At 38.7% G+C, this 71,645-nt stretch overlaps 6 protein-coding genes across 7 annotated transcripts; 1 reads left to right on the top strand and 5 right to left on the bottom strand.

The window, feature by feature from the left end:
- Positions 5,224-6,433, top strand: LOC109228036 (protein FAR1-RELATED SEQUENCE 5-like). The gene is made up of 2 exons (XM_019393219.1): positions 5,224-5,658; positions 5,705-6,433. The coding sequence occupies exons 1-2, from the start codon at positions 5,224-5,226 to the stop codon at positions 6,431-6,433; spliced, it is 1,164 nt and encodes a 387-aa protein (XP_019248764.1).
- On the bottom strand, positions 23,359-24,987 carry LOC109228035 (putative late blight resistance protein homolog R1B-12). The gene is made up of 4 exons (XM_019393218.1): positions 24,804-24,987; positions 24,461-24,718; positions 23,516-24,354; positions 23,359-23,397 (listed from the first exon to the last, which is right to left on the bottom strand). Exons 1-4 carry the CDS (start codon positions 24,985-24,987, stop codon positions 23,359-23,361), a joined length of 1,320 nt encoding a protein of 439 aa, XP_019248763.1.
- Positions 32,300-34,210, bottom strand: LOC109228033 (putative late blight resistance protein homolog R1B-23). Its single transcript, XM_019393217.1, has 2 exons — positions 34,024-34,210; positions 32,300-33,927 (listed from the first exon to the last, which is right to left on the bottom strand). Exons 1-2 carry the CDS (start codon positions 34,208-34,210, stop codon positions 32,300-32,302), a joined length of 1,815 nt encoding a protein of 604 aa, XP_019248762.1.
- On the bottom strand, positions 34,211-55,793 carry LOC109227330 (putative late blight resistance protein homolog R1B-23). Its single transcript, XM_019392447.1, has 3 exons — positions 54,200-55,793; positions 50,087-50,138; positions 34,211-34,297 (listed from the first exon to the last, which is right to left on the bottom strand). The coding sequence occupies exons 1-2, from the start codon at positions 55,573-55,575 to the stop codon at positions 50,105-50,107; spliced, it is 1,410 nt and encodes a 469-aa protein (XP_019247992.1). The 5' UTR covers positions 55,576-55,793; the 3' UTR covers positions 34,211-34,297; positions 50,087-50,104.
- LOC109228346 (putative late blight resistance protein homolog R1A-3) lies at positions 56,135-57,665 on the bottom strand. The gene is made up of 2 exons (XM_019393497.1): positions 57,522-57,665; positions 56,135-56,898 (listed from the first exon to the last, which is right to left on the bottom strand). Exon 2 carries the CDS (start codon positions 56,716-56,718, stop codon positions 56,263-56,265), a length of 456 nt encoding a protein of 151 aa, XP_019249042.1. The 5' UTR covers positions 56,719-56,898; positions 57,522-57,665; the 3' UTR covers positions 56,135-56,262.
- LOC109227329 (probable serine/threonine-protein kinase At1g09600) lies at positions 60,503-66,760 on the bottom strand. 2 transcript variants are annotated; one of them, XM_019392445.1, is made up of 8 exons: positions 66,576-66,760; positions 64,394-64,678; positions 63,910-64,227; positions 63,513-63,740; positions 62,472-62,572; positions 61,813-61,915; positions 61,404-61,721; positions 60,503-61,113 (listed from the first exon to the last, which is right to left on the bottom strand). In XM_019392445.1, exons 1-8 carry the CDS (start codon positions 66,690-66,692, stop codon positions 60,961-60,963), a joined length of 1,623 nt encoding a protein of 540 aa, XP_019247990.1. In that variant the 5' UTR covers positions 66,693-66,760; the 3' UTR covers positions 60,503-60,960. The 2 variants fall into 2 exon arrangements, with proteins under 2 accessions (XP_019247990.1, XP_019247989.1); XM_019392444.1 differs by lacking the exon at positions 66,576-66,760 and adding an exon at positions 65,353-66,348.

Genomic DNA, 71,645 nt, shown 5'->3' with positions numbered 1-71,645 from the left:
ACCCGATTCGGAGACTGAACCCAAAACAGTTAACTAAATATGCCTAAAAGAAAAAGCGTAAGGGCCACTGTTGCCAGCACATACAAAAGGGCGTACCGACCCGATGCATAAGAGCCACTGTCGCCAGCACTAAAAACAAAGGGGAGGAGAAGTGATAAAGAACGAAAAGCCTTTTATACATAGAGGCATGCTTACAAGGCCTGTAAAAACCTTTACAAAGAAGGAACAAAACAAAACCCTAATCTATCATCAAGCCTACATCTTCGATGGCTCCGCTGGAGGTTGCGCCCCAAGGGTTCCAGCTCGAACTTCGGGTCCTTCAACGGCCTCTTCCCCTCCCGGGGCTCCGCCTTTGTTCTCATCATTTCCTAAGCCAATACCCGACGCACCTTCAGAAGCAAACAGGGCAGCACCCTCCTTTTCCAGGGTCTTCACCATCTCGAGCTCGGTAGACAAATTGATACCTCCCACTTGTATATCTTTGAGAGCCCGCCTCCGAGATTATAACCAAGCATTCTCCACAGCTCGAGTTAATTTCAACTCGGCCTCCTTAGGCGCTCTCCCGGCTTGAGCATTTATCGCAACGACATCCTCTTTATGCGAAAATATAAGCGCCTACGCTTCAGTTTTGATCTCGGATAGTGCAGCTACTAACTTAGAATGGAGACCTGTATACTTTTCACTGTCCGCCCTCACGTCGTGAAGCTGATGCCCGACTAAGGCTATCTTTTCCTGGAGGGTATCCCTCTCAGAAGATATCTCTCTCATGCGCCATTTGCGTTCGAGAACTTCGGAGTCTTTGGCTCGGAGCTCCTCCCTCAATAGGGTGCTTTCCTCCCCAAACAGCATAAACCAGATTAAAAAATGTCAAAATGCTGGGATCTAGCAAACAGTCGGGCCGTAGCGAACGAAAACTAGGTAACCTGCTCAACAAGGCAAGTCTTCTCATGATCATGACGGGCCGCCTCAGCCTGAAGCCGGGCGAAATTCTGATTATAAAGCGCCCTGGCCTGAAGCATGAAAAACACAAGTTAGAATGATAAAGATCAGGGTGATAGGAAGATTTACGAGAACCACCTGCTCGCAGAGCCTGTTCATCTCACTTAAGACGAGCGAAGCCTCGAACTCGGGAATCCCCCCGAAAGCGGCTAAAGGCCTCTCAAGCGCATCTCCACTTCCGACAGGCACCCCCGCATCGGAAGGTTCTTTATTCCGGACATCTTGTTTTCCCCTAGGAGGTGAGATTTTTCCCTAAGTAGAGTCACTCACCACGATAACACCAACAGGGCCACTCTGAGTCGTCTCTCGTCCCTGCAGAGCTCCAGAACCATTTTCCTCTGAACCGCCTACTGAATACATCTCGGATCGAGGCATATTTTGGCCATCGACCGACTCAAGAGCGTCACTCGACACCCCCTCTATAGCCTCTCCAGCTTGAAGTTGGACCGCGACGACATCAAGATCCGGCTCGGGAGCCACCATCTCTGCAGCATGGGGGTCGATCAGGTTTTCCCCTCTCTCGGACGTCATCGAGAAACCATTTTCCCCTTGCTTTCGACTCGGGGACTTCCTGTTGTCTCTGGAATTAGGGCTCACGGGTCGGCCTTAGTTTCTCCCGCCTTGATTTTCTTGGATACCGAAAGTTCATTCGACGGATCCCTTTGTCTTTTCTTCCCTTTATCGGGTACCGAAGCACCCTCCTCACCATGCAATGCTCCCTTCATCAGGGGGACCTCCCCCAGACCTACACAAATGCAAGAAGTAAGCATAGGGAGTGAGAGCGCTATCGGTAGCGATTTAGATTGAAAGATACGACTGCAACAGGGGTGAAGGTTCACCATGGTCCTTCGCTTCCCATCGATCTTGAGACAGACCACGCCACACTCGCTCAGCGTATGGGCAGATCCGACCCAGCCTGAGAGGTCCGCAACCACGCCAGGGTAAATTGTTGCGGCTGCATTAGCAGGGGAAATTAAGTGCATGGAGGAACGTACTTAAAAGGAAGAAAGGGAACGCTAGATAACATATCTACTTACGTTCCATGTTCCACCTCTCGGGGAACGGCATCCTTTCCACCGGGATCAGGTCCAAAGTCCTTACTCGGACAAAGCAGCTCATCCACCCTCCGTTCCCGACCTTTTCGATGCAGGCAAAAAGGGCCCTCGGAGCTCAGCAGTGAAGCTTAATCAGGCCCCCGCGGAAGAGACGGGGGTTGTACATCCTGATCACGTGATCAAGAGAAAAGGGCATCTCTTCAACCATAATCACATAGTACCGGAACATGTAGACAATGCGCCAGAACGAATGGTGAATTTGGCCAAGGGTCATTTGGTACCGTTGGCAGAAGTCGAGAATCACGGGGTCTATCGGAGGCAAGGACGGCCCCACCGGCCCAAGGGTAAATGGGTAAGTATACACACTGAGAAAATCGGCGTTATATGTCGTTATATCCTCCTCTAGAGAAGGGATCTCCACAAGCACCGCATCCCCCCAGCGGCAGTCAGTCCTCACCCTTTCGACGTCTGTTATTGAGCTGATATACTGAGACACAGGCTCTCGACGTCCCGGCTTCGAAGAAGGCCTCTCGACCTTGAAATCGGAAGCCGTCGAGAAAAATCTCGGAATGCATTCCTCGGCACAAGGAGGCACTGCCGCTTTGCCTTTGGGTAGAAGCGAAGAGGAGGAGGTCACGTTCTCCTGAGAAGCAGAGGCGGAAGATTTCGTCATTCCTGAAGGATTTCAAAAGGGAAAGGGAAGTTGCGAAGGTAAAGGTAGAAGGACCCCTTTTTGGGAGCTTGGTGGTGCAGTGAGTTGTAAAGAACGAAAAGGGAAGTATTTATAGAAGCCCCCCACGTACATTGAAGGGGGGCCAAGGGATAGCCAACTGCTGTGATCAATGCGAAGGCTTTCGGGAGCTGTGTGCGCGCCATCTTTTGGTACCTTGTAACTGACGTCATTACGGAAGTACCAGAGGGGTAGGAATTCAAGGTCGTTTCTTGTCACTTTCACTCTAAGAAACGCGGGGACTATCTGTATACGGTAAAATCGGAGGGTCAAATTTTCCATTGTTGTAATGGCTCGTAAGCATATTTCATAGGTTCGAGGCTATGGTCGAAGTTCACCCTCGAGGCCTACCGACGCTCGACCGCGGGGCGGCGCAGACCAACGGTTATAATGAAAAAGTGGGGAGTTCCCTAGGCGCACATCTAGAGCTGACAAAGTCTAGTGAGCTATGCTCAGATCCGAATCATGACCTCAACTAGCTGTCCCATCTCCATATCTTTTATAATTAATACATTTGTGCTATGTTGGGATTTCTCCTCCTATATAAAGGGGATCTCTGCCATTTTGTAGGCATTTATTGCTCCATACTACAATATACAAGAATATTCTCTCTGCTCTCTAACACATTATTTTGAGTTCATTACTTCATTTATTGCTTGCATTCATTGTGTTCTATTTATTCTTATTTATTAATTGCTTATTATTGGCCATAAAAAGCCATCGTTGATTTTGTTATAACTGTTAGTCGTCCGTCGACTACCCTCGATAGCTCCCAGCCAAGCACTTGACTCGACCCCGAGGCCACCGAATAGGCGAGCTCGAGGCCCCGATTGGCAGTTATTCGGTTTGATCAACATCTCATTTTTTCAGGCTCTTATCTCGCTTCTAAGTCTCTCACATAGCATCAACTGTTTAACAACTAGCATAAAAATAGATCACGTATTTTTAGAACCTTTCAAAATCAAATTTAATTGTTATTACCATTTTCACAGTAAATAAATTTAAATACGTCCTTTGAGTTTGGATCTTAACTAAAATAGCCCCTATTTTAACGAAATGAACAATAATCCCTATAGCTAGTACTCCCTCCGTTTCAATACTTGGCACAAAGTTTAAGAAAGAAAAAAAAGACTTTTGAAACATGTAGTCCTAAAAGCTTAAAGGGCATAAACTTTGCGAGACCATAACATTTTTGTGGTTATAAAAGCTTCTTATTAAAGTAAAGTGGGTAAAATGAAAAGTTTAAAGTTAAATTGTTTTCAAATATAGAAATGTGTCATTCTTTTTTGAACAAACTTATAATAAGAAAAATATGTCATTTAAATTGAAACAGAGGGAATTTAACAGTGGTGCATATTTGGTCCAAGATTTACAAGACCGTGTATTCTTTTCTTTATGATATATTTTTTAAACCGTAATGAAAATTTTACAAGACTACTAGATACATTATATATACATATAGTTGGAGATGAAAATCAGTGGATACGGACATAGCTGTTGCCTGAAAGCTACATCCATTCAGAATGAAATACTCAGGTTACATCCATTTTGGAACCCCATTATATATCAACTCAAGATTGCATTAATGCAACTTAATTACTATTTTAAAGGGGCCGGGTATATAAAGTTTTAACAATCCGAATTAATCATAAACCAAGAATGATTACTCAGCCTGATCAGTGTCTTTAAACTACTCTTTGGTAATAAGATCACTTTTGATAGGTTTATTTCACTGAAGAGCTTTTACACTTAATCCAGATTGCTACAAGCCACAAGACTGTTTCGCCAATATCAACGTTAGGTTTATTCTTTCCTCTTCATCAAATTCCTGGCACAAAAGTTTCCAATGTTAATATTGTAGGATTAATTTCAGTACATATAGTCCAAAGTTCAAGAATTGAGTTGCACATTACTTAAAAGAAACAAAATGAAAAAGAAAGAACAAAAAACCAAAAGACTATGTTTTTGTCAAATTAAAAAACTAAGCTGCTATTAGGCCAAACTCAGCGTGGTCCAACTATGACCACACCCGTGAAATACCAGTAAAGCCCTTATTTAGGAGTTTGGCTTAATGGCCATATTTTCCCTCCAAAATATTTTCCTCCAAAATTAGTTAATAAATTTTGATCTTCCCAAAACATTGATCCCATAAATCATCATTCTCTCACCATGGGAAGATAAAAAGCCTTCGTATATACGGATGGAAGTAATCGTATATATGCTCATTACGTTTTTTTTAAATACAATTACTTTTTTTTTAAATACAATTACGTATTTTTTTAAATGCAATTTATACGGATGGGAAGATCAAAAGTCTATTATGTAAACATAATTATTTTCCATTTATATTGTAACCCGAAAAACTTCCTAGATTCTAGTTTTGATCAAAAGAGATCTTTCACTAAACACATAATTCACCACCCTTCTCTTAGCCTAAACATGAATTCTAACCGAGAAACTAGTTTGGAGCCATTAAACCCGAATAACAGCCTAGAAACTAGGTCGGAGCAACTAAGGAATGCATTACACACATCATTGGGGTTGAATTCAGACGACATTTTGATGAATGAAGATGAGTCGATCGACATTGATTCAGACGGCAACTTCAATGATGGAGAAAATCATGTTGATGATGGTGCTGCTGATGAAGATGATGATGATGATGATGATGATGACGATGACGGCCATTATTTAGAGGAAGAGGAAGAAGTTGGAGAGGACAGGGAAATGCCTAATGATTTCAATGAAGAAGATCTCGTAATTGGTCCAATTACTGGGATGCGGTTCAGTAGTAAGGATGTTATGTTTGATTTTTACAAAGAACATGCAAGATTATCGGGGTTTTGCATTGTCAAAAGAACATCAAACAAAAAGGTGATGATATTGTTAGGTATGTGCAATATGGTTGTGATAGGTCTAGGAAAGGAATAAGCATGTTACCAAGAGGAGGAATTGTCATGCTAGAATAAATGGAATTTTGGAGGAGGATGGTTCATGGCGTGTTTCAAAGGTGGTTAAAAAACATAATCATCAATTGGAACCAGCACTATCGCGAATGATCGCGGGACACAGATCGCTTAGTAAGTCCCTTAAGAGAACTCTTGCAGCCAAAGATATTGCTGGCTTAAGACCCTCAAAAAATATAAGAGTCGCTGAAGTACTTGCTGGTGGCCCCGAAAATATTGGATGTACACCAAAGGACTGTAGAAATTATATTTTGAAGAGTAGAAAGCTTCAGTTGCAAGAAAGGGATGCACAATCATTACTCAAGTTCTTCAATGACATGCAGCAAAAAGATAGGGAATTTTACTACTCCGTAGATGTGGATAGTTTTGGTCGACTTTGTAATGTCGTATGGGTTCATTCACACTCTAAGGTTGCATATGAGGAATTCCATGATGTAATATGCCTTGATACCACGTACCTTGTGAATCGATACAATATGCCATTTGCTTCATTTGTTGGTGTCAATCAGCATAGGCAGTCCATACTTTTGGGATGTGCTCTTATGTCGAGTGAGGATATAACAAGTTACAAAATGGTGCTATCTACATGGCTTGGGGCTCTAAACAATGTTCATCCATTAGCTATCATGACTGACCAATGTGATAGTATTAAGGCTGCCATCAATGCATTGATGCCAAGCTAATTATATCGTTATGATTCGTTGTAAACTCGACCGTTTATATTAAGGTCATACGTATCGGCCGATAGCAACCATATAAGTCCATTCACTAATATGATTACCTAAGCTAATTATATCGTTGTGATTCGTAGTAAACTCGACCGCTTATATAATAGCCGTTTATATTAAGGTCATACGTATCGGCCGATAGCAACCATATAAGTACATTCACTAATATGATTACCTAAGGTAATTATATCATTATGATTCATAGTAAACTCGACCGTTTATATAATAGCCGTTTATATTAAGGTCATACGTATCGGCCGATAGCAACCATATAAGTCCATTCACTAATATGATTACCTAAGCTAATTATATCGTTGTGATTCGTAGTAAACTCAACCGTTTATATAATAGCCGTTTATATTAAGGTCATACGTATCGGCCGATAGCAACCATATAAGTCCATTCACTAATATGATTACCTAAGCTAATTATATCGTTGTGATTCGTAGTAAACTATGATGACCCAAAGGGTCATCACCTGTTTTCTTATTCATTCTGTACTTCCGAGGCCTTGAAAACCTCATTCTGTGTGAAAAATGCTAAATTTTGATATTAATATGAATATATTTTACTTCGGTCAAAATTTTGGGTAAACGGACCCGGACCCGTGATTTGACGATCCCGGAAGGTCCGTAGAAAAATATGGGACTCGGGCGTATGCCTGGAATCGAATTCCGAGGTTCCAAGCCCGAGAAATGAATTTCTGAGTAAAATTATTTTTTGGAATTACTAAGGAAATTGGAAATGAATTTTTGTTTAAAAGACTGTGGTATCGGGCCTGTATTATGGTTTCGGTGCCCCGTACAAGTCTAATATATGGTTTAAGCGCTTTCTGTGAAGTTTGGTTGAAATTGGACGTCGTTTGACGTGTTTTGGACTTAAAATGAAAAATTGATGTTTTATGAAAATTTGGAAGAAATCATGGGTTTTGAGGCTTGATCCGTTGTTTTTGATGTTATTTTGGCAATTTGATCGTACGAGTAAGTCCGTAGGATGTTTTTGAGGTTGTGTATATATTTGGTTTGGAGCCCCGAGGGCTCGGGTGAGTATTGGATAGGCTACGGAGTGCATTTTTGGTCTTGGAAAATTGCTGGTGTGATCTGACCTGCAGGCTTCACAGCCTGGCTCTCAAATGCGAGCTCGCAAATGCGAAAAACCCTTCGCAAATGCGAAGGTGCCCATATTGCACAGGGATCGCAAATGCGATCATAGCATCGCAAATGCGAAAGCTGGGACTTTCGCAAATGCGACACTTTTCTCCGCAAATGCGAAGTCCCCAAATATGCCATGGTTCGCAAATGCGAACTTTTATTCGTATTTCCCACATCTGCAACCTGCATATTTTATACTTAGTCGAATTTTAGACCATTTTTCACCCCACTTTCAAAACACAACTCCTTGGGCGATTTTTCAAGAACAAGCTTCATCCTAAATCATTTGTAAGTTGGTTTTTACTCATTTCTTTCAATCATTAACATCATTTAACATGTTTTCAACTTAAAATCAATGATTTTCATGGGTGAAATTGAGGGTTTTGGGTAGAACCTAGGTTTTCTATAAATTGGGGATTTGGACCTCAATTTGAGGTCCGATCTTGAAACAAATTGAATATTTGACTTCGTGGGGGAATGGGTAACCGGGTTTTGGTTCAAACCTCGGGTTTTGACCAAGTGGGCCCGGGGCAATTTTGGAATTTTTGGGAAAAACTTTGGGAAATTCATTTTTATACATTCAAATTGATTCATTTAGTGTTTATTAATGTAATTAAATAATTTGTGGCTAGATTCGAGCGGGTTGGAGGTGGAATTTCGAGGTAAAGCCATAGTTGAGGCTTGAGTTGAGTTCAAGGCATCGAGGTAAGTGTTTGGTTTAACCCTAGCTTGAGGGAATAGGAGTTGAGTCTTATTTGTAACTTGCTAATTGTCGAGTACGGTGTATAGGCATGGTGACGAGTATCTATACATTGGTGTCTAGCATGACCGTGAGTCCTTATTTGCGAATAGTTTGGTTGTTGTTATGCCTTCCATGCTTAAATGATGACTTGTATATGTTGTAAAGACCTTGTGAAAAGAAATTGTGATCTTGAAACTTCGTGGAGCATTGGCTCGGGTTGAAATACAGATTGTGAAGGTATATGAGATAAGTAATTCTTTGGAGCATTTGCTCAAGTGATAATGTGAACTATGAGATGAAAGTGAAAGAATGAAAAGAGTTAATGATTTATTTCCTTGACGGGACGTTGTTGGTTATTGATATTGTACCCTTGCCGGGTTTTTAATTGTTGTTTGTGTTCCCTTGCTGGGATTTTCGTTATTGTTTATTAATTCCCTTGCCCTTGTTTGTGATTGTTGATTGGGTGAGGAAGAGTGTTAAAGCACGAAGGGTGATGCCATGCACTGTTTATTCATGGTAAGGAAAGAGTGTAAAGCACGAAGGGTGATGCCGTGCATTGTTGCTTATTATGAGAAAGAGTGTTAAAGCACGAAGGGTGATGTCGCGCCGCACGATGTACCATTCCGTGCCGATTCTATTGATATATGTGAGGAATGAGAGTAAAAGCACGAAGGGTGATGCCGTGCACTGGTTGAATTCTATTTCATTACCTATTATTGAGTTGTGATATATTCCTTATTACAGGACGACTCTTATTTGGAAATTGTAATACTCCCCACAGCATGCTTCCCCTCCCATATTGTTTAACTGTTTTGTATTTCGATTTTGCCGTATATATATATATATATATATATATATATATATATATATATATGAAATTGCACAGGTTTATGTGGTAGTCTGGTCTAGCCTCGTCACTACTTCGCCGGGGTTAGGCTAGACACTTACCAGCACATGGGGTCGGTTGTGCTGATGCTACACTCTGTGCATTTTTTTGCACAGGTCCAGGTTTCGAGCAGCAGCAGCAGCATTAGCACGGGAGCAGGCTTTCGGTATCGTGAGACCCGAGGTAGCCTTGCAGGCGTCTGCAGGCCCGACGTCTCTCTCTTATTCTCTCTTTTAAACTGTTGCCTCTTTGTATTCGAGACAAACAGCTTATGTGTTCTTTCAGACCCTTGTATTTAGATATTCTTAGCAGTTCGTGAGTATTGTGACACCAGTCTTGGGTAGAGGCTTACATTGACTACTCCGTGTTTTATTCAGTTTCTATAATTAAGACTTCCGCTATTATTTAATTTCGTTATTTTATATTGTTGCTATAAATTGATAAAAAGGTTTGTTCATTAATGGAAAGGTAATTAAATTGGCTTGCCTAGCTACTACGAGTAGGCGTCATCACGACTACCGAGGGTGGGAAATCCAGGTCGTGACAAGTTGGTATCAGAGCACTAGGTTACATAGGTCTCACAACTCATGGACAAACTTGGTAGAGTCTGAGGGATCGGTACGGAGACGTATGTATTTATCCCCCAGAGGCTACAGAGTTAGGAAAAGTTTCACATTTGTTCTTTCTAGTCGTGCGGTTCTGTTTCTCAATGCTAATAGGATTTCGACTCTATTCTTTCGCAGATGGCGAGAACACGCGCTTCTTCATCTACCGATCAGCAGTCCGAGCCCCAGGCAGCTCCCGCTAGGGGCAGAGGACGAGGCCGTGCTAGAGGCCGAGGTAGGGGCAGAGCTCAGCCCCAAGCAGCAGCACCGGCGGCGGAGCCTCAGGTTGACTTTGAAGAGGAGGTTCCGGCCCCAGCCGCAGCAGTTCTGATGGGCCCAGATCAGGTCCCAGAGGGGTTTATTGCAACCCCAGTTCTTCAGGACGCTTTGGTCCGGTTGGTGGGCCTCATGGAGAGTATCACCCGAGCAGGATTGCTTCCTGTAGCACCAGCCACTTCTCAGGCTGGAGGAGGAGCCCAAACTCCTGCTACACGTACTCCGGAGCAGGTAGCTCCTCAGGGTTAGATTCCAGCTGCTCAGCCAGCTACGGCAGTTCCATCGAGGGTAGTTGCACAGGCAGGCGATGGAGCGGCTATGTCCACAGATGCTTTGTGGAGGCTGGACAGGTTCACCAAGCTCTTCACTGCTACATTCAGCGGCGCTTCTTCTGAGGACCCCCCGGATTTCTTATATAGCTGTCACGAGGTTCCTCGGAACATGGGCATTGTAGAGTCCAATGGAGTTAATTTTGCTGCCTTTCGTCTATCGGGATCCGCCAAGACTTGGTGGAGGGATTTCTGTTTAGCCAGACCAGCAGGGTCGCCGTCTTTGACTTGGGATCAATTTTCAGAGTTATTTCTGGAGAAGTTTCTCCCCGTTACTCAGAGGGATTCTTATCGGAGGTAGTTTGAGTGCCTCCAGCAGGGGTCCAAGATGGTTACTCAGTATGAGACCAGGTTTATCGATCTAGCTCGCCATGCTCTTTTCATACTCCCCACTGAGAGGGAGAGGGTGAGGAGATTTATTGATGGTTTGATCCAGCCTATTCGTCTTCAGATGGCCAGAGAGGCGGGGAGTGATATTACTTTTTAGGAGGCGACCAATGTGGCCCAGAGGATCGATATGGTTTTGCTATAGGGGGTGGTCATAGAGCAGACAAGAGACCCCATCACTCAAGCCGATTCAGTGGTGCCTCATCTGGAGGCAGGGATTCTTATGAGAGGGGTCAGCCTTCCAGGCCTTTCTAGTTAGCCCTCCAGGTTTCTTAGGGTGCCCCAGGTGATCGTGGTTTCTGTGGGCATTATTCGGATCAGCAGTCATTCAGTGCATCGCCAGCTCCAATCAGCGCACCGCCACTTCAGAGTTTCCGTGGAGGCCATTCAGGTCGACAGGAACAGTAGACTCAGCAGCCGACGGCTTCTTACGCTTGTGGTGACACGGGTCATATTGCCAGATTTTGTCCTCGAGCACCGAGCAGTTCTTCGCACCAGGGTTCTCGTGCTATGGTTCAGGCACTAGGTGCTCCACAGCCATCCCAGCCAGCTAGAGGCAAGGGTAGAGGTACTAGAGGTGGAGGTAGAGGTCATAAAAGTAGAGCTCAGACCGCCAGGGGTGGAGGTCAGCTAGCAGCAGATCGACCTAGGGATACGGTTTAGGGTGATGGGTCCTAGCCCCATTGTTATGCTCTTCAGGCCAGGCCCGAGGCTAAGGCTTCAGATGCACTCATCACAGGTACGGTTCTGGTTTGTGATCGAGATGCTTCGGTACTATTTGATCCAGGGTCTACGTATTCTTATGTTCATCTTATTTCGCACCATGCTTGGTCATGCCTAGTGATGCATTGGGTGTTCCTGTATATGTGTCTATGCCAGTGGGGGACTCTATCATAGTCGACCGAGTCCATCGTTCGTGTGTTGTAGTGATTGGGGGTCTTGAGACCCGTGTAGACTTGTTGCTCTTACATATGGTTGACTTTGATATCATTCTAGGTATGGACTGGTTATCACCCAATCACACTATCTTGGACTGCCATGCCAAGACTGTGACCTTAGCCTTGCCGGACATGCCTCGTTTAGAGTAGAGAGGCACTCCAGGTTATTCTACCCGCAGCGTCATTTCGTACGTGAAGGCTCGATGTATGGTCGAGAAGGGGTGTCTAGCCTATTTGTCCTATGTTCGTGATTCCAGTGCTAAGGTTCCTCATATAGATTCTATGCCTATTTTCCAGGAGTTTCCAAATGTTTTCCTTTCAGACCTGCCGGGTATGCCACCTGACAGGGACATTGATTTCTGTATTGATTTGGCTCCGGGCACCCAGCCCATTTCTATCCCGCCATATCGTATGGCCCCGCCGGAGTTGAAAAAGTTAAAGGACCAGTTGCAGGATTTGCTGGAGAAGGGTTTCATTAGACCCAGTGTGTCTCCTTGGGGTGCGCCGGTGTTATTTGTCAAGAAGAAGGATGGGTCAATGAGAATGTGTATTGATTACCGGCAATTGAACAAGGTAACGATTAAGAATAAGTATCCACTGCCGAGGATTGATGATTTGTTTGACCAGCTTCAGGGTGCCAAGGTATTCTCCAAGATCGACTTGCGGTCTGGCTACCATCAGTTGAGGATTAGGGCATCCGATGTCCCTAAGACAGCTTTCCGTACTCGGTATGGGCATTATGAGTTCTTGGTCATGTCATTTGGGTTGACTAATACCCCAGCGGCGTTTATGGAGTTGATGAACCGAGCGTTCAGGCCATATTTGGACATGTTCGTGATAGTCTTTATTGCTAATATTTTGGTGTACTCCCGCAGCCAGGAGGAGCACGAGCAACACCTTAGAGTGGTTCTTCAGACTCTAAGGGATAGTCAGTTATATGCCAAGTTCTCCAAGTGTGAGTTCTGGCTAAGTTCAGTTGCATTTCTGGGTCACGTTGTATCAGCAGAGGGTACTCAGGTGGACCCGAAGAAGATTGAGGCAGTCAAGAACTGGCCTAGACCCACATCAGCTACAGAGATTCGGAGTTTCTTGGGGTTGGCGGGCTACTATCGTCGGTTCGTAGAGGGGTTTTCATCTATTGCAGCCCCGATGACCAGGCTGACCCAGAAGGGTGCCCAGTTCAGATGGTCGGACGAGTGTGAGGCAAGCTTTCAGAAGCTCAAGACAGCTTTGACTACGGCACCGGTGTTGGTTTTGCCCACAGGTTCAGGGCCCTATACCGTTTATTGTGATGCTTCCCGCGTTGGGCTTGGAGCAGTGTTGATGCAGGACGGCAGGTCATTGCCTATGCTTCGAGACATTTGAAGATTCATGAGAAGAACTATCCAGTGCATGATCTAGAGTTGGCAGCCATAGTTCACGCCTTGAAGATTTGGAGGCACTATTTGTATGGCATGGCATGTGAGGTGTTCACTGACCACAATAGTCTTCAGTACTTGTTCAAGCAAAAGGATTTGAATTTGAGGCAGAAGAGGTGGTTGGAGTTGTTGAAAGACTATGATGTCACCATTTTATATCATCCGGGGAAGGCTAATGTGGTGGCCGATGCTTTGAGTAGGAAGTCAGCCAGTATGGGCAGTCTTGCTTATATTCCGGTCAGTCAGAGTTCACTTGCTTTGGATGTTCAGGCTTTGGCCAATCGATTTGTGAGGCTGGATATTTCTGAGCCTAGCCGAGTATTAGCTTGCACGGTCGCTCGCTCTTCATTATTGGAGCGTATCCGTGATCGGCAGTTTGATGACCCCCATTTGTGTGTCCTTAGAGACACGGTGCACCGAGCAGGTGCCAAGCAGGTTACCTTGGATGCGGATGGAGTTTTGAGATTGCAGGGGCGAGTTTGTGTGCCCAATGTGGATGGGCTTCGAGAGTTGATCTTAGAGGAGGCCCATAGTTCCCGGTACTCTATTCATCCGGGCGCCGCGAAGATGTACAAGGATTTGCGGCAGCATTATTGGTGGCGTAGAATGAAGACGGATATTGTTGCATATGTGGCTCAATGTTTGAATTGCCAGCAGGTTAAGTATGAGCATCAGAGGCCTGGTGGTTTATTTCAGAGGATTGAGCTTCCCGAGTGGAAGTGGGAGAGGATCACTATGGACTTTGTTACCGGACTTCCGTTGACTCGGAAGAAGTTCGATGCAGTTTGGGTCATTATGGATAGGCTGACCAAGTCAGCACATTTCATTCCTGTGGTAGTCTCCTATTCATCCGAGAGATTAGCTGAGATTTATATCCAGGAGATTGTTCGCCTTCATGGTGTGCCGGGATCTATCATTTCGGATCGGGGTGCGCAGTTTACCTCGCGCTTCTGGAGAGCAGTTCAGCGAGAGTTGGGTACACGTGTCGAGTTGAGCACAGCATTCCATCCCCAGACGGACGGTCAGTCCGAGCGGACTATTCAGATTTTGGAGGATATGCTCCAGGTTTGTGTTATTGACTTTGGAGGTTCATGGGATCAGTTCTTGCCTTTAGCAGAATTTGCCTACAACAACAGCTACCAGTCGAGTATCCAGACGGCCCCTTATGAAGCCTTGTATGGTAGGCGGTGTCGGTCTCCGATTGGATGGTTTGAGCCGGGAGAGGCTCGGTTGATAGGTACGGATTTGGTTCAGGAGGCCTTGGATAAGGTCAGGATCATTCAGGATAGGCTTCGTTCAGCTCAGTCCAGGCAAAAGAGCTATGCAGATCGTAAGGTTTGAGATGTAACTTTCATGGTTGGTGAGCGGGTATTACTCCGAGTGTCGCCTATGAAGGGCGTGATGAGGTTTGGTAAGAAGGGCAAGCTTAGCCCTAGGTACATTGGTCCGTTTGAGATTCTTGATCGAGTGGGAGAGGTGGCTTATAGACTTGCATTGCCGCCTAGCTTATCAGTCGTGCATCCAGTTTTTTATGTATCCATGCTTCGGAGGTATCACAGCGATCCAGCCCACGTGTTAGACTTCAGCACTGTCTAGTTGGACAAGGATTTGTCCTATGAGGAGGAGCCGGTAGCTATTCTAGACCGGCAGGTTCGTCAGTTGAGATCCAAGAGTTTTCCTTTTGTTCGTGTTCAGTGGAGAGGTCAGCCTCCTGAGGCATCGACCTGGGAGTCCGAGTCTGATATGCAGAGCCATTATCCTCATCTTTTTCCCGACTCAGGTACTTCTTTCTTTTGTCCGTTCGAGGACGAACGGTTGTTTTAGAGGTGGAGAATGTGACGAGCGAAAGGGTCATCACCTGTTTTCTTATTCATTCCGTGCACAGTCCGGGCGCGTAGCCAGAAAGCTTAAATATGAATTTTGGGTGAAAAATGCTAAATTTTGATATTAATATGAATATATTTTACTTCGGTCAACATTTTGGGTAAACGGACCCGGACCCGTGATTTGACGGTCCCGGAAGGTCCGTAGAAAAATATGGGACTCGGGCGTATGCCCGGAATCAAATTCCGAGGTTCCAAGCCCGAGAAATGAATTTCTGAGTAAAAGTGTTTTTCTGAAATTACTAAGGAAATTGGAAATAAATTTTTGATTAAAAGACTGTGGTATCGGGCCCGTATTTTAGTTCTGGCGCCCGATACAAGTCTTATATATGGTTTAAGCGCTTTCTGTGAAGTTTGGTTGAAATTGGACGTTGTTTGACGTGTTTCGGACTTAAAATGGAAAATTGATGTTTTATGAAAATTTGGAAGAAATCATGGGTTTTGAGGCTTGATTCATTGTTTTTGATGTTATTTTGGCGATTGATCGCACGAGTAAGTCCGTAGGATGTTTTTGAGGTTGTGTGTATATTTGGTTTGGAGCCCCGAGGGCTCGGGTGAGTTTTGGATAGGCCACGGAGTGCATTTTTGGTCTTGGAAAATTGTTGGTGTGATATGACCTGCAGGCTTCGCATTTGCGAAGCCTGGCTCGCAAATGCGAGCTCGCAAATGCGAAAAACCCTTCGCAAATGCGAAGGTGCCCACATTGCACAGGGATCGCAAATGCGAAAGCTGGGACTTTCGCAAATGCGACACTTTTGTCCGCAAATGCGAAGTCCCCAAATATGCCATGGTTCGCAAATGCGAACTTTTGTTCGCAATTCCCAAAGTAGCAGGTCGGGGTTCACAATTGCGAACCCCAGTTCGCATTTCCCACATCTGCAACCTGCATATTTTATACTTAGTCGAATTTTAGACCACTTTTCACCCCACTTTCAAAACACAACTCCTTGGGCGATTTTTCAAGAACAAGCTTCATCCTAAATCATTTGTAAGTTGGTTTTTACTCATTTCTTTTAATCATTAACATCATTTAACATGTTTTCAACTTAAAATCAATGATTTTCATGGGTGAAATTGAGGGTTTTGGGTAGAACCTAGGTTTTCTATAAATTGGGGATTTGGACCTCAATTTGAGGTCCGGTCTTGAAACAAATTGCATATTTGACTTCGTGGGGGAATGGGTAGCCGGGTTTTGGTTCAAACCTCGGGTTTTGACCACGTGGGCCCGGGGCGATTTTGGAATTTTTGGGAAAAACATTGGGAAATTCATTGTTATGCATTTAAATTGATTCATTTAGTGTTTATTAATGTAATTAAGTAATTTATGGCTAGATTCGAGCGGGTTGGAGGTGGAATTTCGAGGTAGAGCCATAGTTGAGGCTTGAATTGAATTGAAGGCTTTGAGGTAAGTGTTTGGTTTAACCCTAGCTCGAGGGAATAGGAGTTGAGTCTTATTTGTAACTTGCTAATTGTTGAGTACGATGTATAGGCATGGTGACGAGTATCTATACATTGGTGTCTAGCATGACCGTGAGTCCTTGTTTGCGAATAGTTTGGTTGTTGTTATGCCTTCCATGCTTAAATGATGACTTCTTTATGTTGTAAAGACCTTGTGAAAGAAATTGTGATCTTGAAACTTCGTGGAGCACTGGCTCGGGTTGAAATACAGATTTGTGAAGGTACACGAGATAAGTAATTCTTTGGAGCATTGGCTCAAGTGATAATGTGACGTATGAGATGAAAGTGAAAGAAAGAAAAGAGTTAATGATTTATTCCCTTGGCGGGACGTTGTTGGTTATGATATTGTACCCTTGCCGGGTTTTTAATTGTTGTTTGTATTCCCTTGCCGGGATTTTCGTTATCGTTTACTTATTCCCTTGCCCTTGTTTGTGATTGTTGATTGGGTGAGGAAGAGTGATAAAAGCATGAAGGGTGATGCCGTGCACTGTTGTTTATGGTAAGGAAAGAGTGTAAAGCANAAATAGATACTCTAAACATGAATGCTAACAAATGGATTGAAGAAGAATTCTATCCATGGTTTCGGATGAAGGTGCCCAAATCGTACATTAATCGTGATTTTCTGGTAATTTTATTTTCTTAAATTTTCATGATTTGATAACTGTTGATTATCCCAACTAGCAATGAACCCTGAACCCTATCTTTACATTGTGTTCTTGCAGTTTATTCCAAAGAGTATATGTGGCTATCTTCCTCCTATTTCGGTTAAAACAATGCTTCGATGTAATGGGAAGGAGTGGGCTCTGACTCTCACAAGTGGTGGTCGGAGAAGACTCATCAATGGGTGGAAACAATTTGTTGTCGACAATAATCTGAAGAAAGGGAATGTCCTTCTCTTTGAACTAGTTGAGGCTACTTCAGGGTCTGTGATCTTCTCTGTTGAAGAGCTAGGACTAACTAATGCTTAGCTTGATAATTTCTTCTCTTTAGTTATATGTAATGACTTCAAATAGATCATAGTAATGGATTAATATGATTGTTCTTTATAATATTGCTTATCTTTTTTCCATTTATTATTTTTATATTTATTTATCTTAAGGAGACTACTGGTTTAAAAATAGCCAATTAAAATTGAAAAGTCATTTAACAACATATTTAGTGCAGAAGTCCCCCAATTCTTTTCTACCATTTTACAACCAAGAACAAGACTAGGAAGATTTTTTTTTCTTTTTGCCAAAAAAGTTTAAAACTCGACATTAATTCGCTCATATAGAAGTGGAAAAATCAACACGGAAAATCAAAACCTAAACCTAAACCTAACCCTAAACCAAAAGAGAACCTAAACCTAAACCTAAACCTGTCCAAGGATCAAATAATCGTTACATGGATTACTCAAGTCTTCTAAGATAAGACTATGACATAAAACTAGGGGTGTTCATGGTTCGGTTTGGATCGGTTTTTCCCTAAAGAGAAACCAAACCAAGTAAGTCGGTTTTTCAAATATTAGAACCAAACCAAACCAATTAAGTCGGTTTTTTCGATTCGGTTTATGTCGGTTTTTCGATTTTTTCAGTTATTTGTCGGTTTTTTCTTAAATATAAGACATACACTATCAAATACATATTCCGGCGACCACATTTCCAATGTAACACTATCAAATCAATTGCCCTTTGAAAAATCTATTATTTACCAAGATATATTGATGATAATTGAATCAAATAGTGATGGATAATTTAAAGACTCAATTAGAAATATATATTTTTAACATGAAATGGATTCTTACACTAAACAAAAGAAAACTACCAATCAAACTAGAATGTAAAGGTAAAGAACTATATTAAAAGTGCAAACTATTAACATTTACCATAAATTTTTTGAAACTTTGTATAACAATATACATATATATAGGTGTAATAATAAATTTGAAATAGCTACTCTATAGTCGGTTTGATTCGGTTTTTTTCTGATTAAAACCAAAACCAAACCAAATTTGATCGGTTTTTAAAATTCAAAACCAAAACCAAACCAAACCAAAAAGTATCGATTTTTTTTGTCGGTTTGGTTTGGTTTTCGGTTTGGTTCGGTTTTCGGATTTTTATGAACACCCCTACATAAAACCTATGAAGTGCACTGCCACTATATGGCAGAAGTTTTTTTTTCCAAAAAAAAAAAATTCAAAATCTGTATAGGCGGATGGATAAAATTAAAGACAAGCTTCTATAATTAATTGTAGTCATGGAGAAGTGCAATGGATGCATGGAGGAGTGGAAGGGTCTGCTTGGATGTGTAATGTCTGCATGGAGGAGCGGATATTTCTATTGGGAAGTGCAATGGTTGCATAGGGTCTCTACAAAGAGACTTTAATTCCTATTGGGAAGTGGAATAGCTATTATAATTGAGAGATTATAATCCTCCCTATATATTTTGAGTGAAATATGCTAGATCTACATAAAACAATCAAACTGAAAATACTACTACATCTAAGCATAACGATAGATAGGACTCCGACCAAGAAAGCTATTGAACAACCGCTCCATGGCTCACCGGTTAGTCATAATATTTTGTACCAGGATCTTAAGCGTGACTATAGCAAGCTGAAGTGTGAGATTAATGAATTGATTGAGAGGGTGGTTCGTGATTCAAGCATTGATTACCTAAAAATTGTGATGTTGGAGGAGCATCCCCTAACTTCACTCTATACTATGCTTGACGATATGCCCACACTATCCATCCATAGTGGAACTAAGAGCAATTCTATCATTGTTATCAGTAGTGATACAGAATCAGTCTCCAAGACCTCAAAGTCTATTTCAGTGAACTAGAATATTGAGTAGTCCATGGATGAAGTTTTATCTCATGTTGTCTTTTTGATTATGTTGATGTTTTTCTACTAGTCTATGAAGTTGTCTACCCCCTATGGTTTTTATTTTTCTCGTTATGTATTGGTGATGTTATCATGCAATCTAATATTAATGAATGAAATTATTATTATGTTTTGAATTTTTTTATTTTTTATATAGTTTTTTATGAACTTTTTCCAGATTACCTGGGGGTCATGTATTAGCAAAAATAGAGTTTGATGATACAACACAAGGGTATAGAAAACCCTTCAAAAAACAGTGAGGCATAATGATCGTTTGATTCAAGTTAACAAAACAGTCCTATTGTCTACAATATTACAACTGTTCATTTGATGCCTAATGAAATGAAAGTACGTAACATCTGTAAAGATTAATTAAGTCCTGTAAAATTGGTCAATTTATTTTTCAAATTAATATAGCACATTCAACTTATGACACCAACATTGGACAATAGGAAAATGTATTGTCAATAAATATGAAGATAGTTTAGTACTTCAAGATGCAAAATATAGCACATATTGAACTTATGAAGATAGTTGATGAGTACTTGAAGATAGTTGAGTGCTTATGTAGTACAGATTAAAACAAGTTCAAAATGATAACACTTTGGCACTTACAAGGTTCCAACAATATAGACAAATTAAAACATTCAGTTCAGTTCAAAATACTTTTTTTTAAAATTCAAGAGACATATTTTATTCCATTCCAACATGGAGTACAAAAGACAAAGGCTTTGGCATCCTAAATACTCTATTCTACAAAGATTGAATGCTGCAACCAGTAACACATCAAACTAAACAATCAAACTGATAATAACCAAACTAAACAATAATAAAATGCTGAACAAAATACTCTTATCAACAATCAAACTGAATAATTTTTTGAAATCTTCATCCCTACAAACATTCCAGCTAGCAACACAGATGACATAGCACTTGCTCCAACATCACTTTCATCAACACACGAACTTGAAGATTGTTCTTCAATGTAAACATTTTCTTTTTGGAATTCATTGAATGTTGCTACTGCTTCATCATAAGATTTGTAAGACTTGAAGATGCTTCCTTTGAAACCTATAACCATAGGAGCACACTCACATCAAGAGTTGTATAATCCTGGCTTTTTACCACGAAATACCACATACACTTTCGATGCCGATAACCTGTTAGCTTGAGATCCATTTCTAAACTCATTAAAAGCTACTATGGCTTCATCATACGTTTTGAAGGCCTTGAAGATGCTACCCTTGACACCAATAATCATAGGAGCACACCAATGCCAAGAGTTGTACAATCCAGGCCTCTTACCACGAAACACTACATAAACTTTCGAAGCATTATTCCTCTTCCCGTGGTCCATTCCTCAATCTAACCCTAAGAAAGATAAGAGATGAAGAAGGAGAAAACAAAGATAGAAAAATGGGGGCTGGAAAAGCTTTTTAGGTTTGGCCAAATATATTAAGTGTTTAGGGTTAGAAAGTGACCACTTTAATCATAAATCTGTAATTTTTATACGTATTTCCTCTAATTTTTATACGTATTTCCTCTAATATATTATTTGTATATTTTAGTGTATTTCGATTAATTGGTATAGTATATGTATATTTTAGTGTATTTCGTTTAATTAGTATAGTATATGTAAAGGAGCTTTATGGAAAATGATGAAGCATGCATCTTGGGAAGGTAAAACAATTAAATTAGTGTGAGAGAATTGTTGAAAAAATTAAACTAAAACGAAAAATCTGCCAAAGGGTACATATGGAAAACGAAAATGCACAAATATCCATTATGCCCTCAAAAGCCGTACGAAATTACCATTATACCCCCATTTGGGACGTTTGGGCCATTCTTGGTTTGGCCAAATATATTTTCCGTTATAATATTACCAAAACTTCACTATCTAAGGTCAAATTTCATGTCCAAGAACAGGAGCAAAACGAACAAGCATTTCTCCCATTACTACATAGATATATAGGGGAGCTTTACTAAAAAAAAAAATTGTTTTCCTTACCAGCTAATTTATCGCCTCGATATAAGAACTTGGAGACTGTCAAATCCGGTGTTTTCTTGAATTTCTCTTTTAATATTCAAAGCTGAAAACACAAGAGAGTCGAGGCAGTCAGACAGTTCAATAAGTCGTAGCGTTGGAATATCCACAAAGCAAGGAGGATCTCCTTAAAGTAGTAACAATCTCTTAGAACTAGATTATTGTCAAGCATGGGAAAGGATTCGTCTGAAGCATTCCATTCATTCATCATCAGTGCCTTTAATGTCAGGTATTTGAGTGCAGGGAAGTCCACATTTCTGACGTCCCAACAGTACCCTGATGCCCCCAGAGGAAATCCCATATATAATGTGAGACTCTCAAGCTTCCGCAATCTTGTAATGTTTGAAACCATTTCTTCCGTTAAGAAACTGCCACTAAGATGCAAATTCCTAAGATTTGAAGGGAAGACAAAGTAGCTCTCCCATCCAACTGAATCCCAGAATCCCCTATGGTTGAAGGCCAGATGAAGAGATAGAAGCCGAGTATGAACGTCCGGTACGGGAAACAAAGGATAACTAGGCACTTCTTTAATTTTGAGGCTTACTCTTCAAGATTTGGGAACATCCACCAGTACCTTGGATTCATATCATCCACGCGTACAAGGCAACGGCGAAATGACTTCAAGTTCTCGAGCATAGTTGTTGGAACGATTTTGAATAATTGCTCGGTCATTGTATTTCCATTCCAAGGAAAAACTGCTTATATTCACATGCCTTTGTTGGGATCGAAATAACATGGTGCATGGGGAAACTAACAATACAAAGTTTGGTAGACAAAAAATCAGACGACAAAAGAAAGATATACTAAACTAAGCATAATAGTTTACAATAGTTTGGTCAGTTGACCTACATATGATAAAACTAATCTAAAAGAAGAAAAACTATCGAGAGAAAAATCTCCCCTTAAACAAAACTCTTTAATGACTACATTATGGATATTTTTTTTTTTTTGTTTTTTTTCTTGTGAGAAGCCGAGGACCTTAATTTATAGATGTGCAAAACTTGTCTTCCAAGAAAAGGATAAGACATATTAAAGAGATTTAGTCATTGTAGCAGTCTTCTTCCATTCCTTCAAGAAAGAGAGTCCTAATAGATTAGAAATTCAGGTCAAATCCTAACAATCTCCCCTTGGCCTGAATTTTCTTGACAAAATTGATTCACCTTCTTCACATAATCTTCATCACTGCTGCTTGCCATGATAAAAAAACGGTATAGGTTGAAATTTTTGGTATTGGTTAAAAGAAGCCCAAATATGGGTTAAAAGGAGCCCACGTGTTAAGAATAAACATGGGATAAAAGAAGCTCGTGCATTAAAAAGAAGCGTGAGTTAAAACTGGCACTGGAAATCATGCGTTGCAAGTAGGCATGACTTAAAACTGGCATTGGTTAAAAGCGGCCAAAATATGGGTTAGAAAGAGTTTTTAATAAAGATGCGGCAGCAGCGTTTTGAATACAATTGTGATTGTAAATTTATCTCCGCATGTAGCATGTTGAATAAACCTTCATTATCGTCTTGATCCAAACACGCATTGAATCTGTCTTCAACCTCGTTCAACCGTTGACTCTGAACCATTGGCTCTGATACCACTTGTTGGGATCGAAATAACATGGTGCATGCGGAAACTAACAATACAAAGCTTGGTGGACGATAAATCAGACGACAAAAGAAAAATATACTAAACTAAGCATAATAGTTTATAATGGTTTGGTCAATTGAGCTACATATGATAAAACTAATTTAAAAGAAGAAAAACTATCGACAGAAAAATCTCCCCTTAAACAAAACTCTTTAATGACTACATTGTGGATATTCTTTTTTTGTTTTTTTTTTCTTGTGAGAAGCAGAAAACATTAATTTATAGATGTGCAAAACTTGTCTTCCAAGAAAAGGATAAAACATATTAAGGAGATTTAGTCCTTTTAGGAGTCTTCTTCCATTCCTTCAAGAAAGAGAATCCTAATAGATTAGAAAATCAAGGCAAATCCTAACGACCTTAACTTCTTCATTTCCCATAAATAAGTAGCCCTTGGGTGTAAACATGCTACTGAAGAAATTACCTGTAGAGTTTGAAGATCGTGTAGCTGTGATACCCAGCTGAATTCGAATTCATCTTCAACACGAACTGCAAGGTACCTCAAGAGAGTTAGCGATTGTACTGCTTTAGCGCTGGAACTTGTCAACTTCACATCCATCAAATGCAACACCCGAACAAATCTTAATTTAACTAGTAAAGGTAAAGGATTTGATCGTTTCCATGCGTTGATTTCTGGATGAGCAATGAACTCCAAAGACGTTTCCTCGGAGTCTAACATTTTAATCTTATCCGGCCGATATTCAGAATGATCTAGTTGTTCAACCAAATCATCCTGAATATAAACGCATAACCGCGATTCCTTGGAATACAAATGTTGATAGGGATTGTATGGCACTGTAGGCTGCATATACTCTTCTTCTCTAAGTTTTGTCAAGCAAAACTCACGCACTACATCATGAAGTGTGCAGCATTCTACGTCACCATTAATTCTCCTTCTAGAGACCATTACAAGGCTTTTGTTAAGTAGATCATTCGAGCAAATGCTAGATGCTTCCTCCATGTTCTCTTTGTCAACATTCAGTACAAACTCTTCGGCCATCCACAACTTCAGCAAATTAGTCACTGGAATCTCATAGTCTTCTGGAAACAATGCCATGTAGAGAAGGCAATGCTTTAAGTGGTCTTCTAAATGGTCATAACTTGTTTGTATTACCTTCATACCCTGCTCTCCTAAAACTTGACTACTTAAGTCATTTGCAACCTCTAGCCACAAGGATGCCTTCCTTTCCTTTTCCTTAATAATCCCAGCAACCATGACAATGGCAAGAGGCAACCCTTTACAATGTCGGGCAACTTGTAACCCTGCATACAGTAGATCCGGGGGGACAACTCTCTCCTTGAAACACTTTCTTATGCAATAATTCCCAACTCTCTTCGGGTGTCAGAAATCTAAGAGAATAAGGATCACTGCGGTGCTGAAGATGCTTAGCCACTTCTTCAATTCGAGTTGTAACCATTACTCTGCTTCCATTTTCATCATTAGGGAAACATAATCGCAAATCTTCCCATGCCTCAACTTTCCATATATCATCTAATACAATGAGGCATCTCCTACCTATTAGTCTTTTGCGCAACACATCAGCTATGTCAACGTCCTCTTTGATTTCACTCCTATCACGTGTTGCTTGTTTGAAAATCTCAACTAACAGGGTCTTGACATTATATGCTTGTGAAAGAGTACACCATGCTTTAACATCAAAAAATAGAGGGATTGTTGTACGCTTTCCTCGCCAAAGTTGTTTTCCCAATACCGGCCATTCCAAAGATTGAGATAACGTCAAGCTCCTTTGTTCCTCCGGTCAATTTCTGCATTATACTTTGATCATCTTCCTCAAAGCCCACAACTTCCTCGTTAATCGATGAAAAATTACTTTGGGTGGACGGCTCTGCAGGAGCTTGAGTTCTTCTTTTACAAGTCTTAACAATAACTTTCATGTTAGTTGGCTTCGTGTCTTTCACTATTTATGAAACCAAATACCTCTGCCTGCTTCAGTAAAAGCAATGAAAACAAGATTAACAATCATCATAATTTATAGAAAAACCCTAACCAAAAAAACAAAAAACAAAAAATAGTAATACAGTAATAAAGTAATGCCACATGTAAAGTACTATGTGCAAGGTCACCAATATATAATCAAGATGAACAAAAGGTGGAGTAAACCTTCTGCCCCTCAAAAACCTTAGTTTATAAACGTTACACCTTAACCCATTTTGGATGTTTTCTTTCAGTCTTGGGAGGTATTCCAGGTCCCCCTCCTTGGCCCTTGCGTGGAAGTGTTTTTTTTTCTGTTTTTTCTTGCTTTTTTATTTTTTCCTTTAGTTTTAGTTGTATATATATTGCTTATATGGTCATTCAAACATTGGAAATGGTATAGCAAAGTCAATTTTCTTTGTTTTGTAATAGAAAAGTGACATTACTACTTCTATACCACATTAAATACACTTAACCGAAAAATGTATATATTTTCAGTAACAATTTAATGACGTGGCAGTAGAATTACTAGTGGCTATTCTAGAACATTGTCTTAGAGCCTGCAAATAATAAATGCAGTTCTATTTTCAATATGCAATTTTTGGGACACACGGTTCATATTGTCTCAAAGTGTTTTAAAGGAAGTCGACAGAAAATGCAGAGAATATATGTGGGGCAACACTGATGATAAGAGGAAGATAGCACTGGTATCATGGGAAAGTGTATTGTTCAAAAGATGTATGGAGGGTTAAACATAAAAAGTTGCACAAAGTAGAATGTAGCCTCTGTAGGCAAGCTTGTCTAGCAATTGGAAAGGAAGGAAGATATTTTGTGGGTCAAATGGGTTCATGGTATTTATAGGAAGAAATAATCAGGATTTCTGGACTCATGAACCACCACTAGATAGTAGCTGGTATTGGAGGTAACTGCATGCACTTAAAGCTAGTATGGTAGACTGGTACCAAAATGGCTCTTACTGCTTAACAACTAGTGGACAATATTTTGTGACTAGGAGCTACAAGCATTGCTTGTAACACTCCGTAAATTCGGACTAGGTGTGGATGTGTTAAATGAGTATTCATTTAATATTTTAGACATATAAAGTCCTTTCGGGATGAGTACGGGTGGAAATACTTATTTTGGAATCAAGACGGAGAATGATGCGCATTAGATTCGATAAAATCGAATAAGTTTATGGAAGGTCTCTCTTCCAGCAGGATTTAGTGAAAATCTGTTCAGAATTTGGGAACACCCAAAACATAAAAGTTGTATCCCTTTGAAATACCTTTTCAATGATATATTTGTCACGACCCAAAAACCGACCCGGTCGTGATGGTGTCTATCGTGAAACTAGGCCAGCCAACACAATTCCCGAATCAACCATTATTCAATAAAAGTCATTTTTATACCATTTATTAATCAATAATCTTACGATGTAAGTCTAAATGAACAGTGCGGAATAAATACACAAGTCCGATATCGGGGTGTCACTAGTCATGAGCATCTACTACAACTGTCTAACAAAATCAAGACCAATATGGCTGGGAAAATCACAAAAATACATTAAGGAAGAATAAGAAGGGAGAAAAGCAGGGCTGCGATCGCCAGGCAGCTACCTTGCTAAATCCGATGAACCTACCATCGAGCTCAAAAATACCTGAATCTGCACACAAGGTGCAGGGGGTAATGTGAGTACGCCAATTCAGTAAGTAATAAAAGTAAATAAAGTCTGAGTAGTAAGAAATTACTTAATCCACGTCATAGCACCACGACGGGTACAGTAATTTTTCCAAAACAGGATACATATCAAATCATCTCGTTAAACCCCGGTTTCAGTAAAATCCTTTGAAAGATAACTTTCTAACAGTTTCAATAAAGGTTCAATGTAGTTTATAGGAAAAGTGATGAAAAATCGTAATCGGCCCCTCGGGCAAAATAGCCCTTCTGGCAAACCTCTCGGTCATTCATATATATCACATAACATGAAAATCTCAGTGGAAATAACAAAACCAAATCAGTAATTTAACTTCCAAACATCTCGTAAAAATTCCAATTCCAATGAAAGTTGTTCAAAACATTTGTTTAACATTTTCGATAGAGGCTCAGTATAAAGATGAGTGAAAAACCGTAATTTCATAAAACAAGCCGCTAAAGCAAAGCATCACTCGTATACATGTATATATAGCCCCTCGGGCAAGCCTCTTAGTCACTCATGACTCAACTCTTATCAATCAGTGCTCACACTCAGCACTCACGCTCAATAGGTACCATATAATAACCGTTGCGATGTGCAGCCCGATCCATATATCGCTGCGACGTGCAGCCCGATCCATATATATAGTCCACTGCGCTCACTGGGGGTGTGCAGACTCCGGAGGGGCTCCTAATGCCCAAGCGATATATTGCTGCGACGTGCAGCCCGATCCATCCATATATATATATATATATATATATATATATATATATATATATATATATATTGTTGCGGCGTGCAGCCCCATCCATAAATATATAATCTTCACAACCAGGCCCTCGGCCTCTCTCGGCCATCAACCTCACAAGCCACTCGGACTATCAGTAAAACAGGGCATTCAGCCCAAAATATCATCTATAGCATCAAAACTGGGTTAATAAGGTTGAGTTATGAAATCAGTAAAATATAGCATGACTGAGTACAAATATTAAGTCAAAACAGTGAGGAATAGTAGTAAAAAGCCCTTAAGGGTCCAGATAGTTGGCGCGAGGCCCAAATATGGCATTCAGCTCAAAATATAATAATACTTTCCAAAACACAATAGTATCAAATAGTTTTCAATCAAATACGTGACTTAACAGTCGACGGGACGGACCAAGTCACAATCCTCAACGGTGCACAACCCCACGCTCGTCATCTAGCGTGTGTGTGACCTCAAAATAGCACAACGATGTGAAATCCGGGGTTTCATACCCTCAGGACAACATCTACAATCATTACTTACCTCAATTCGGTCCAAACTCTAGCCCGCAATGCCCTTGCCTCTCGACTCGGCCTCCAATTGCTCCAAATCTAACCAAAATCAGATTCATACCATCAAATTATGCTAAGGGAACAAAGCCCACTCGAAAATAACCAAGTTACATCAAAAATCCCGAAATTGGCCAAACCCGACCCTCGGGCCCACGTCTCGAAATTCAATAAAAACCACAAAACTAGAATCCTTATTACCTCACGAGTCTACCCATAACAAATTTATCAAAATCCGACCTCAATTGCCCATTCAAATCCCCAAAAGAATTCTCAAACTTTTATTCCATTTAGCCCCAATTTTCACTCTAATTTCTCAAATTAAATGATGAAATTCAAGACTAAATCATGGAATTAAAGCAAATATGAGCGAAGAATACTTACCCCAATTAATCCACTAAAAATCTCCTCAAATTTCACCTTCTCCCGAGCTCTCTAATGGTTTTTGAGATATTGGACTTAAACCCTCGATTTTTAAATATAATCTGACTGCCCAGATATTCTTTCTACGCGAACACGGAGGTCCTCTCGCGTTCGCGTAGGCTAATCTCGCCTGCCTCCAAAATGCCCTTCGCGAACGCGAAGCTTTACCAACTCACTCCTTCGCGAACGCGTTCTCTGACACGCGAACGTATAGACCAAAGTGACTTGGGGTCCCCAGCGGCCACTACCCTTCGCGAACGCGGCCCTTTGAGCGCGAATGCATAGAACACTTTACTCAACCTCCGCGTTCGCGTACTCCTCCTCGCGAATGCATAGAACAAATTCCTCAGCTTCCCTATTTACTCTTCGCAAACGCGGGACCCCACCGAACGCAATGAACAAGAATTTTCTGCAACAATACCAGAAAATCTGCCAAGTCCAAGGTCCAAAAATTGATCCGTTAACCACCCGAAACACACCCGAGGCCCGGCGAGATATCAACCAAGCATGCCAATATATCTCATATCATCATTCAAACTTGTTCCAACCTTCGGAACCCTCAAAACAACTTCAAAACATCAAATCAACCATGGATTTAAGCCTAAGAACTCCAAAAACTTCCCAAATTCCGATTTCGATCAAAAGTCTATCCAACCTCGCCCGAATGACCTAAAACTTTGCACACGTCATAAATGACACAACGGAACTACTCCAATTTCCAAAATTTCATTTCGACCCCGATATCATAATTTCCACTGCCGACCGGAAAATGCCAAATTTCCAATTTTCGCCAATTCAAGCCTAAATCTAGCACGGACCTCCATAATACACTCTGGACGCGCTCCCTAGTCCAAAATCACCTAACGGAGCTAACCAAATCGTAAAAATACAAATCCAAGATCGAATACTAAAAAAACAAAAACTTGGTCAAACCTTTCAAATTTAAAGCTTCAAACTGAGAACAGTTCTTCCAAATCCATTCCCATTACCCTAAAAATCAAAATCGACGATTTACATAAGTTATAATACATCACACGGGGCTACTCATGCCCGAGAACTGGCGAGCGAAGTGCAAAAGCTCAAAACGACTGGTCGGGTCGTTACATCCTCCCCCACTTAAACATACGTTAGTCCTCGAACGTGCCTAGAGTTGTTCAAAAAACCATCAAATCGCTGCATAATCTTACCATGTACATACCCGGGGGTGATCCCACGTCACCCTATCCCATATAGGTCCGATAACACAACATAACTGAAATTTCACAATCCAACCTAGCTCATAAACCTTAGAACCAAATTTCCACTTCTGAAATAATCTATAAGATCTGAATCTCACATCTATACTCTGAATAAGTCCGAACAAGTTGTAACAAACCATACCTGCAGCCTCAAATGCAATTACATGATATACCACATAGCTCAAACTCTCGTAGCAATAACTTCTAATCACAGCAGTTGCTCAGAACAACCGAATATCGATAATAAATCTCTTATCAAATAAAGCCTCATATCCAACACTTCTGTATACTGCCATTGATGAGTAGGTTCGTGTTATATTATTGGACTTGTTGGCATGTTCAGACGGGATCTCGAGGGGCTCGGGCGTGTTTCAGATTAATTTCAGATCATTTTTCCTTCATGTTTGATTGATGGTGTAATCTAGTTTCTGGTGCCTCATTTGGTCTTCGCGATCGCGAAGAATGTGATACAATCGCGTAGAGGGAGAACAGGAGCTAGGAAGTTTCTTAATCGCGGTCGCGATTAGAGGGACGCGATCGCATACCTTGGAACTGGTCATTGTTCGCGTTCGCATTGTGTAGGGCGCATTCGCATAGGGTAAAGAGAGGGTAGCTGGAATCTGAGTTTCTTCTTCACGTTCGCACAAGTGTCGCCGCGTTCGCGTAGTGTGGGAGCAGTGTGTTCTGCGTTTGCACGGTTAAATCCACGATCGCGTAGTGTTTGGTGAGGCTACTAAGTTGTTCTTCGCGTTAGCGGAGACTTGTTCGCGATCGCATAGAGTAATTTGGGTGGCAGCACATTTTATTCATCGTGAACGTGATGGACTTCCCGTGTTTGCATAAGAGGGATGCCTGGGCAGATTATAAAGTACTGTATTTCAGCGGTTTCAGCTATTTTTGCATTTTTGGAGCTATGAAACTCGGATTGAGGCGATTCTTGAAGCAATGTTCACCATGTGGACTGAGGTAATTGTACTCTACTCACGACTGTATGGTATCACGTCATTCATGACTTTTCACACATATTGACATATGGGCTTAGAGATGTATTTTACACTTGCTATCTGGAAAGAAAATGAAACATCTTATTTATTGTTGAAAGGATTTTTGGGAAAAACTACAGTTTTTAAACTTACTCATATTTTCGACGATTTAGGTAAAGGATTTGGGTTTTCACTGATATACTTGAAAAGCGGAACTATTTTTCGGGAAACTATGAATAAGCTGAGCATTTTATCTCCGAGTTACTTCTTTTATTACTTGATTTACGTTGTTATGAACTGTTGTTGGTTATTGGTGTTGACCCGAACTTTGTTCCAGCTCGTCACTACTTTTAACCTAAGGTTAGGTTTGTTACTTATTGAGTACATGGGGTCGGTTGTACTCATACTACACTTCTGCACCTTGCGTGTAGGTGTTGGCTGCTGATGTTGCTGTGATCGACGGGAGCTGGAATTGAAGACATACCAGTGTTCCGGTTGTAGCTGCCTCTTATTCATGGTAGCCTTAGATTATAAAAATCAGTTTATGTATATTTCGAACAGATGATGTATTTATTTCATACCAGCTTTGTAAATTGTAATCTTAGAAGCTCATGATTTGTACTACCAGTCCTTGGGAAATGTATAAGATTTAGAGATTTTTCTTTACTTATTTGCCTTATTAAATTTCATTAGGATTGGATAGTTGTTGATCGGCTTACCTAGCGAGTTGAGTTAGTTGTCATCACGACTAGTTGGATTTTGGGTCGTGACACAAAGATAAGGGACAATTTTGGTTAAAAACTCTCGATTTTTATGTTACAAAAAATAAAAAAGTGACTTTTGTATTACAAAACTCAAATACCATTTGGTTCAGAAAGAAGCAGGTGCCCAGCTTACAGTCCCTGGAGTTAAAATTGCGCGATTAGCTTTGGCAAATTTGATCCGTGGGGTTCAGTTGGAAATTGCCCGAAAATATGAAGCCAGAGGATATGAATAGGGAGGAATATTTTGGATTGACTACTCATTCTATGTTCCCACTCCCTGTGATCGTGGAACCTAGATTTGCATCTCATCTTTATGATTAACTCAGTTGATTGAAAGAGCTGGATACTCATGATCCTTGTATGATTTTCATTACTTCGAATCCAGCATTTTGAATCAACTGGATAATATGCACATGAGAATTAAAAATAAAAACTCAAACAACCTCTTCCGATTAGAGGATTGAAATCCAATCCAATCAACACAAGTCAAATAAATTAACAATATATGTAGAATAAATCAAATGATAGAGTCAGATCATAAGTTCAATCTAAATCCAACAATGAAAGGATTAATAGTACATCTTAAGTTGGAGAGTGTCACGTCCAGTGGTTTCTTCAATTTCTCTTTTAATATTCATAGCTGAATCGTCAACAACCTTTTATGAGTAGCTTCTGAAGCACGGGAAAGGATTTCTCTGAAGCTTTCCATTCTCTTAGATCCATCCACTCTAATGTCAAGTATTTAAGTGCCTGGAACTCCGCTTCTCTAACGTCCCAACACTCTTTACCCAATAATAATCCCCAGATTATTTTGAGATTCTCAAGTTTCTGCAGTCTTGCTATGTTTGATGTTAATTCTTTCGTTATTGAATCCTCAAATTCCTAAGATTTGAAGGGAAGACAAAGTAGCTCTCCCATCCAACTGAATGCGGGTAGCGATAAGTCTTACATGGGCATTCAAGGTCAAGAGATTGAAGGCGTGTATGAAGTTCCGATATGGGGAACAAAGAAGGACAGGGTAAACTTCCAAGGCTGAGACCCAACTCTTCTAAATTCGGAAACCTCCACCATAACCTTGGATTTCTATCATTCACGTGCACACGAAGATTGCGAAATGTCTTCAGGTTCTCCAGCAGAGTTTCTGAAGATTCTTCTTCCTCGTTTTCCAATAACAAGAAAAATTTTCTTATATTCACATGCCTTAACTTGTTCATTTTCCAGAGACCAGACGAACGTGGGAATAATGTCTTTCTTGAAGCAACCTTTAGAGTGTGAAGATCGTGTAGGTGTGATACCCACTTGAATTCAAATTGATCTTTGACATAAAGCGCAAGGTACCTCAAGTGAGTTAGCAGCTTTACTGTTGGAACCCATGATGAACTTGTTTCCACATCCATCAAATGCAACACCCGAACAAGTTTTAATTCAACAAGTAAACGTAAAGGATTTGATCGGTTTTTCCATGTTTCAAATTCTGGATGAGCAATGAACTCCAAAGACGACTTAGAACACTGACCAAAACACTTTGTACTTTCCTCGGACTCGTGTATTGTAATCTTATCCACCTGATATTCACAATGATCTAATTGTTCCACCAGATCATCATGAATATAAGTGCATAACCGCGATTCCTTATTATACAAATGTTTATATGGATTGTATGGCACTATAAGCTGCACAAACTTTTCTTCTCTAAGTTTTGCTGAGCAAAACTCACGCACTACATCATGAAGTATGCAGTATTTTATGTCACCATTACGTCTCCTTTTAGAGACCATTACTAGGCTTCTGCTAAGCAGATCATTCAAGCAAACTCTAGCTGCTTCTTCCATATAATTCTCTGTGTCAACATTCAGTACAAACTCTTCGGCTATCCACAAATTCAGCAAAGCAGACACTGGAATCTTATAGTCTTCTGGAAACAAGCCCATGTAAAGAAGGCAAGGCTTTAAGTGGTCTTCTAAATGCTCATAACTTGATTGTATTACCTTCATGCTCTGCTCTCCTAAAGCATGAGAACTCAAGTCATTTGCAACCTCAAACCACAAGGACTCCTGCCTTGCCATCTTCACAATAATCCCGGCAATCAAGACTATTACAAGAGGCAATCCCTTACAATGTTCCGCCACTTGTAACCCTGCTTCCAGTAGATCAGGTGGACAACTCTCTCTTCGAAATACTTTCCTCTGCAATAATTCCCAACTCTCTTTCAATGTAAGAAATCTAAGAGAATAAGGATCACCGTTGTGCTGAAGATGCTTAGCCACCTCTTCAATTCGAGTTGTCACCATCACTCTACTTCCATCTTCACCCTTAGGGAAACATAATCCCAAATCTTCCCATGCCTCGACTTCCCATATATCATCTAATACGATGAGGTATCTCCTGCCTATTAGAGTCTTCCGCAACTTGTCAGCTATGTCATCGTCCTCTTTGATTTCACAGTTGCCACCTGTAGCTTGTTTAAGAATCTCAATCAACAATGTCCTCTCTATATATGTTTACGAAACAGAGCACCATACTCTAGCATCAAAGTGATTTACAATAGAAGGAGTGTTATACACTTTCCTGGCCAAGGTTGTTTTACCCAATCCTGGCATTCCAAAGATTGAGATAACGTCCAGCTCCTTTGTTCCTCCAATCAATTTCTTCATTATACTTTCTGCTTCTTTCTCAAAGCCCACAACTTCCTCATCGATTGATGGCAAACTACATTGGGCGGAAGGCCCTGCCGAAGAAAGAATTCCTTCTCCACAAGTCTCAACTACGTCCATGTCAGTTGTTGAAAACTAGCGCCTTTTGTATCTTTCGAGATTATGGAAACTGCAATTTAACTGCCTTAGAATTAATAGCGCCTCCACCTTCCATAAAAGAAATGAAAGAAGCAATAAGAATCTTCATAACAATTTAGAGAAAACCCCCAAACCACAAAATAATGGAGTAATAAAGTAATTAATGCAACATCAAAAGTCTTATATGTCTAAATGTCACAAATATATACTAACTAGTGTCTTGATGCGTGCGTTGCACGTGTTATTCAGTACAAGCAGTATAAAAAAATGAAAATATTATTAAAACATGTGAAATATTACACCAAAATATCAAAAGAAAAAAATACAAGCTAAAAATAATAAATAGTTTTAGAGATGTAGTGTTGAACTCAAATTGACTAGATAGCTTTGCGAAGATCAATAATTATATTTAGTTAGACAAGTGTATTTTATAATTACATAAATTTAGTTGTTATGAATATAAAATGACCGTATATTTCACCTAATATTTCTTTGTAGATATTGTTCTTGAAGTTGTTCCATTTTGATGTTTCAGTGAAATGATTCGTGCAACAAATAAAATGAGAAACTAATATTTATTTACACATGATATATTTTCTTTAAAGAATGGAAGAATTAAATGTTTGTAAAATTTTGTGTACAATTAAGAAAGAAGCGACTGACAATAATAAAAACATGACAAAAAGAATTTGTTTTTTCCATAGTTACGCAAAATTATACAAGAATTTTGAAATATTAATTGCAAAAGGTTGAGGGAACCTAAAAGTTTTGTATTTATTTATGAAGGTATAATTTTTTGAAGGGTATCATAGTCACTTAATTTATATGATTATTTTGATCTTTCACATTCAACTTTTGATCTTCATACTTATACTGTACTATGATGATCAAGATGAATAAAAGGACTAAATCTCCTGCCCCCTCCAAACCAAACGGCCCCTATTTAGTGGACTGGTCATGACTCGTTTGTCTAACATAATTGGTGTCAATCTATTTAAATCTGACCTAATCCGTCCATTTGACACCGATAGTGGTTGCTTGATGTTCTTTCACTTTTTGTAGAGTGAATTTCATTTTACCCCCTTAACTTTTTAGTGTAGGGAAATAATACCCCTTCACCTTTTGAATGGGAAAAGAAATCCCCTTAGACTCAAAAGTTTACGAGAAAAATAAAAAATTATTGCTGGAATTTACAAAAGTTTATCCAACTCGGATCCTGAAATATTTTTAGCATGTTTTGATCATATAATTATGAACTACAATATAAATGGAGAGGCAATACCAGCAATTTCAGAAATTACATAGTAATAATAGAGCATTTTGTAGAGAAATGTATCCATTAATTTGAAGATGAGAAAAGTTACAAGAGAAACACATTGTAACGATCCGACCGGTCGTTTTGAGCATTTGCACTTCTCTCGGTAGTGGACGGATATGAGTAGCTCTGTATGATGTATTATGACTTATGTAAATCGTCGATTTTGGTTTTTCAGGTTATTCGGAATCGATTTGGAAGAATGAATTTTACGGTTTAAGCTTTAAGTTGGAAGAGTTGACCAAATTTGACTTTTTGGTATTTGACCTCGGATTGGAGTTCTGATGGTTCGTTAGCTCTGTTGGGTGATTTTGGACGTAGGAGCATGTCCGGATTGTCATTTGGAGGTCCGTAGTTGAATTTGGCTTGAAATGGCGAAAGTTGGATTTTTGGAAAGTTTGATCGGGAGTGGACTTTTTGATATCGGATTTGGATTGTGGTTTCGGGAATTAGTATAGACTCCTTATGTCATTTGGGACTTGTGTGCAAAATTTGGATTCATTCCGGGTTGGTTTGCTATGTTACGGCACGAGTTATGGAAGTTGAAAAGTTCAAGTTCATTAACTTCGAATTGAGGTGCGACTCGTCGTTTCGATATTGTTATGTGTGATTTGAGGCCTTGAGTAGGTCTGTGTTATGTTATGAGACTTGTGGTATATTTGAACGAGGTCCCGAAGGGCTCGGGTGAGTTTCGGACGATGTTCGGAGCATTTTGGAAATTTTGGCTAAGGCTGGTTTTTGAGTAGTCCTGATCACACCTGGAAAATTTTGGGTGCAGGTGCGACATCGCACAAGCGAGGCAGAGGCCGCAGAAGTGGCATAACAGGAACAGGGAAGTGTCGTAGGTGTGAGGCTATTTTCCGCACATGCGTGATCGCAGAAGCGAATTTTCTGCCGCATGTGCGGGGGAAGGTTACCAGTGTTCTTCTGTAGGACCGAGATTTTGAACGCACGTGCGAGTCCGTAGAAGCATATATTTGGTTCGCAGATGCGAAGATGCTGGGCAGAAGCTATAAAATCGAGGTTTTGGTTCTTTTGTCATATTTTAAGGTGTGGGACTCAGATTGAGGCTATTCTACACTTGATTTTGATCTTATTTCATGAATCTATCTTCATTTTTGGCAATTGGTTGATGAATTTTAAAGAGAAATTAGAGGTTTTAGCCTAAAGTTTCATAATGTGAATTTTTGAGTTTTCAACATCGATTCAGAATCGGATTTGAGTGAAACTAGTATGGTTGAACTCATAATTGAATGGGTTTTCGGATTTTGTGAGTTTTGTCGTGTTTTGAGGTGCAGACCCGGGTTGGACTTTTAGCCGATTTTGGGCTTTTGATTAAGGATTCGACCTTTATCATTTGAAATTATTTCCTTGGGCTTTATTTGATGTATTTGAGTTGCTTTTGGCTAGTTTTGAACTGTTCGGAGGTCGATACGGGCGAGATGGCATTTTTGAAGCATCGCTTAGCTTTCTCGGTATTAGAATTGGCTTGTTCAAGGTAAGTAACACTTCTAAACTTGGTGCTGAGAGTATGAAACCCCGAATTACGTGATATGTATTGGTGTTGAGGTGACGCACATGCTAGGTGACGGGCGTGTGGGCGTGCACCGTATGAACTATGACTCCGTTATTTCTGTGGTACTGTGTAGTTACCTAATCTTACCGGTAACCAAAAAATTTCTACGCTAGCGTTTGGTCATAATTCCCAAATTTGTTTTGAAAATCTGAATTGGGTGAAATTTTGTTTGAAGATAAAAATGTGTTTGGACATACGTTTTCAAAACATATTTCACAAATTTATTTTGAAAAAACATACGTATTTGGGCTATTGAGTTGTGATCTATATTAGAAACCATGTCTAGGCTACATGCTTATCCTGTTGGGGCCCACTGAGGTCATTCCTGCTGTTGAGTTATCTGCTTTTATCGCTTTATATACTCAGTCATATGCATTCATATGCATATCATATCTCAGTCTCTGTTACCATTTATTGGCATATTATATTATCAGTTTGGGCTAGTTTCATGGCATTGTGAGCCCGAAAGACTGGAGATATTGATGACTGAGTAAGACCGAGGGCCTGAGTGTAAGTGATATTATAGGATCGGGCCGCACGCCGCAACATGTTATATTGATTACGTATATGAATCGAGCTACACGTCGCAGCATGTTATATTGATTACATATATGGGATCGGGATGCACGCCCCAGTGGTTATACTGATTTATGATAGTGTTGGGGCTGAAGGACCCCCTCCGAAGTCTGCACACACCCTCGGTGAGCGCGGTTGATTATACTGAGGGATGGATCTTCCCTGGACATGAATCTTGTCTGAAGCATATATATACATGGGGATGGATCTTCCTCACAGGCTGGATTTGGCCCTACTCAGTACTGAGTGACTGTTGGTCAGCTGATGTATATATTCTGGGATGGATCTTTATGTTACATCTCGCATTTTCGTACGTAAAAGTTTCGTCGTAAGTTAATCGACGTAGACTCGGGGATGAGATTATCTTGATGTTATAAGCATTTATGCTATTTATAACAAGCGATAAGTAAGTGCCGTGGAGGTTAAAGAGTAAACGAATCAAAGAAAGTAAGTTTTATCGAAGTTTGTCAATATGGGATAGAATACGGTCTGAGTTATAATACCCGGTATTTATGGACTACTGTCATACAAGGTATCACATGACCACGATAGTAGGGTACATAAAGTGTATTAAAAGTGAGTAGTATTTTGGATAATTTGAGATAATTCTTAATTACGTGGATTATTGGTTAATGAGAAAATTAACAAGTTAACTAAAATTAGTGGGTAATTAATTAATAACCTTGGGATAAGACTTACCCGTCCCCAACGTGAAAGCATCCCTTTCCCATCTAATGACTATTAATAAAGGTTGAAAGGTGTCACATTTTAATAAAGAAATGTGACACCAAGCTTGAAATGTGGGGCCAACCTAAAAGTTAAGGATAACATTCATAATTCAACAACAATTTTCTAATCTCTTAAGAGAGAGTTTCAGCCAAGGAACATAGTAACGTCATTTCTAAATCTCTTGAGAAAGAGTTTTAGCTAAGATTATATTTGCATAGCAATGTTATTGCTTCGAGCATTTCATACTGATTTTTTCCTACTCCGATCTTGCAGTCATGTGTTTTGTCGCAATTAACGTGTGTTAGAGGGATTGTCAAGAGAATCGACTAAGGTATGTTAAGGCTATCCCTTCTTTCTTTTGGCATGATCTATACGACACAAACGAAACGAGCAAATGCACAATTTCCATAAATGACTATATTCATTGAAATACTAGAGATGCTTATGTTCTTGATTCCCCATGTGTCATATTATTCTATCATCTGTTCATGAGTCTCAGAAAATACGTAAGTTGATAAAGTTTATTTCATGATATTATTCAAATACATAATGGTCTTATGACACTTCGAAAGATTTTATTGACGTACTTCTCATGTATTGCATTCATTTACATTGGCCCATGACCAGATGGTATTATATATATATATATACGCGTATATATATATATATGGAAAAAAGTTACGGCGTTATATACGCACCACCACCTGATCAACTGTTATACGTTGATGATTTTGCCCAAAGTGGCCGAGATGATATGATGGGATGCCCTCAGAGGCTTGATGATGTTATAAACACGGGTACCTATGCACGACATGACATTCATACGCATGTGGGTGATATTATAAAAGTTTCAGGATTTACAAAGCTATTTAGACTTACATGCGGAATTCTTTATTCCATGTTTCATCTATGTCTTTTATGTACTGATTTTTATGCCTTTTATACTCAGTACATTATTTGTACTGACGCCCTATTTCCGGGGCCTGTGTTTCATGCTCGGAGGTGAAGGTAGACAAGCAGACGGTCCCCCTTCTTAGGATCCTTGATCAGCGGGAGTTGGCGTGCTCTATTTGATCAAGAGCTACTTTTGGTTTTGGTACGATATGCTTTTATACATATATGGGTAGGACGTGTCCCAACCCCGTCCTTGTACAATTGTATATTCTATTAGAGGTCTGTAGACATTATGCACAGTTGGATAGTATGTAGCCTTGCCGGCTTCCAATTTTGGATGTGTAGTTGTCTATAGCAGCCTTGTCGGCTTGCCCTACGTATTCGCACGTATATGTACATATGCCTTTTGGTTAGGCTTCCCTCATGTATGTTATTCCCGTAATTCAGTAGATGTTATTCATGTTTATATCTTAGATGCATGCTCAAGGTTGTTCGATAGGTAGGACTCCGGCACTCATCGCGACCCATCAGTTTGGGTCATGACACTTTCCTAGGCCGTATTGGCCATATACAGTACTAAGTGATTGAGCACGATGAGTGGAAAGTATGAAATAATGAGATTGAGTACTCTGAGAGTGTGTGTACATGAGTTCATCTCTGAGATACATTGCATTGACATACACACATGACATACATGCATAGAGATGCATTTTTCCTCATGCTGTACGGTATCACGTCATTCATGAATTATCACACATATTGATATATGGGCATAGAGAGGTATTTCACACTTGATGTCTGGAAAGAAAAATGAAACATCTTATTTATTGTGGAAAGGAATTTTGGAGAAAATTTACAGTTTTCAACTTACTCATATTTTCGACGATTTCGGTAAAGGATTTGGGTTTTCACTGGTATACTTGAAAAGCAAAACTATTTTTCGGGAAACAATGAAAAAGCTGAGCATTTTATCTCTGAGTTACTTATTTTATTACTTGCTTTGCGTTGTTATGAATTGTTGTAAGCTATTGGATGTTGGACCAGACCTTTGTTCCAGCTCGTCACTACTTTCAACCTAAGGTTAGGTTTGTTACTTATTGAATACATGGGGTCGGTTGTACTCATACTACACTTCTGCACCTCGGGTGCAGATGTTGCCTATTGATGTTGATGTGTTCGATGGGAGCTGGATTTAAAGATGTACCTGCGTTTCGGTTATAGCTGCCTCTTGTTCATGGTAGCCTTAGATTCATAAAACTCTATTTATGTACTTTCAAACAAATGAGAGCTGGATTTAAAGATGTACCTGTGTTCCGGTTATAGCTGCCTCTTGTTCATGGTAGCCTTAGATTCATAAACTCTGTTTATGTACTTTTCAAACAGATGATGTATTTACTTCATACCAATTTTATAAACTCTATTCTTAGAAGCTCATGATTTCTACTACCAGTCATTGGGAAATGCATCAGATTCAGATATTTCTTTACTTAATTGCTTTATTAAATTGTTATTGGAACTAGTTAGTTGTTAAACTGGCTTACCTAGCGGGTTGGATTATGTGACATCACGACTAGTTGGATTTTGGGTCGTGACAGATTGGTATCAGAGCTCTAGGTTCATAGATTCTACAAGTCATGAGCAAGTGTCTCGTAAATTCTTGCAGATCGATATGATGACGTTCATACCTATCTTCGAGTGGCTAAACGACATTTAGGATATACTTCCCATCTTTCTTTCCTTATCGTGCGACATTGATTCAACTTGAAGCGTAATTCTTTGAATTCCTTGCACGCATTCGTGTGCGCATGTGAGCGCTCGATATCAGCTATGCATTAGAGGCTTGCGATCCATCGATAAAGTGAGAGATATGACTTCAGTGTGCTGATGGTGGGCCAATCTGGAGGACTTGAGGCCGGGTTTTGACTATAGCTTGATCACGGAGATTTCGATTATGTGAGCACGTGCTTTTGGACTTATATGATCGGTAGCGTCCCTACGAGTGGAATTTGTGGCTCGATGAGTGGTTGGATGACTATACGATGGGTATGATGTGATTGCGGGATGTGTTCAGACAGACTAAATGTGACGAGAAGAGTTTGCTTATGATGTAAAAAGGACTATTGGGTGCTTGATGTCTGATGTGACGTGACGTATAGTCTCGAGTTATGCGTATATTGGAGGATCATTCATGTTGTTTAACTGTGAAACGAATTAGTTCTCATGCCATGTTGGTGAGTTCAGACTCAGGAAGATTAAGTGATTGTGTAGTAGTTGTGTCGTGAAAGGGTATAAAGAGATGTCAGTGTGAAGTTAAGCAGGTGGGTTATAACCTGCGAGGTAATCTACGGATGTGTGATTTTTTTATGATGTTGTGAGGAGGCTTTCTTTTCTACCAGTGGGTTATATTTGTGCGATTTGAGTTTAGATCGGTTGTAATGGTTGACCTGACCATCACGAGGATGAATGCGAGGTTAGCAGACGATTTGAGGTATTATATGATTTCTGTTACATGAGTTTATGAAGGATTTAGTTGAATTTCACTGGGGTTCTATGGCAGTAATAGAGTATGGGCATTGTGAGTTATTGTGTGTTTTGATCTATGGATTTGAGCCAAGTGGGGGAGTCGGCTATCGATAATTTGATTGTATGGTTATGTGTTGTATCGATTTCAGTCTGAGGCATACTTGTGGATCAGTTATGGCTTAGAGATGTTGGTTTGATGATGAATTAAGCAAGAAATTTATGGATACGGGTTATGTTACGCTTTAAGGGAATATGGGAATCATGGGATGATTGAGTTGTTATTCGGAAAGGAAGATGTAGTGCGCATGGAGTAGGAATTTGTTTGGTTGCATTAAGGTGGGGTTACTTCCTTGGGTGTTGGTGTGCTAATGGGGCACAGGTAGTTTGGTCAATTTGGTCGGTTTTATTGAGATTTGAGAAGAGTGGAAGACTCTCGAGAATGGTTCTACTAGATGCAAGATTTTAATGTACTAATTAGGAACTTTCAGGATTTGTATATGGTTAGAAACTGAGATTTTCATTGGAAGGTGTCAAGACTCGCAGTATTTCTATATCATTATAGATTCTATATTTCAATATCAGGAAGGGGAAGGAAGCGGCTTTAGATTTACGGAAGGTCTCTTCAGAGTGGGTATCTCAGTTATGGTACTTTTCGGGTGCTTAAGAGGGAATTCAGCGGCTTATGAGCCTTAGGGCGGTGTGGTTATATGCTAGAGTTCATGGGGCAAGTTTTGGTTAAGGATCGTAGTGTTCTAGCAAGGAGAAGTATCAATTTGAGGGTAATTCGGGAAGAACTCGGAGAATTAGGACAACTTGGTAACGGGTTGGATCAACATGGTAATGGATGTGATGGGCTCTTTTGGTTCTTATGATGTGGTGAGTCTCTACAGGTGTTTTGTGGCAATAATCTTGGGTTTGGCGACCTGCGTGGCTTGGTTAAGTTAGAGAGATTTAGTTCTGATGGCCTGGTTATGTGAAAATGGGTTTCGAAGAGTTCTCGATGATTTCTCTCACGGTTCGAGATGGATATTTCCTACCGTGTATGGAACATGTTATGTATTGGGATTTTCTCCTGGATGAGATCAAATGGAGGGCTTCTGACTAATCGGGTATGTATTCGGCTGGTGACTCAGAGTTGGTTATGAGATTCTCGTGCTTTTCATATGATGGAATCATAGATGTGGTGTGTTGTGTGGGATTGAGATATACATGTGCAAGGTCACGGTTCGATTTTGAAGGGAAGGTCATGAATTCTCAGTCAGCATGGACGGTTTTCGATGTTTAGATGAATGCTATAACTACTTGGATTGCTTGAGAAGGGTGCGCATTTCAGTAGGCGCATTGTGTTTTGACATACGGATGCTTCATTGATATTGTAGTGCCCGCTTGGTTGATCGACTATTGATTTTCAGATATTGCTATATGCGCGGAAGAATTAGAGAAGTACTCCTCGTGGGATGACCGTGTGTGAGAGATGTGTTAGACATTCAGGCGGTGGAGTCGGGGATCAGATATGGTGATTCGTGTGTTCTATGGATTTGGAGATTGGGAGTTCTCAGGAGCAGATTGTTTCGTGGTTGTGGACTATCAAAATGTGGCCAAAGCTAGTTAGAGGATGGTATGCGTTATGGTTAGACCATTGTGGACCTTCGGAAGGTTATTTATCTATTTATGGATGACCAGAGTTGATTTGGGTCCATTGGTAGTCCCAATTAGGATGTGTATTCTACACCGGGTCAGATTGGTTGGCTCCATACTGCTATGGTTGAGGGATGTGACATTCGGTTATTTTTGAGCTCATTCGTGTTCTGATATGTTATGTGAGCTACTCTTCTATGGTAGTCCCAATTAGGATGTGTATTCTACACCGGGTCAGATTGGTTGGCTCCATACTGCTATGGTTGAGGGATGTGACATTCGGTTATTTTTGAGCTCATTCGTGTTCTGATATGTTATGTGAGCTACTCTTCTATGCTACAAGGGGTTGTGATTCGTTGGTTATATGCACACATGGTGCGGTTCTATTGGGGCCTTCTAGCAGAATTTGAGTGAGATGGGTATTTGGGTATTGCATGATTGACTACGTATTGGTTATGATCTTTCGGGTTTTGTGTGGCATTGTGTCATTTGCTTCTCCGTGGTTATAGTAATGCACTTTAGGTACCTGATGTCGAATTGCGCATAGTTATTGATTTTGAGCAGGTTGGATTGAGGTATATAATATGGGCCAGTATTTGGATGGGGTCACGCGTTGTAGCGGAGTTATGTTGAGGTATGATCCTTGGTGTTAGATTCGTGTGTTATGGTTCTATGGTGTGATGGATTTTCAGCATTTCGTTGTGGCGTTACTTGTTGAGCTTGCGGCGGTTCTCTCGTTCGAGTCATTTCTCATGATTGAGTACATTTGAATTATTGTGTATTGGTGCACAGATTGCACGGTTTGTGGCTCTGTGTAGTATTGATGTGGCGTGTCAGCAGATCAGCTTGTATCTGATAAAATAAAGTCGCCAGACCTAGAATGGGTGATATCATATCTGATTGCGGTATATTTGGAAGGATAATATCGGAAGTTGGCTTAGAAATTTCTATCATTCTTATTGAAGGAGAGGGAGCTCCATGATTTGTTAATCTGATAAGTAGTTATGACTTTCTACGTGTTTCTTTAATCATCGGCAGAGTACGATGGTTTTAGAACGAGATTTTGTTTGATATGAGGTTTATAATTGGTATTGAGTTGTTTTGAGCAGCTACTATGATTAGAAATCATTACTACGAGTATTTGAGTTATGTGGTATATTATGCGATTGCATCTTGGGTTATGATTACAGCTTGGTACAACTTGATTAGACTTATACAATGTGCAGATGCGAAGTTCGAGTCTTGTAGTGAATTCCGGGTGTTAGAAATTGGATACTGTGGTTTACAGGCTAAGGTTGAAGTAATGTTCTTCAATATGTTGTGTTGTCGGGCCTATATGGAATAAGGTGACATGGGATCACCCCCGGGTATGTGCACGGTAAGGTTACACGGCGGTTTGGCAGCTTTGGAGCAACTCTGGGCACGTTCGAGGACGAACATATGTTTAAGTGAGGGGGGATGTAACGACCCGACCAGTCGTTTTGAGCATTTGCACTTCGCTCGGTAGTGGACGGGCATGAGTAGCTCTGTATGGTGTATTATGACTTATATGAATTGTCGGTTTTGGTTTTCAAGTTATCCAGAATCGATTTGGAAGAATGAATTTCATGGTTTAAGCTTTAAGTTTGAAGAGTTGACTAAGTTTGACTTTTTGGTATTTGATCTCGGATTGAAGTTTTGATGGTTCTGTTAGCTTCGTTGGATGATTTTGGACTTAGGAGCATGTGCAGATTGTCATTTGGAGGTCCGTAGTTAAATTTGGCTTGAAATGGCAAAAGTTGAATTTTTGGAAAGTTTGACCGGGAGTGGACTTTTTGATATCGGATTCGGATTGTGGTTCCGGGAATTGGTAAAGCCTCGTTATGTCATTTGGGACTTGTGTGCAAATTTGGATTCATTCCGAGTTGGTTTTCTATGTTACCGCACGAGTTATGGAAGTTGAAAAATTCAAGTTCATCAACATCGAATTGAGGTGCGATTCGTCGTTTCGATATTGTTATGTGTGATTTGAGGCCTCGAGTAGGCTGTGTTATGTTATGGGACTCGTTGGTGTATTTGGACGGGGTCCAGAGGGGCTCGCATGAGTTTCAGACGATGTTCGGAGCATTTTTGAAATTTTGGCTAAGGCAGGTTTTTGAACAGTCCTGGTATGACCACACCTGCGAAATTTTAGGCGCAGGTGCTACGTCGCACAAGCGAGCCAGAGGCCACAGAAGCTGCATAGCAGGATCAGGGCAGTGTCACAGGTGTGAGGCTATTTTTTCGCACCTAAATGATCGCAGAAGCGGATTTTCTGCCGCAGGTGCGAGGGAAGGCTACCAATGCTCTTCCACAGGACCGAGATTTTTAACGCACGTGCGAGTCCGCAGAAGCGGATATTTGGTTCGCAGATGCGAAGATGCTGGGCATAAGCTATAAAATCAAGGTTTTGGTTCTTTTGTCATATTTTGAGATGTGGGACTCAGATTGAGGTAATTTTTGGAGCAATTTCATCACAACTATTGGGGTAAGTATTCTACACTTTGTTTTGATCTTATTTCATGAGTCTATCTTCATTTTTGGCAATTGATAGATGAATTTGAAAGAGAAATTGGGAGTTTTAGCCTACAATTTCATAATGTGAAAATTTGAGTTTTGAACATCGATTCAGAGTCGGATTTGAGTGAAACTAGTATGGTTGGACTCGTAATTGAATGGGTTATCAAATTTTGTGAGTTTTGTCGGGTTCCGCGGCACGGTCCCAGGGGGGAAGTTTTAACCGATTTTGGACTTTTGATTAAGGAATCGACCTATATCATTTAAAATTATTTCCTTCGGCTTTATTTGATGTAGTTGAGTTGCTTTTGGCTAGTTTTGAGTCGTTCGGAGATCGGTACGTGCAAGATGGCATTTTTAGAGCATCGCTTAGCTTGTTTGGTATTAGAATTGGCTTGTTCGAGGCAAGTAACACTTCTAAACTTGATGCTGAGGGTATGAATATCCCGAATTACGTGATATGTGATTGGTGTTGAGGTGACGCACATGCTAGATGACAGGCGTGTGGGCGTGCATCGTGTGAATTGTGACTCTGTTATTTTTGTGGTACTGTGTAGTTACCTGATCTTATCCGTAACCATGAAATTTCTACGTATTTGAGCTATTGAGTTGCGATCCATGTTAGAAACCATGTCTAGGCTACATGTTTATCCTGTTGGGGCTCATTGAGGTTATTTCTGTTGTTGAGTTATCTGCTTTCATTGCTTTATATACTTAGTCATACACATTCACATGCATATCATATCTCAGTCTCTGTTACCATTTATTGCATATCATATCATCATTTTGGGCTAGTTTCATGGTATTGTGCGCCCGAGAGACCGGAGAGGTTGATGACTTAGTGAGGCCGAGAGCCTGAGTGTGAGTGAAATTATGGGATCGGGCTGCACGCCGCGGCATGTTATATTGATTACATATATGAATCGGGATACACGCCGCAGCATGTTATATTAATTACATATATGGGATCGGGTTGCACGCCGCAACGATTATATTGATTTATGATAGCGTTGGGGCTGAAGGAGCCCCACCGGAGTTTGCACACACCCCGGTGAGCGTGATTGATTATATTGATGGATGCATTTATATACATAGGAATGGATCTTCCCCACGGGCTGGATTTGGCCCTACTCAGTACTGAGTGACTGTTGGTCAGTTGATATATATATTCCGGGATGGATCTTCCCTGGGCCGGATTGGACATATACAATACTGAGTGATTGAGCATGATGAGTGAAAAGTGTGAGACAGTGAGATTGAGTACTCTGAGAATGTGAGTACATGAGTTCATCTTTGAGATACATGGCATTGACATGCACACATGACATACAGGCACAAAGATGCATTTTTTATCTCATGTTGTACGGTATCACGTCATTCATGACTTCTCGCACATATTGATATATGGGCATAGAGAGGTATTTCGCACTTGCTATCTCGAAAGAAAATGAAACATCTTATTTATTGTGGAAAGGATTTCTGGAAAAATTTTACAGTTTTCAACTTACTCATATTTTCGATGATTTCGGTAAAGGATTTGTGTTTTCACTAATATACTTGAAAAGAGGAACTATTTTTCGGGAAATTATGAAAAAGCAAAGCATTTTATCTCTGGGTTACTTCTTTTATTACTTGCTTTGTGTTGTTATGAACTGTTATATTCTATTGGATGTTGGACCCGACCTTTATTCCAGCTCGTCACTACTTTCAACCTAAGGTTAGGTTTGTTACCTATTGAGTACATGGGGTCGGTTGTACTCATACTACACTTTTGCACCTTGCGTGCAGATGTTGGATGCCGATGTTGTTGTGTTCGATAGGAGCTGGATTTGAAGATGTACCCGCGTTCCGGTTGTAGCTGCCTCTTGTTCATGGTAGCCTTAGATTCATAAAACTCTGTTTATGTACTTTTCAGATAGATGATGTATTTACTTCGTACCAGTTTTGTAAACTCTATTCCTAGAAGGTCATGATTTGTACTACCAGTCCTTGGGGAATGCATCAGATTCAGATATTTCTTTACTTAATTGCTTTATTAAATTGTTATTGCACTGGTTAGTTGTTAAATTGGATTACGTAGTGGGTTGGGTTAGGTGTCATCACGACTAGCTGGATTTTGGGTCGTGACAAACATGTATTAGTTTGTAAATTCCAACAAAATGAAAAAAAAAAAAAAAAAACCCTTCTCTTTTTTAGAAGTAATGAGCAAGTTTAAACGTAATATTCTCAAGTAATGAGCAAGTTTTTAGTAGTCCAAATGTGCATAAAAATACGTTGACTAAAAAATCTTTGGCATACGGGATATATCGAAGACGCGCATGCTCTATATCAAGAAGAATTTCAGATGGAGCACAAACTAACTCCCTTGGATGTTCAAGAGGTACCAGAAGGTGTTTCCATGATTTTTAAATTTTAATCGAACTAAAAGATAGGTTCATGAAGGAAAAATTATTTCGCTATAAATCTCTAAAAACTCTCTACAGTTTTCACAAATTTCAGTATATAAAATAAGCTATCAATACCCTTATTTATAATAGTACGAAACATACTCCAACTAGAAATATAAAAGCCTATTCCTATCTAATTTAACTACAAATCTTCTTTAGACATGAATTAAATAAATCAAATCCTAAATAATTAAGGTTTTCTACTTTAACTTTGAATTAGTTTTCCATCATTCTCCCGTAATTCAAAGTTGTATGCGTCTAACTTTTTAGTTGTTGTTGTTGTTCTTGTTGTTGTTGTATTGGAGAATTTCTCTCCAACTTTCACTTTTGTTGAAGCACATGTCTACAACCCTCGTTGATGCACTTTATCACCAACACACAATTTTTATTGAAGCACATGTCTTCAACTTTCAATTTATTTTTTTTACTTCTCTTCAATTTCGTTAGAAAATTTTATTCTTCTTTAGCTATTTGCCAGAGGCGGTTCAACGAAATTGGTGGCCTAAAGTTGAATGTTAAGAAGACGCCCAAAATTTATTTAACAAAATTGTATATATTTATGATTTATTTTCGTTTTTGTTATGTAATAATAGTCTTATGGACCGTCTTGTACGTATTTTGTCCCTTCACTCAGTTACTTGCTAGCTTCCACCATTGAAGATATCTAATAACTCTACTCACCAAGGTTTCAAATTTTTTTTATAAGAAATATCTGCGGTTAAAAAAATATTTTTATAAGTTCCCAACATCTAATGATCGTAATTTTGTACTACTAAAGTAGATTTTTAAAATAATTTTATACATTTGAAATAGTTCAAATTTATTTGAATTAAAAAACATGACTTGATCTACTCTTTATAAGAAATAATTTATTTTAAAAGATATTACAAGAGATTTTGTTTTTAATTTACCATGATACCCCTATTAATTGATGCATATGTTTAATGGTTTTGAGAAAATGATTTGAAATGAATAATTATGATATGGGTATAACAGGAAAAAAAATTATCTTCTTTTGATATGCTAAAAATGACAAGTAAAAGTGAAAATCTATATTTAGAATACTGGACAAGTAAAAATGAAAGGAGGGAGTACTTCCAAAGGAAGTCCTAAATTGTTTGGTTGTAAAAATAAAATCAATTTTGTTTTCTGTTGCGTATTATATTTGATTAACTTGTTGATTTCCAAATTAAATTTTATTTTATCATTGGGTCAAATAATCGGTTGTTTGGGTAAGTTTTAAAGTACCCAACTATGATTTAGAGAAATAACATTCTTATTTTCTCAAGCTATAAAAAAACTCAATTTAATTATTTATTGGGGTAAAAGTGAAGTTCGTTTTTGTAAAGTTTCTGACTGCAATTTTTTTTGTTCTTTCTATATTTGAGAGTAATATTTATTTTAAACTAACAAGGATTTTTTTCTTCTTTATTTAATCATGCAAAACATGCATTATTCCTTTAATTTTCGTGATGTATTCGAATTTTCACCTATTGTAGCAATTGAACTAAAAAATATGCAAATCCAAAATACCGCTCTTTTGCACAGAGATACATAAAAATGTGAGTTAAATAAGAAAAATAATCTAAAAAGAAGAAAACAATAGAGTAAAAGTTCAATCTTACATTCAAGCGAGAGGAAAACTAGTCTTCACTTGCTGTTCTTCTTCGAATGGAACTATCCAGCAGCAAAAACAAAACCGAAAGTTAACCAAAATATAGAAAAAAACTTTAAGTGAGCAATTTCAAGATCTAGAGGGTGTTTGGCTAATAAATACTTTTTGGCTTATTTACGCGTTTGGTAAACACCCAAAGTGTTTATAAGCCAAGTACTTATAAGCTAAAATTAGCCATAAGTCATGGCTTTTCGGCTTATAAGCACTTTTAGTTTGACCAACACTTTTACTAATTTATCCTTAATAATATTTTCTAATTCACAAATACTTTTCCCAAAATAAATTTCTTGACTTTCTCTTCATTCCATATTTGTTGTTAATTATTTTTTTATAAAGAATTTTTTAATTTATAATCTTTTTTTAAAAAAATCAACGGTATTTTAGACATTTTAATAAGAGAATAGCTTATCAGCATTTTTTATCAAACACATCAAATGCTTATTATCAATTTCAGCACTTTTATCCAAACACGTAAATACTTATTTGAAAAATCAGTTTCAGCACTTAAAAAAACTTGTCAGCACTTCAAGCTTATCAGCCGTTTACAATCACCTAATCCAAACGGGCTCCTAGTGGGTGAATTTTGGAAAGAGAGGAGACTCGTAATCACAGCTTAAACAAGACATAAAAATGTGAATTCCTGTAAAGGATTAGAAGAGAAATAGCTGAAAAAATAAAAAGAAAGCGGAGATAAAAAAAAGAAACCTCACCTTCTGTTATTGAGAGAGACAACAGAGAGATTAGTTGCCCCAAGGCTTAATTTGATGATTTTGGATTTAGAGAAATCGAAAATGAGAAAAGAACAGGATGGAAGATGGTAGACTTCAGATATAAACGAAGTAGTTGTTTTGGGAATATATAAAGCAAGGGCGGAGGGAGAGTAGAACATACGGGTCCGGCCGAACTCAGTAGTTTTGGTTCAAATCATGTATTTGTCTTAAGAAATTCATTAAACATATATAAATTATTAATTTAGAACCCAGTAACTTAAAAAATTTAGAATACCAAACCTATAAGTTTCAAATCCTGTCTCTGCTACTGATATAAATTGAATATATTCCCATGCATGTTATGAATCTTGCAGTTAATTAACTAATTAGACAAACTTAAGTTCAGATCACAACTATATGCACCTCACATGATTATCCGACTTAAGTGGAGTATACACTCCACTTTAATTGAAGGTTATATTCCCTACGTAATAAAAAAATTCAATTAAAAAAAAAAAAAAGTGGAGTATACAGCTAGCTCAAATTGTATAATACTTCACATTTTTCTGGAAAAAAAAATATATTACTTGCGTCAAAAATGATTGTCCAGTTTTACTTCCCAAAAGTTAAATAGAATAGTTTTAATAGATTGATGAGTGATGACTCATTCAACGTTTGTTTTTAACATATGGGAAGGGAGAGGAAATGGAAGGAAATTAATAAAGTGGAAAATTGAATTCTCACTAATATGATGAAAATTTAAGTAGTCGGTCACATTGTCAAATTATTCTTCATTTTAAAAAAACTGACTTTGTAATAAATAGGGATCACTTATTTAAGATCACCAATCAATGATATTATTTACTAATGCCCTAGCTCTAACTTAATCAAAGAGTACTTGCTTGAACAGGTCAATGAGCGATTAAGAAGGCCTATGGCCTAGGCTGTGATAAAAACAAAAAAATGAAAATAAAACTTGACAAAAGCAAAATGGAAAACGACTGTCTAAGAGCCCGTTTGGCTTAGCTGATTTAGAGTAGCTGATAAGCATTAGGTGCTGAAAAGTATTTTTAAGTGTTGAAGCTGGTTTAAAAAATAAGCAGTTACGTGTTTGGATAAAAGTGCTGAAATTAATAATAAGCAGCTGAAGAACTAGGTATACGAAGAGTTTTGTTTTAAAAAGAAGTAATTTAGGGATAGAATAGTAAATATTTTGGTCAAACCTAAAGTACTTATAAGCTGAATTTGATAAGTTGGGGGAGACCAACTTATGACTTTTGGCTTATTTTTGGCTTAGAAGCACTTAACTTATAAGTATTTTTAATTTTACCAAACACGTAGATAAGCCAAAAAGTATTTATAAGCCAGTTTGACCAACTTATAAGCTTAGCCAAACACCCTCTAAGTATGCGTTTGGACATAAAAATTGTAATTTTTGAAAGAAAAAAAAATATTATTTGAAATTAAGTTGAAAATAATATTTGAAATTTGAAATTTGAAATTATGTTTGGACATGTATTTCACTTGAAATAATGTTATAGTTTTGTGAGTGGGAAAAAAAATGATATTTTGAATTTGAAAAACTCATTTTCGAAATTTTTTCAAAAACTTGCAAAATTTTATGGACAAAAACGGCCTTAAGTATTTTGAACCCTGCACCCCTCCCCCGTCTCTAAACTTCTCTTACTTTATATGTTTATCAGTTTAATTTTTAATCATCACTCGGAAAGAAAGTATTTTTAGTGGTCTTGAGAGGGAGGGAGGGGCGGTTCTTTTTATTTTAATAAAAAATCTTTTTTACAACATATAAAGTTTCTTTTTATATACGTTTTGGGGTCCAACTAATCTGTATTTACGCCAAAAGATTTTACTTTAGAAGTAAAATGCTCCCTACCAAAGGAACTCTCATCGTTACTTTCACAGTTTTGGTGATTTTATAACCTCAAATTATAGATTACATTAGGATGACTCGCATTAGATGAAAAAAGAAAACCTTAAAAGGCTAAGGAGAAAAACTTCGTTTCCTTTTACCACTGTTTTACACTTCAATTACATTTGTTCCATCCTCAAGAAGTTTTCACCTCCGATATTCGTTTTTACAGATCCATATACCAACAATGTAATATTGATACTGGAATTTTGTTTCAGTCCTTCAGGTTATTAAGAGGCAAATTACATTAAAAACTTAGAATTTCTCATAAATCTCTCATATTGGTCAACTAATACTGATTATATACAAAGAAACCAAATTAACGTGGATCAGCCATCGAAAAATTGTTTTCCACTTGTAGTTTTTTTATGGGTGCCAATGGCCGATTTAGAGTTAATGAATTGTTGGTGGTGCTTGAATAATAAGATTATGGTAAGACTTGGCTTTAAACAATTCTGAATAATAGTCAACTTAAGGTAATTTCTTCTAGATCTAAACATAAGAAAAGATAAGAGACATTGAATTTGCACACTGACCTAGTTGACCTTTGAGTACTATTCAAATTTAACTCGAGTCACTACAGAAAAATTAAAACCGTTCTTAAGTTTGGGCCTTAGATAAAATGGTCCCTATTTTATGAGATGAGCAATAATAGGCCCTTAGTATGCAAAAGTGGTGCATCTTTGGTCCAAGATAACAAAAACGTGTAAAACTAGATAGGTGCAAAAAAGTTACATGAATGAATAGTATATACAATTGGAGTAGTTAAATTCTTTCGCGAAGAGAGTGTCAATGCTATGTGCACCGATCCACACATTGTAAAGTTATGCACTTAAACTGTTCTTACTATATACTGGTACATTTCTTAAATTTACTCTGAAGAAGAGAAGAAAAAAATGTCATTCCACAAAACGTTCAGATACAGTTGAACTTAGAGCCCGTTTGGATTGGCTTAAAAAAATAGCTTTTCAGCAGAAATAGCTTTTAAGCCAAAAAGCAGTAAGCCCATTTGGATTGGCTTAAAAAAAGTAGCTTTTCAGCATAAATAACTTTTAAGCCAAAAAGCAGTAAGTTGGGATTGGCCAGCTTATTGCTTTTGGCTTGTTTTAAACAGTTTTTAACTTATTTTAAGTACTTTTTGACTTTGCCAAACACTGAAAAAAGCTAAAAAGAGCTTAAAAACTGATTAGACCAGCTTAAAAGTCAATCCAAACACCCTCTTCATTCAGTTGCTACCATAGGAGAACTTAGGAAGGATATATGAGAATCATGCATGAAACTTTTATACTTAGCCAAAATGCTGCTTAAGTGTGTAATAATGTTGAGCATATGCAGTTGAACTTATTCAGTATGCAAGACAAAAGTTGCAACAAATTATTTTCCATATCAGACAGAACAAAGAGGTGTTGAAGTACTGGCTTACCAAGTAGGAGGTGTGTTGGATATAAGAACTTGGAGACTGTCACATCCAGTGTTTTCTTCAATTTCTGTTTTAATATTCATAGCTGAAACCACAATAGAGTCCGGACAGTCAAACAGTTCAATTAGTCGCAATGTTGGAATATCCACAAAGCTAGGAGGTATTTCCTTGAAGTAGTAACAACTTCTTAGAACTAGCTTCTCAAGCATGGGAAAAGATGCATCTGAAGCACTCCATACTACCATCTTCACGGCGGATAGTGACAAGTATTTGAGTGCAGGGAACTCGACATTTCTCACGTCCCAACAGTACTCTACATTCCCCAAAGGAAATCCAATCTCTAATTTGAGACTCTCAAGCTTCTGCAATCTTGCAATGTTTGAAACCATTTCTTCCGTCAAGAAACAACCGCCAATGCACAAATGCCTGAGATTTGACGGCAAGACAAAGTAGCTCTCCCATCCAACTGAATTCCAGAATCCCTTAGGGGTTACAACCAGATCAAGAGATTGAAGGTGAGCATGAACTTCCGGTATGGGAAACAAAGGACAACTAGGTACATCAGCAATAATGCGGAGGCTGAGTTCTTCAAGATTGGGGAACCTCCACCAGGACCTTGGATTTTTCTCATCCAGACGTATACGACAAGAGAGGAAGGTCTTCAAGTTCTCTAGCATAGTTGTTGAAGATTCTTCAAAAATTGCTCGATCATTGTCTTCCCATACACTGGTCAATCTGTCTATATTCACATGCCTTAGCTTCATCATTTTCAAGATAGCTACCGGCGATGTCCTTAGAAACTGAACTGAATCAACCACTAGAGTCTGAAGCTCCTGTAGATGTGATATCCACTTGAAATCAAATTCTTCGACAAAAATCTCAAGGTACCTCAAGTGAGTTAGCGATTGTACTGCTGTAGCCCAAGAACTTGGCAACTCCACTTTCATCAAATTCAACACCCGAACAAGTCTTAGTTTAACAAGTAAAGGTAAAGGATTTGATCTGTTCCATGTGTTGAAATTTGGATGAGCAATGAACTCCAAAGACCTAGGACATTCACCTAAACACTTTGTGTACTTGGACTCGAGCATTGGAATCTTATCCAACATATATTCAGAATGATCTAATTGATTAACAAGATCATCATGAATATAAATGCATAACCGTGATTCTTGGGGATACAAATGTTGATCATATGGATTGTATGGCACTGTGAGCTGCATAAACTTTTCTTCTGTAAGTTTTCTCAAGCAAAATTCACGCACTACATCATGAAGTGTGCAGCATTCTAAATGGTCTTCTGGAAACAATCCCATGTAAAGAAGGCAAGGCTTTAAGTGGTCTTCTAAATGCTCATAACTTGATTGCATTACCTTCATGCTCTGCTCTCCTAAAACATGAGAACTTAAGTCATTGGCAAACTCCAGCCACAAGTATGCCTCCCTTTCTGTTTTCAGTATAATTCCAGCAATCAGCACAATGACAAGAGGCAATCCCCTACAATGTTCGGCAACATTTAACCCTGCTTTGTTAGTTGTTTGCCATAATTTTCTTACTATATTTGGTTTTCCTATCTCTTGAAGGAAAAGGGCAATATAATTACCTTAATTAGGTTTTCCTTTTTGTAAAAGGAAATTATAAATTCTTCCATATTTGGCTAGTCCCTTTTCTGGTAGGAAAAGGTTTGGAGTTCTATAAATTGAAGATCCGTCCTCTCATTCAGTAGCATCCACAATGTAGCCATAGGGTGCTTGAGAGTCTTGTTTAGGGAGAGAACTCTATGGGACAAGTGTTAGTGTGTCACTTGTGTTTGCCTCTTAGTGAAGTTGTTCTCTCGATATTTTATACTCTCTTTTTATATAGTGGATTGCTCATCTCCGTCGTGGATGTAGGTTAGTTGACCGAACCACGTTAAATGTTTGTGTCTCTTTTGGTAGGTTTCTCCTTTTGTTGTTGGATTTATCGTCACTCAAAGTTTGCTTTACTAGCTTCCGCATGACACCTGACTTTTTCCCATAGATCCAAGGGACAACTCTCTCCTTGAAACACTCTTTCTGCAATAATTCTCAACTCTCTTCCAGTGTTAGAAATCTAAGAGAATAAGGATCACTGTGGTGTTGAAGATGCTTAGCCACTTCTTCAATTCGAGTTGTTACCATTACTCTACTTCCATATTCACCTTTAGGGAAACATAATCCTAGGTCTTCCCACGCCTCAACTTTCCATATATCATCTAAGACAATGAGGTATCTCCTGCCTTTTAGAGTCTTCTGCAACTTGTCAGCTATGTCGAAGTCCTCTTTGATTTTCCACTCCTTATTTGTAGCTTGTTCAAGAATATCAACCAACAATGTCCTCATGTTATATGTTTGTGAAGCAGTACACCATGCTTTAACATCAAAGTGATTAATAATAGAGGTATTGTTGTACACTTTCCTTGCCAATGTTGTTTTACCAAGTCCGGCCATTCCAAAGATTGAGATAACGTCGAGCTCCTTTGATCCTCCAGTCAATTTCTTCATTATATACTCTGCATCTTTCGCAAAACCCACAACTTCATCATCAATTGATGGAAAACTACGTTGGGTAGAAGCTCTGCAGGAGCTTGAGATCTTTTTTCACAAGTCTCAACAACCTCCATGTCAATTGGCTTGCTGTCTTTCACGATTGCCTTTGAGTTAATAGCTCTGTCAGCTTCAAGCCTTCAGTAAAAAGCAATGAAACAAGATCAACAATCTTTCATAATTTAGAGAAAAACCCAAATTACATATAAAATGAAAAGTAGTGCTACATGTAAAGTCTTTTGTGTCTAAGTTAAAGGCCACCAAGATATAATCAAGAAGAATAAAACCTTGAACTCTATTGGATGGTTTCAGTTACTGGATTATTCCAGGTCCCCAAAATTCGTGATGTATTTCAAATTTTTTGCTATGCAAGAAATTCAATGCAAATACATACAAAGTAATGCTCTTTCAGCAGAAATTAAATGCAGCTTCTTCTTTAGTGCTGATAATATTATAACAGAAATTAGATGCAGTTACTAGGAAAGATCCAAAATTAATTTTGTTAGATTTAGTTAAAAGATTCCATGGTCATTTTGAGTATGATTTGCAAGGTTTATGCCCTTCCTGTTAACAAAAATGACTTAAGTTCAGAAAAAACTTTCTGATATTATCCTTTTTCGCCCAGCTTACTAACCATTGTTTAAGATCTGGTGGGTGAACTCTGGAAAGAAAAGAATTAAACTCATAATAACAGCAATAAAGAAGACAAAATATGAAATATGCTACAAAAGACCAAAAGAGAAATTTCAAAGTAATCTCACCTTTCGTTAGATTGAGAATGGAAACAGAGAGATAAATTGGTACAAGGTTGCTTATTTTGATGGTTTTGGGCTACAGAAATCAACAACAAGAATCGGATGGGAAATGGTGGACTTCACGTTGAAGAATGAAGAGTGATATAAGTAGTATATATAGAGAGGGCGTTTGTGTAACCGGGTCAAACTAGTTTATAAGCACTTTTTGACTTATATACGCGTTTGTTAAAGATAAAAGTGCTCATAAGCCAAGTGTTTATAAGTCAAAAATAAGCCAAAGTCATAAGCTGGTCATCTTATGAAATTAGCTTATAAGCACTTTAAGTTTGATCAATTTTTTAATTATTTTATCCTTAAAATTTTATTTTTTTTTTGGGAACAAATCTATACTAAGTGCATCAAGTATTATTTCAAAAAGTATTATACATGTCGTGTCATATCAACAATTTATGCTCAATAGACACAATTTGCTTCGAGTTCGGTACTTAATGGGTACAATTTTTCAGTTAAGTTATCTAAATAAAAAATTCGGACAAATTTAAGAGGCGGTCTAGCTTCAGCTAATAAAGAACTTCTCACATCTCTCATGTTGGTCAACTGATATGTAAAAAAGAAAACTAAATTAACTTGAAATAGCCTCCACAAAATGGTTTTTCACTTGCAAAATTTTTATGGGTGCCAACGGCTGGTTTAGAGTTAATAAATTGTTGGTGGTGCTTGAATAATAAAATTATGGTAAAACTTGGTTTTAAGCAATAATTTAGAATAATTCTCAACTTAAAAATAATCTATTCTAGATCTACATTTAAGAAAAGATAGAACTTGAATGTGTATACTCAACCACATGAATCATATCATTATATAGTTGACCTTGAGTACTACTCCCTCCGTATCATATTATCAATTGTAGCTACTAAAAATAATTGTCTTAAATTATTTGTCATTTTAGAAGTTCAAGACAATATTAATTATTTTATTTTTTTTTGTTTTACCCTTAGTAATAATTGTTCTTGAAGATGAAGATAACACATAAATAGAATAAATATTCAATGAAGAGAGATTTTATTTTAAGACATAAATAAGAGTAAAATAATCTAATCTCTTTCCTAATTAATGTTTCTTAAGAGGCGTGTAAAAGAGAAACATGACAGATAATTTGAGACAGAGGGATTATAATTTAGGCCATTAGAGAAAAAATTAAAATTGCTCCTTATGTTTGGGGATTAACTGAAATAGTCCCTATTTTATGAGATGAGCAATAATAGTCCCTATAGTATGCAAAAGTAGCGCATATTTGGTCTAATACAATAAAACTGAGTAAAAATCAGGGGAAAAGTGCATGTTAGCGTTGCAGATGTCAAAACATTTATTTTGGCAAATAGATGTGGTATTCCGGTTGAATTCTGTGTGAGGAAATAATAAAGATGGTAAATTGTATCATAATTTATAATAGAAAAAATTATATCGTGTAGCTAACTTACCCTGTAGCTTAACTTAGCGCGCCTCTTTTGATACCTTAACACATAAAAAAATAATTAAAAAACCCCTTGAACGATCACTTTAAATCGGGTTTTTTTTTCTGTGTGGGGGGGATTTGGTGGGTTGGTGGGGTGTGTGTGGGGAGGGGGGGGGGGCGGGCAAAGTGGCACTCAACTGATATGATGAGACAGAACATCTTTGCTAATAAAGAATGATTTAGCAAATTACAAATAAAGGAAAATATAATAACTTTCTTCGTTTAATTTTATGTGAAGGTGTTTAACTAGTTACGGTATTTAAGAAGAAGGCGTAATAGTTTCTGGGCCACTTAAACTTGCATCGGATTTTAAAGCCGATACATAAATTTTCGATTTTTCTATTTTAGGACCCCAACTCGATTAAAATACTTAGAATAAACCCCTCCCTTAGAGCGTGTATCTCAATTGTCTGACATGAATACTATGTCAGATGCTAAGATCATTTATTATTTGATATTTGCAATATCTGGGTCCCATCCTTTTTAAAACCAATTTACCAAATTTTTAATTTTTGTTCTCTTTCCTTTCTTCTCTGTCATAGCTCCACCAAAACCTTCCCTTACCCGGCCACTATTTCCAATAGTAAAAATTCAAATATGATCAATTCATATCCTAATACGTACCTTAACCAAAGCTCAGTCTAGAAATTAGTCCAAACAAACCATCACATCTTCTCAAAAAATATCAAAACCATTCCGACAAGATTTTCATAGGAAAAAATAGCATCTCGGTGACATTCGTCAAAATCAAAACTAACAGACCTCCTTGAGAACCTATTACTTCCCACCCCTAAAAGTTTTCAGTAATTTCGTAGTCTCAACTGGCCAAAGAAATCACCGGAAACACTGTGACCACCATACTTTGGGGAGAACGAGAAGAAATTGCGGGGAGAACGAGAAGAAATTGGGGAAGAAAGAAATTGGGTGGGGGGAACGGGGAGAAATTGTGGGGAGAAAGAAATTGGGGGGTGGGGAGTGGGTGGGGGAGGGGGGGTTGTAGGAAGAAGATAACAGAGGGTTTACGGGAGGGATGATTTTCGATTTAGGATGTTTTTATTTTTTTTATTTTTTTTCTTTTACTTACTTTTCCTTTTTCTTATTCAGATTTAATATTTTTAAATACAGTAATTCGAATCACACTCTTTTTCTACGTGATTAGCACGCACTTTGACCACGTCAGTTATGCTACTGCCACATAAACATAGTCAACATCGATTTCACCATTTTAACACCTCACCATTTCGACACTTACAAGTACAATAGAAGGAATAGAAAAGTCACTCTCAAAATGATATTACTTAGTTCCTTCTTTTACATCGACTTTGGTTAATTTTATACTAACAAATAATCATCACTGTAAACCTGTCAAAACTAGTTAACAGATTCTATGTAATTTTAACAAAATTTAACATTTGAAGTTAGGAGAATATAATATGTGACATTAACTTCCTAATATAAATTTTAGACAGACTTGCATTCAACTTGGAATGATTTGCTTCAGCACAGAAATAGCTTCTTGTCAGTGACAACATTGGTTCAACTATACTATTTCTGATCCATCCTCTGAATAAATTACAAAAGAATTAGTTCCCCTCTACAACACTATCCACAACAAACTACTAAGATTAAGTTTTCGAGATATTAAAGAAGAAATGGATTTACATTTATAAACAGACATTTAACTAGGAACAAGCAAATTCCTCAAACTTTACAAAGCTAATTTCCCACCCGAAAAGGTACAATGTCACTTACTCGATAACGAGCATTACCTTCAAGGTTTCAGAACGTCTTCCTCGGAGGAAATGGAAGAACCTTTACTCCTGAAATGGACAATAGATATATCTCCTCTCGTAGGCCCTGTACAAATGTGGATTTCATGTGAAGAATTACTGAAATTACATGAGAATCCTTCCACAAGAAGAGAGGGAATTAGTTGTTTCTGGTCCTCGTCTTGTCTTGACGCGCTTTCCTAACTGCTTCTTGAATTTGTCTCTCATGTTCCTTTAACATGTCCTCCATACTTCCCCCTGCTGGCACTAGTAGTCCAGATAGGATTCTTCTACTTCTCTTTGGCACATAAACCTGAAACAAGGTGGCAAGACAAACACAAGAAAGCTCAAAAAAAGGAGGAAATGCTCAAAATATCCAAAAAGCACATGCAAAAACAAGAAGTTAGTTTTCAAATCAATTTCTGCTACAAAGTGGATCTTGGACAACTTAATCAGTAGTCCTAATGACATCTTATACCTCTGTGTGTGTGTGTTGTGTGGGATCAGTTAATATTTTTTATTTAACTACAGGAAACGATTCAAATAACTCTGGTTTAAAAGCATTGCTAAGATAATAGGCACTTGTTGATCTTAGGATCTCACCGTGGAATCCCCAAAAGATGACCTATCATCTCTCCTTGAACGAATGCCTGAAAACTCTCCTGCAGCTCGAGGCTTGTGAGAACCCTGCCTTAGAAGCTCTGCACCATGTTGGGAAGCGGCGTATGCTCGTTCAGTGATTGCACTTGAATCCTCCTTTACTTTGTTTGACCACGTGTAACCAGCTGTATTAGGATGGATCACTGAATTAGAATGAGTGAGTCCGTTCCTGTATCTCAGTATTGGTGGCTCAAACGAGAAACCAGTTCCACTGTCCTCGAGAGGATTGTATTTCACACTGATGCTTTTGCTAGGCTGTCCCTGCAATTATTTGCATTAGCCATTTGTGAAACAACAGGGATCTTGAGCAAGAAAATTTAAAGATTCAGTAAACGTCTTGGAAAAATCAAACCTGTTTGTGAGCATTGAATTTTGTTGTTAATTCGTCCTTTGATTGTCTCAGTGACTTCTTTGTTGATTCGCCTCCATGTCCTTTTACGGTCTTAGCCTTTCGCCTGGGATTAAGGGGTATAATGAAATTGTGAGACTATATGAAGGAACAGCAAAGTTTGGTTATAAGAAAGTTGCACTTTCTTTGGAGAACATGATAGTAAAAAGTATATAGGCCAAAGCTTGGGAACAAAGTTACATACAACCAGGGGCGGAGCTAGCATGCGGGATACGGGTTCAGGCGAACCCAGTAGATTTAATCCAAACCTTGTATTTATCGTAAGAAGTCTATTAAATATGTACGAATTATCATTTATAACCCAGTAACTTAAACGGAATACAATCCCGAACCCATAAACTTTATATTCTGGCTCCGCCTCTGCATACTACAACAACAACAACAAACCCAGTATTTTGGTCATAGTAGGAATCAGTACTTAAACCCCTGAAGGCTTGTTTTCTCTGCACTTTCTGTTGGTAGAGTTGTTTAATATATATTACTCCTACTTAGTCATTTCATACTCCAGGCAGTGCGAGAAAGAGCCATTTCTAATGAAGAAGGTTGGATTTGGAAGCATAACTGAGCCGTAAAAATGCATAGATGCAACTAATATGGTATACCTTCTTGCTTCGTGATCTCGAACCTTAGCATCATATTCCTTGCTTGGAGGATATTTTGGTAGAGTATATGGATCACAAGGTAGGGGCTTTGTTTTGAAGAACTGAAAAGTGAAACCAAAGAAAAAAGATGTAAAGCGTTTCTATTGGTAGTGAAATTTGTAGGAGACCAGCAACTTATTTTAATAGATAAATATCCAAAAATGAAAAACAAAACAAAGGAGCTGCCTCATATCAATATCAATGGTTGGCAGGACACATAAGGTCACTGCAAATGGCATAGCTTGTCGAACAAACGCTGTCGTGTTAGGACAAGTTTGAGGATAAAAATCATTTTTCTAAAGAAATTTCTTCTATAGAATGTAATTGTTGATGCTTAAGACAAGTTTGAGGATATAAATCATTTTTCTTATGAAATTTCTTCTACAGAATATAATTATTGATGCTTAACAAAAGGATTGATCGATGAAGTTGTGATAAGCTTTTCTCATTGATTTTTCACATCAAACAAGAAAGGCAAGCCACATAAGGTCATCGCAAAATGCATTGCTTGACAACAAACAATGACATATTTGGACAAATTTTGAGTGAATTTATACTCTATTAAGCTCTTCACTGAAGGAATTTCCACCTTCTCAAGTGGAAACAAATCTTCTAATGAAATTGTGCCTATAAAAATGAAAAAAGATCATATCCAATTAATAATAGATGCATCACAGGACAAAAAGAATTGATCGGACAGATACTAAAAGCAATTTTAGTGACAAAAGTTGGAAATACTTTTTTAGACTCTTCACATCAGATAAGAAAATTCCACTTTCCAATGTTTTGTCAACTAATCATACCGCTTCACACGCATGCAGCAAAATAGCCTCCTATCAGGATATAAAGAATGTAGATCACAGCAAAGAATCATATAAGTTCTTCACACTATACTGCTGAAAGAGTTAGCTTCGGCAGATCAGTGATAATCTATTTGGCAGCATCCACTGTTTTTGAGAACAAAGACATAGTTCAGCAAAGGAGAGGCAAGTTTGACATTACCTCACTGTTGAGTGCAGAAGAAGCAGTGCCACGCTTTTCTGGTTCTATTGAAAGTAGGACGTCAACAAGGGCCAAAGCTGACGGAGGAAGGTCCTTGAATGTATCAACTATACAGCTCTTGTATGGGTTCTGTGGCTTAAAACTAGTAGCATGTGGAAGTTTTGATTTCCTCCAATACTCTTCAGAAGGTGAACCGCAAAGTTTGAAAATCTTATGCATTTGCTCCACCTAGTAATTGTTTCAACTCTCTCAGTTAGTAAATGCATGAATAAATAGGTGCTAATTCGTCATGAGATGAACAAAATGTTACAGATCGCTAGGGAATTCAATCATTGATGGTTCCACATTGAGGAAAGTAGATATCGACGATTGAATTCAAACACCCGAATGGGAGTACCTCTGTTCTTCCAGGCATGATAGGCTTTCCAGCAAATAATTCAGCAAGGATGCAGCCAGCACTCCACATATCAATGGCCACTTCGTACTCTGTTGCACCAAGCAAAAGCTCAGGAGCCCTATACCACAGAGTTACAACACGACTTGTTAATGGCTGCTTTTGGTTGGGCTCAAAGGTCGTCGCCAGACCAAAGTCTCCGATCTTTAGAACACCATTATCACCAATTAGAAGATTTGAACCCTTAATGTCTCGATGAAGTACACCCCTACTATGACAGTGTTCAAGTCCACGGAGCATTTGTTGTGTATAACATTTTATCTGAAAAACAATTGAATGCGTGCAACATAAGAACATGGACACTACTTAGTAACAAAATGCACCAACCTAAATTACGCCTGGTCGGAGGTAAAGCTCCATTTAGAATGTTCCTTTTTTATTTTTCAAATTGTGCGAACATCATTCAAACCAAAAGAGGAAGAAGTACCTGTGGTTCAGTGAATTTGATCCCAGGTGCTGCTGCAAGGCCAGCAAGATCGTGCTCCATGTATTCAAAGACAAGATATAAGCTGCCTGAAATCCCAGATGTGACCAAAGCCTCAAGTTTCATAACATTTGGATGATTCAATCTACGCAAAATAAAAATCTCTCTTGCCATAAAGCGAACACTCTCCGGATCCATATTGACAAATTTTACTTTCTTCATTGCAACTATTTTATTGGTTTTAAGGTCACGGGCCTTGTAAACATTACTATATGTTCCTTGACCAATCTGCATTGGAAAATAAACATTAGGTCTATTACAGTTCCAAGAATTGATAGAACTCTAAATAGTTAAACGGCATCATCTTTGTTTTTATTGGAAACTCGTAATCTTATTTTCAGATTACCACGAATCAAGCTGACACCAAAAAAAAAAAAATTATGTAACCAGCGCAAAGTCAGATTACTGATAGCGACATACTTTAGTTATGTTGTTGATTTATCACATATGTATATGATTCACATCCACAATTAAAGTTGATAATGCATTTTTCAGATGTTTAGAAATTGAAAGTAATAAAAGAAAAAGGAAAATCAATCTGCTATAAATAAGGAAAACTTTAATGCCATTCCTGTGAATAAATAGTTGTGTGATGGTTTATCACATTGACACCCTGTGTAATAACTTGAAGTATCTGGAGTATTTGTTTCCTAAACACTCAAGAGTACAATAAAATAGGGGGATGTGAAACAATATTGCACATATCACAACTTTGATTTTATCAATATGATAATCTTCCTTCGGTGGATATTTTCTTAGATCGTGAAAATTTGACAATCAATAGATTCAAAAGTCATGTGCCATGTGAAAAGTACAACATCAGTGTAATGAAACTTAGAAGCAGTGAAGGTAGCAAAAATTTGATGGAAGAATGAGCAATTTAAAGATACTGCAGAACTGACTTTGTTCAATTTTTCAAATGATTCTGCACTTCGAGGAACCCACCCTTGAATAGCTTCTTGTGCAACCGAACTTAGCCATAACGGCCAACCTGCAGCACTCAGTTCTCCCTTTGCACTATGAGGCATGCTTACAACCCGAGACGTTGATCGTTGCAGTCCAATATCTATTGTTGATTGCCTCTTAAGACGGCCTTCCTTAGGCCTCTTCGCACTCCTAGTTTTCTCATTACCATCAAATTCTACTGCAGGTACAGAAGCAACACTGGCTTCTGATGTGACATTGTGTTTTGAGTTCATAGGTTTTTCAATCTTAGGATTAACTATTTCTTTAATCTCCTCTCTAACTGATGGAGCAACCAACTGTACAGAAGATTTATCAACTTGTATTTCTTTTTCTTTTTCATGTTCAACAACATAATCATCTTTAGAAGAACCCTTCGAACAAATGCAGCTCATAAGTCTGCAACAATATATTCTGTTAAACAGATGCATTTAAGCCCCAAATAATCAGCCACCAAAGACCCAAGCCTTTCACAATATCTTTCAGTAGTATCATATTCAGCTAACCAAATTGACATTTCATAACGGATTCTTGATCTTCAAGTTTTCTCTTTCCATATTAGCAATCAAAACATATGCCTCAAGTTCACAATGTGAATTCAAAATTTCAAGAATCCCAACAACAAAAGAAGAATAAGAGATTAAAACGAAATGAAAACCAATTTCCAGGACCTCAGGACATATATGTCCTTTCCAAATTTAGTATATTAGAAAGTCAAAAACCCAGACCAGAAATCCAGCATTGCAGCCAAACATAAAATTCAAGATTCCAGCATATGCAGATACACATAAAGACACAAAATTTATAATAAATATGTATATAGATTGCTATGCTAGGTTGGATTAATGCAGGAGCGCTGGTCAAGGGGTAGCTAATGTGGGTATGGATTCTGGGCTTCAAAAAGAAATTTAATTTTTTTAAAGAAAATTCAACTATTTTATTACTTGCCATTATTTTCATTATCAAGAAAATTTTGAATTTTGTCATAAAATAAGAAAAAGATTTTATTTTTACCTTAATATTTTGAATATTCAAGATTATTATTCAAAAATAATAGAGTTATCCATAGTCTTGGAAACACCTAAAAATATGTATAGCCATAGGTTATTAAGGTATTTTTTCTTCTTTTGCTGAAATAAACAAAAGAAGATATGTGGAATACCTTCTTTTCTCCTTGTTTGAGCTTTTGCTTCACCTTTGGTCTCTTTCTGTGATTCTGCATTTCCATTTTTGTATAGAAATTGAAATATACATTAGCAGTTGCAGAAAGAGGCACCATTTGAATTAGCTGTGCAACTCGTAGACATGCACTACAGTATAAGACTAGAGCTGAATTTTCCCTTTATGCCACGTGAAGTACATCTAGCTGCAAAATGTGGCTTTATTTATAATTTTAAAAAAAATAAAAGGATTTTGTTAGCTGAACTTTATTCAAAAATTTGTTGACCAACCAAAATATGCAAACACATACTCCTTACCTTTAAAAAATTACCTATTACTATTTTTGGGAAATGACACAAAAATTTTGATTATTCTTTTTTTTGTAAATAATTTTTAAATATTTTAAATTATTAACTATTGTGACTTGTAGTACTTTTTATATAGTTTTTATATATAAATTTAATTTCAAAAAATTTAGATAATTTATGTTCAATTCACATCAAAAATTAATCAACTTGACCCTGGTACTTCAAAAAAGTTTAAACAAATTGAAACATGATGTGAAATATGATTTACGTTTTTTTTTTGGTGCAAAGGATGATATATATATATATATATATATATATATATATGTTAACTGAAAGTTTCCAACCTTACACAGCTTTGGCAGTTACTGGGGTATTTTAGTGCCCCCATTGATGCATAGTTTTGCATAATAGTACTTAAATTACAACCAAAAAATAATCTAGGTAGTTCAGTTCCTAGGATGTTTGCCCAAAAAACATCATTGGCAAACACCGGAGGAACTGCTAGAATTAGAGATTTACACAAAAAAAATTCTTCTGCTGCTTTCTTAGCAAGAACGTCAGCTACCCTGTCTTGCTCCTTGTAGGTACGTTTCACTTCCACTCTGCCCATCCTTTGGATCAATGACCTGCATTCACAAATTAAAGGGTCAAATATCATATTGCCATTAATCAGCATATTAATTGTTTCAGCGGAGTCAGTATTTATTTCCAGAGGCAGTAGGTTGTGCTGTTCCGCCAACTGAAGGCCTTTGGTGATTGCTCTGATTTCTGCCCCTGTATTTGAGGTAAAGGGGATGTTCTCCATGTAGCCTAGAATCCATTCCCCATTGTGATTTCTGAAGACTCCTCCTATTCCAGGATTTCTTTTTGCTGCACCATCTCTGTTCAGTTTATAGGATTCCCTTGGAGGAGGAGACCATTTCAGCATCACTTGGTGCTTATATTTTGCATGCTTACTGTCACTCAACACACAGAATTCAGTAGCTTTCGCAATTGTGTTGTTTGCATTAATAGGGTCCCTTTTGTTGTTAAAGACATTGCTGTTCCTTGTTAGCCAGATGTGCCATAGACAGAATGGCATGAGATTGCCCCGGTTGAGGCACTCATTGTACTTAATGTCTTTGATTGTACTCATAATTGATGCCCAAGGGAGGCCATTTAGACTAAGACTTGGCATAGTGGAGGTTGATGCTTTTGCTCTTATTGAGTGCCAGAATTGGACAGCATTTGGGCACTGGGAGAAGATATGGTCAATATCCTCCTTATCAAACCCACAAAAGTGGCATTGTTGTGGGCATTCCAGCCCAATTGAGTGAAGAAAACTCCTTGTTGGCAGTCTTTTATGTGTTAGAAGCCACAAGAAGTTCTTTATTTTGTTTGGGATGTGGAGCTTCCATAACCCTTTGAAGAGTTCCCCTCCATCAGTAGTGGTGCTTTGATTTTGCCTGCTCAGAAGAGAGTAGGCAGAGGAAATTGAGAATTGGCCATTGGCAGTGAGATCCCGGATTAGATTGTCCTCCTTGGTGGACACACTAGGGATGAATACAGACCTCAGAAGGTCATGTATATGGGGTGGAAGAGAGAATGATAGGCTTGAGGTGTTCCAGGAGCCCATCTGGTGGACAGAATTAACCTTGATGTTAAGGTCATTTTGAGTTTGGGGGCCTTGAATTAGCTCTCTCAGAGCTGGCTGGTTGGGGATCCATTTATCGTTAAAGAAGTTTACTTTATTCCCTTTGTGCACTACCCATCTACTGCCTTTGGCACAAGTTTCCCAGCCCTTCAGCAGTCCCTTCAAAATGGGTGATTTTTGAGTTCTACGCTGTCTCTGACCCTGATTGGGTCTTGACATGTTGCAATGTTTGTGGATCAGAACTCTGGCCCAAAGGCAATTGGTATTTTTGTAGGCTCTCCATGCTAGGTTTGCTAAAGAAGCTTTGTTTTTTTGACAGGCCTTCTGCAGTCCTAATCCCCCTTCTTGCTTAGTTTGAGTAACTACCTCCCATTTAACCAAGTGCATTTTTCTTTTTTCCGGGGTGGTGCCCCAGATGAAGTTCCTTTGGAGTTTATCAATCTGTTTGGTTACTTTGGTGGGGAGGAAAATGTATTGCATGACATGTCTAGGGATACTGTTCAGTGTTGACTTAGCCAGGACTGTTCTCCCTGCCATGTTGAGGCATTTAGTCTTCCAGCCAGCAAGTTTAAAGTGCATATTGTCAATTATGAACTGGAAGTCTGCTGATGTTTGCCTTTTGTGGAAGATGGGGAATCCAAGGTATTTCCCAAAGGATCTGGATTGTTTGATGGAGAGTATGGAGGTAAGGAGCTGAGCTGAGTCCTGGGAAGTGTTAGAAGAGAACAGGACTCTTGATTTGGACAAATTTATTTTTTGCCCTGATTGGGTGTTGAAGCTCTCTAAAATTGACATTATAGAGTTACAGTTCCTGTTGTTGGCCTTAGCAAAGAGAGTAAGGTCATCTGCGAAGAATAAATGTGAAATCTTGGGGCCTGACCTACTTATGCTAATGGGATGCCACGTGTTCTGTTGGACTGCTTGGTCAATGGATCTAGAGAGCCTTTCCATACACAGTATGAAGAGATAGGGGACATAGGGTCTCCCTATCTGATGCCTCTTGAAGGGTTGAGGCTTCAGTTTTCCCCCTATTGACAAGAATGGAGATGGAGGAGGTGCTAACACAAGACATTATGAGATTGGATAGGTTTTTAGGGAAGTTGAAGGCATGGAGAGTGTCCCTTATGAAGGACCACTCCAGCCTGTCAAAGGCCTTTTCCAGGTCAATTTTTAGGATCATATTACCCTTCCTTCCTTTCATTTTCCTGAAGTGGTTTATGTATTCCTGAACAATGATGGCATTGTCACAGGCCCTTCTGTTGCTTAAGAAGCTTGCTTGGCTTGGGCCTATGATGTGATTCATGATGGGTTTGATTCTATTCACAATGATCTTGGTTACTGTTTTGTAAATAGTATTACAAAGACCAATGGGTCTGAAGCTTTTCAGCATTGAGGCTTGGGGAACTTTTGGGATTAGACAAACAAGAGTTTGGTTCATGGTGCTGTCCATGGAGGAGGTATTGAAGCATTTCATGCAGAATTGTGAGACAGACTCTCCTACTATGTCCCAGTATTTTTGGTAAAAGAAGGGGTGGAGACCATCTGGGCCAGGTGGCTTAAATGGTTTATTGGAGAAAACAGCCTTTTTCATTTCAGCCATTTGTGGGGGTCTGTCCATGAATGTTTTGTGGCTTTGGAGCAGGGTGAGTTCCAAGGTGGAATGATTGGTGACTTCCCAAGGTACATGAGTCAGAGATGTGGTGTAGAGCGTGGTAAAGAAATCTACAGTGGTGGACTGGATTTCCTGGGGACTAGTGATCCAGTTTCCATTGTCTTCTTTTAGGGAGAGGATCCTATTTCTCCTTCTTCTATTCAGAGTAGAAGTGTGGAAAAATTATGTGCTGGCATCTCCCTCATTGAGCTAGTTGATCCTGGATTTCATTTTCCAGAAGTCCTCCTTATTTTTGAGGATGAGGTTTAGCTCATCATTCAGCTCAGACTCAAGGTTTTGAAGAAATCTGCTGAATTGATAGCTATTAGACCTTTGGATGCCATTGATTCTGGCAAGGAGTTTGTTTTTTTGGTGGAAAATGTTTCCAAACACTTCCTTATTCCATTTGGTTGCTAGCTTTTGGAATTCATCTATGGAGTGGAGCAGACCTGGGTGGTCTTGGAAGGCTTGGCTTATGATGTTAGGGAAGGATGGGTGGCTAGCCCACATTGTTTCAAATCTGAAGGGCCTGGATGGTTTATTGTTTGGGGGCCCTTCCATTTGGATTTTTAAAGGGCAGTGATCAGAGTGGGTCCTAGGTAAGTTAAGTACACTAGCCTCAGGGTGTTGCTTGATCCAGCCTTCATTCGCAAAACACCTATCAATCCTTTCCAGGATTAGGGTATTACAGCTGGTATATCTTTTATTAGTGTCGACGCCCCTTTTTCTTCCAAAACGGAGTTCGGAATCGGGTATACGACATTCGGGAGGACAACTCTATTCCCTTGCGAGAATTAAGTTTTTGGAGTTTGAAGAGTCGCCACCTAATGATTATAGTGCATTAGGACACTTTAAGGAAGAATTTGAGATGAAGAACCAGAGTTTGGGTAAGGGCTTGAAATTATCTCGAGGGGAAGGTGTTAGGCACCCCTCAAGATCCACTAGTGTGGTTCCCGGCCATGCTACAATTGTGACTTTGAATGCAAACAAACAAGTAAACAAGCAAGCATTGCAAATACGAAAAACTATTACAAATAAGGAGCACAAAAGGTTTAAAAAAAAAGTGCTGAATTTTAGGGAAGGAGCAGTTTAGTTAAAAGTGCAAGTAGGAAGAAGTCAAGTACTTAGTGCGAACAATCTAAAAATTATGTGAAAAACAGAAGTCGAAAGTGCAGCAGCTTTTTAAGATTCAGAAAATTGTTAAACTAATAAAGAGGGAGGGGGGTCCTAGGTTTATATATTACATGGATCATTCGCACAACACTGGTACTCAATTGTACGCATAGTGTTATCATGTAATCATCATCTCCATGTCTACCATTTCCCACCCCGTTAAGGTATTGGAGCGCGGAATGGTATCGTTTGCCTATCGCATTCTATTACCCGTCCCAAGCTATCAGTCCTGGGGCATTAGGACTACTAATCCTAAAAGGGGGAGAAAGGGATGGGGGCCTTTATGGAGTTTTAAAGGACAAAAAT

This window comes from Nicotiana attenuata, chromosome 6, assembly GCF_001879085.1.
Source record: "Nicotiana attenuata strain UT chromosome 6, NIATTr2, whole genome shotgun sequence".
Taxonomy (NCBI): domain Eukaryota; kingdom Viridiplantae; phylum Streptophyta; class Magnoliopsida; order Solanales; family Solanaceae; genus Nicotiana; species Nicotiana attenuata.
The sequence above is the reverse complement of the archived record's forward strand: the minus strand, read 5'-3'. Positions and strand labels throughout refer to the sequence as shown.

Coding starts and splice junctions, on each gene's coding strand:
- LOC109228036 (XM_019393219.1), top strand. CDS start 5,224: ATGAATTCTAACCGAGAAACTAGTTTGGAGCCATTAAACCCGAATAAC. Junction 5,659..5,704: donor AAAGAACATCAAACAAAAAG/GTGATGATATTG, acceptor TGATAGGTCTAG/GAAAGGAATAAGCATGTTAC.
- LOC109228035 (XM_019393218.1), bottom strand. CDS start 24,987: ATGAAAGTTATTGTTAAGACTTGTAAAAGAAGAACTCAAGCTCCTGCA. Junction 24,355..24,460: donor TAAGCATCTTCAGCACCGCA/GTGATCCTTATT, acceptor TACTGTATGCAG/GGTTACAAGTTGCCCGACAT. Junction 23,398..23,515: donor ACGATCTTCAAACTCTACAG/GTAATTTCTTCA, acceptor TCTTTCTTGAAG/GAATGGAAGAAGACTCCTAA.
- LOC109228033 (XM_019393217.1), bottom strand. CDS start 34,210: ATGGACGTAGTTGAGACTTGTGGAGAAGGAATTCTTTCTTCGGCAGGG. Junction 33,928..34,023: donor CTTTGGAATGCCAGGATTGG/GTAAAACAACCT, acceptor AAACATATATAG/AGAGGACATTGTTGATTGAG.
- LOC109227330 (XM_019392447.1), bottom strand. CDS start 55,575: ATGAAGGTAATGCAATCAAGTTATGAGCATTTAGAAGACCACTTAAAG. Junction 50,139..54,199: donor TCCAACACACCTCCTACTTG/GTAAGCCAGTAC, acceptor GCTGCTGGATAG/TTCCATTCGAAGAAGAACAG.
- LOC109228346 (XM_019393497.1), bottom strand. CDS start 56,718: ATGAAGAAATTGACTGGAGGATCAAAGGAGCTCGACGTTATCTCAATC.
- LOC109227329 (XM_019392444.1), bottom strand. CDS start 65,844: ATGCATCTGTTTAACAGAATATATTGTTGCAGACTTATGAGCTGCATT. Junction 61,916..62,471: donor CGAGATCACGAAGCAAGAAG/GTATACCATATT, acceptor CCTTAATCCCAG/GCGAAAGGCTAAGACCGTAA. Junction 61,114..61,403: donor CATCTTTTGGGGATTCCACG/GTGAGATCCTAA, acceptor ACCTTGTTTCAG/GTTTATGTGCCAAAGAGAAG.